The sequence below is a fragment of the Macaca fascicularis genome, chromosome 15, assembly GCF_037993035.2.
Source record: "Macaca fascicularis isolate 582-1 chromosome 15, T2T-MFA8v1.1".
NCBI lineage: Eukaryota > Metazoa > Chordata > Mammalia > Primates > Cercopithecidae > Macaca > Macaca fascicularis.
In genome coordinates this window covers 120,121,844-120,193,932 of record NC_088389.1, presented here as the reverse complement: position 1 = coordinate 120,193,932, position 72,089 = coordinate 120,121,844, and the positions used below count along the sequence as shown (strand labels likewise).

Genomic DNA, 72,089 nt, shown 5'->3' with positions numbered 1-72,089 from the left:
TCTAATTTCCCTGTGATGATCCAGGGAGCTTCCATCGAAAACTAGATGGATGATGATTTGTTCTGAAATACCACATCCTCACAGAAAAATCCAATTTAAAATGGAGAACAGCAAACAGCTGTAGGATCAGGAATTGGGAATTGATTCTGGTGATTATAGCTTTTTCCAATTATTGTTCGACTCTGAAACCTGTGCCTCTGATGTACATGCCTGAACATACCCTACGAATACCCATCCCAGCCAAACAGAAGAGGAGGTGTTCCCAGAGCCAGGATGTCATGACCCGCGTCCCTGGGCTGGTATAATAATGCTTCAGTGTGGATGCCGACAGGTTAGGCGGCCTCCCCGGTAAGGGCTCCTATGAGTGTGCCAGGGATAAACACGTCTCACTCTCAACCAATTTCCCTAAGCAAACCAATTCCAGGAAGCAAGAGAAGAAAAAACATTTCAACAGAAGAGTTCCACATGTGTGGAGCAGGAAGTAGCAGATCCTGGATGCTCTAAGAAAAAGAAAAATGGATCTGAATTTCTTGAACTCTGTTTAAATATTTGAGGATATGAAATAACACTGTGTGACTTTGAGACAGGTACATAGAGATAAGCCTGTTCCTCAATTTTTACCCAGGAATCGATTGATGTTTGCATTAGAAACATTTTAAAAATATGGTTGAATACTTTCCCATCAGAATGGAACCACAGGCAGGCTCTTAAGCTTTAGAATCAGACAGCATGTTAGGATACTCATGGCCTGGTACAAATCTCCCCTGCCAGGCTGTCCACAGTGCAATGTCAACAGGCCAGACTATTACCCAGTATCTGCACAGGGGCCACCACACCTCTCCGAACCCTCAGCCCGGCCTCCCTCCACCCCACTTACCACACTCCAGAGCCCCCAAGCCTCTGTTTCTCCAACATTCTGAGTGAGTTTCCACCTCATGGCCTTCGCCTTGGCTGTTGCCCCGGCCTGGAAGACCCTTTCCCCAGGAGCTTGCCTGGCTGTCTCATTCACTGTGCTTGTAGTCTCCACTCAAATATCCCCCTATTTGAGGGGTTGGCTCATTTGAGGCCAGGCTTCCCTGGTCACACTTCAATCTCTTTCCCCTTTTCTCCTGGTACTTAGCACTGATTGTCCCCATCCCGCCCAGAAAGGAAGAGCCTGCTGGGCATGGACTTCATTCAATAGCTTCTGCTCCCTGCTGTGTCCCAGGGACCTAGAATAGAGCTGCATGCAGCAGGTGTCCAGTAAATGCTGGTTGAGTGAATGAGCAGACACAGCACATGCCCCGTCATATCATGAACTCCCAGAGAGCAGGTTCTGTCTCGTTCATGTCCGCGCTGGCAACCTGTTGGTGGGCATTCAACAAAGGCAGGGGTTTGATGGAATGCAGCTCTTCCATAGCTGTGCAAGCAGCCACTGTGGGGTGCTCCTTTTTTCTCAGCTGGAGGCAAGGCTGAACTCTACCTCACTCCTCTGGGAAGGGACACTTGGAGACAAATATCAAATGTTGGTGAATCCCTAGTGCTTTGGAAGGCACCATCCAGAATGTTTGGAAACTCCGAATCTTTGTTTTCTATCTTTGTCTTTCTATCTTTCTCTCCCACATGTGTGGGAGAGAAGGGTGGGGGTGTGGTGAGAGGGTTTCTATCTTCTATATTGGAATCACACAAGGAATTGGCCCTGTTTTTCTGAAAAGCCCAGTTAAGCGTTCTATCAGGCCTGGCAGACAGTTATAGTGTGGTAACACCCCCAAATCACAGTGACTTAGCACAGCCAGAGTCTGTGTTTCACATGTCCCAAGCTTGTCCTGGGCCCAGGCATTTCTTGGCATGTGGGACTGGCATTCAATGCCACCCATGGTATTTCCATATCAGTACACACTTCCCCAATCAGGGAGGCAGGGGAAGAAAGAGAGAGGCAAGTATTGGTAATAAAATACTTCCAGGCCACTGACCGAAGCAAGTCAGGTAGTCCTAGCCAATTCAAGGGGAGCAAGAAGTCCTGTTCTCTCAGGGGACAACAATAGGGGGGCGTGTTGGTGAACCGTAGTAATATGGGCCACAGGGTCAGTCCGTTGCTTTCTAACTCTAGAGAGACCACCCTGGGTGGGGAGGGGGCGGCTCCTTCTGAACTCCTCTGGAGAGAAAGCCCCACTCTTCTGAACCCCAGAGCAATTACCTAGAGATGTGGGAACCCTATCAGACCCCTGTTGGACCTGCCCCAGGCCCAGACAGACACACACCCCTCAAAGTCACAGAGCTGCATCAGGAGATCTAGGAAGAAGCTGTAGACCGGAAAGAAGAGAAGAGCCCACGCCTTGCAGAGCTGCAGCGTGCAGAGCCTGGGATGGTGAGAAGTCCAGCAAAGGCACTGAGGACTGGCAGCTGGGAGCTGGGGAACGAGGACAGCACTGTCCAGGAAGTGCTCAGAAAGAAGAGTGGTGCAGTGTGCCAGGTGCTCCTCCATGTGACCTTGCCACTCACTCCCTCATCAAGAGGTGGGCTGCACTTCTCCCCCACCCGCCCCCACTCCTTGAAACTAGATGGGCCCGAGGACTGCTGTGACCAACAGAATGAAGCAGAATGAGCCTGCACTGGCTCCCGGCAGAGCCCCTGGGTGTCCTGGCAGCTTCCGCTTCTCATTTCCTGGAACGCTTGCCCTTGGAATACTCCTTCACGGAACCTGACTGTCACGCTCTGAGAGGCCAGCATCATGAGAGGCCACATGCGGGTTCTCTGGTCAAAGATCCCTGGTGCAGTCGCAGCCCATAGGCAGCACCTGTGGCCAGCCACCTGTGTGCCAGCGGAGCCTTCAGGTGACTCCAGCCCAGCTGCCATCCAACTGCCACCACAGGGAAATCCCATCTAGAAGCAGCCCGCTGAGCCCAGTCAACAGAGGAAGTTCTGATTCATAAGAACAGATTGTTGGTTAAGTTTGGGGGTGCCTTGCTAGACAGCAATAGGTACCTGGAGTCAGGACTGAAGACTGACCACTGGATCTAGCCATGACAAGACCACTGATGACCTTGGAAGGGGGGAAAGTCAACCTGACTGCAGTCGATTCAAGGGAGAATTGGAGGAGAAATAAAGACTGGAAATCAGCCCGGGGTGGGGTTTGCTACACAGAGGAGTAGAGAAATGCGGCAGCAGCTGACATGGGTAAAAGAAGCTGTTTCCTTTTCAGCTAGGAGAATGATTACAGCATGTTCATATGAGATAGGAATTATTCAGTAGAGACACAAAAATTGATGGTGGAAGAGAGCAGGGGAAATTGCTACAGCCAAATTCTGGAATGAGCAAAAAGCTCTAGAAAATGGTAGTGGTGCTGGCCTTCTGCAGGCAACAAATGCTCGTCCCCACTGACGAAGCCTGTCCTGATTGGAGGAGGCTGAGAGCCACCCAGGGAGAGGCAGTGTCCACAGCTACCCGGAGGCTGAGGGGCATGGCCGGGAGCTTGTGCTGGTTCCCACTGGCTTTCTCTGTTGAAAACATGCCAAGCCTTTAGAAAAGAGTGAGGAGGAGGAAGGAAGGGTGGAAGGGAGGAGAGAGAAGGGCTGATATGGAAACCTCAGAGTGCAAGACAGGGACGTGGAGGGGATTGAAGGCAGCCTTGTATTGTTCACAAGCACTGTGTTCTCATGGGCTGGGGCCTGTTGCGGGAGAAGGCAGCATGGGGCAGGGACTGTCCCAGAAAACAGAGACTGGTTACAGTGCAATGCGGCCACCATAGCATGGTATAGGAGGTGAGGCAAGAACCTTCTGCCCAGAGGGTACAAGAGGGCTTCATGGAGGAGTTGACATTTAAAGGGGATCGTAAAAGACAAGGGGCAAGTTGCTAAATGGAGGGTGAGTGTCAGATGTGAGCAAACAGCATGTGGGAAATCAGGAAAGGAAGGAGAAATGAATGTGCCATAAGGCAGAGACTCGCATGATCAGTGTGTGCAAGGCCTGGAGCGCATAGGCAGGAACCTATGAGAACCAGTCTCGATGAAATAGATAGGATTCACACCAATCCAGAGGACAGAACTTGGTGTTAAGTGCATTGCGCTAAATCTACTCTTCTAGACATACGACAAATTTTAATGAACGGGGGTATTTATGCATTCATCCAACAAATAATTATTGTTTGTGGTATTAGTTAAAATTGGTTTGGGCTTTATATATAAATGAAATATAACATCAGTTTAAACAAAATAGAATTTTTTTTCCCTTTCATTTAAAAGACATCACTACAACTAACAGACGTCTAGAGGTTAACTTCAACATGCATCAGGAACAGAGGCTTTGTTCTAAATCCCACTCCTTCATTTTTAGCATTTTGCCCTCTCCCGTGAGCTTCAAAATGGCTGCCAGTGCTCCAACCATCACATCTACATTCCAGGCACAACTCCTCTTTTAAGAAGACATACCTATGCCAGCTTTTGCTCTACTCCAGATTTGCTAGGGCTTAGCAGCATGCTCAAGAACTGCCTCAGTTGTGTCTGAGGTGAGGGCAGCCTTCATCTTAGCCTCTATTGCTCCCACCACAAGCAGATAGTAGCAATGCTGGTGTCCACACAGGCTCTGACACTTCACTTCTGGTCTCAGAGGAAGCCCTATGCCACAGGGTGCCAAAACTGTTCTCCCTCAAGGCTACCCCACGGGCTGAAATACAACGAGGAAACAGGGTATGGACTTCATATATCAGAGGTCAAGCTTGGACCAATAAGAGGCTTGAGACAGGACACTGGCAGATAAACTGCCCCCTCCTCTTCAAGAGGACTGTTCCTGTCTGAGAGCAGCTGTGTGTGACCTAGCAACCTGCCCTGCTTCCCTACAATGCTGAGGCAGCTCTGTGAGGCACCACCTCGTGCTTGCCCTCCATCCCTCCTGCTTCCTAGTCCCTTTTCCTCACTTTTGCTGCCCCATGATTACACTTCCCGAGAAAGTCTTAGTACTTAAGCCTTGCCTGGGGCCTCTTTTCTAGGGATCCTGGACTGAGCCAGGGACTTCCCCACGGTCCACAGAATGTCCTGCTTCATATCACATGGAGGAAAACGTGCTCATGTGGCCAAATCTAGCTGCAAAGAAAGGTGGGAAAGGTGGTCTTTCCATTCTTGTAGTACTGAGCCCAGCCAAAACTTGGTGCTCTAATGAAGGGATTTTTAGGAAGAAAGAAGGGAATGGATGTTGGGGTAGGCAGCCGGCAGGCTCCAGCACAGGGACCTACAAAGGGCAAGGCGCATGTCTAACTAGTTAGATTGCATCATCCAGCAGTTTAAGAAACTAAAAGGAGTTTCTGATGCATATTCACACATGAGACAATGAGCTCATGCCAGTATGCATGTAACTGGGCTCTAAATTCAGACCATCCTTTACACAGCAATGCTAAGCAAATCTTCCTGGTAGCCCTGGTGATTTCTGAGGAACCAGCGAAGGAGAAATAGCTATAAACAGACGCAGCTCCACACCCATCCTGGGAGTGACACGTTTCCAAGGAAAGCATGAGGCATGAATTCCTCCTATCTGCAAGCAGTTAACCCACTCTGGTATTGATCCCCTTGGTGCAGAAAGTGCAGGGGGAGTGTTCCACAGCTGCTGAGAGGCAGCCTAGCCTTACAGGAACACTGGAGACAGCCGAGGCTCTTAGGGAGAAATAAACGTCCTGGGAAAAAGCCAACTGACGTGCACGTAGAAGAAGGAAAGAGGAATAGATTGAGACATTAACAGGCATTTTCATTCCTTCTCTGTTTACTTGATGGTGTGTACATTTGTATACAAACTGCCAGCCTTCTAGAATAACGTGCTGCTGTGCTGCATTTGTGATTTAACTGTTTCTGAATTTGAAGCTAAAACCCCTTGACAGTTTTCATTAAATCTTTGGTTTGGGAACTGGAAATTTTCTGGTGAAATGAAATCAATACATGGAAGTCTCCCTTAGTGTAAAATTTGAAGCCTATGAATGGAAATGAAATAAAATTTATGTAAGTATTCCAGGACCTAAACTGCAGTAGAAAAGATGTAAGATGGGCCAAGTTTTTTTGTTCTATAGGAAATGATATTTCAGTGACCCTGGGCAACTGCAGTAAAATGAATCCACCTGGTGTCAATCAGACAGCGTGGAAGAGGGGGAGGAGGCACAGATAAGCAGAGCTCATCAAGTGATCCAGCAGACACTGGCTGGCTATTTGCGGCCATCACTTCAGTAAACCCAGTAGGGAGCATTGTCACGGACAGATTTCTATCCCCAACCTACAGATGAGGAAGCCCAAGCTTGGGAAACAGAAGGGACTTTCCCAGCCCAACACTTAATACGAATTTACCATTTTGTCACTGTGTATGGGCCCAAATCAGCTGCTCTTTCCACCATAGTCTAAAAACCAGCTCACCTCAAAATAAATTCACTTGCATCCATCCCTTCTGGAAGGGATCCCTGCCAGAGAGATTGGACTTTTTAAATTTTTTTAATTTTTTTTTTCTGCTCACCTCTCATTTTCCACACCAGTAAAAGGGCCCATCAAATAATAAGTAGTCAGTAGGGTATCCGGTATTCCTTGCTATCCAGACTTCAGCATCTGAAGCGGGAGCCAAGTGGCTTTGGCTCCTGGAGGAGACATTTATCTATGTTGGATAAAATGCATATGTGTGCACGCTAAGGAAGGAAGACAAAGAATTTCTATCCAGAGAGATGTCTAGTCACTCACCTTCATTGATTGGGAGATGATCCGTGTCAGCACGCGATGGGCAACACTGAACAGAAACTGACAACTCCGGACTGGTCATTGTCTTATTTTGCATCAAGCCCTCTGTTTGTCCCTGAGCAAGCTTTCAGTGAGAACCTACCAGGAGCCACACAGGATGCCAGGCAGTGGGGACACGGAGGTGAATCAGAAAACGCCCCTGCACCTAGGAGCTTGCAGTCCAGGGGAGGGCACTACGCAGGCACACACACGGAACTTCAGTGGCCGGGGAGCTATTGGTGAGGGAGTGCGCCTTCTCCAGGCCATGTGGGGACGTCGCCCTGCTGGGCGCTCTGTATGGAGGGCCTGAAACTGTATGTGCTGCCCGATCGCCACGTCCCCCATCTTGTGGCACCATCTAATCTATGAAGTAGGCGTCTGGCTCTCCTGATGCAGCCTGCTGAGAGACAAGGTTACCGAGTATTAAATCACCTCACCAGTGTGGCACTATATCACCTGCATTTTCTGTCTCCAGGCCTAGCATTTATTCCGCGTCACCAATGCCCTTTCCTGAATTATAGGTTTTGTGAGCAGTCACTAAGCAACAGACTAGGTCAGAAAATGGTTTGCTTTTTCTTGCAAATGTACCATTGACATAGACTGTGACCAGTGCGCTTCCAGCTGGCTCCTTAGAAATCATACACATGTGTGGCCACAGGCCACATCAGCGTCCTCTAGAGGTTACGTATATTTTGTTGTTACATTATGCCTACTTAGAAGAAATTCCTTTTATTAGTAAAATTAAGAGAGAAACATGATACTCCAGAGACCCATGGAAACAAGCCTTGCTCCCAAAAAGGAAGCAAGGACCTGATCTAAGATTTTGAGTGAGTCCTCAATTGTCTCTGACTTAGGTTTTGGCAGGGTTGGGAGGAGAGGAGGGACAAAATAGAGAGCCTTGACATGTACATGCAGCAACTTTTAATAAAGAGCCATGGGCGACAGCAATCCCCAGTCAGCAACAAGACGCATCGGAAGAAGCAACACACATTAGAAGGAGGAGACACAGGCCTCTGTGTTCTTCCTCTTGGGAAGAGTTCCCAGGCAAGTGTCATTGCCTCACACACCCGGGCTTGCCCGTCAGCCAGAGGTTCTTATCCCAGATCACCCCAGGTGCCGTTTGGCACTGGCGTTTCCGAAGCCCGCATCTGTCTGTGTTTCCTTCTCAGGAAAATAATTCGTGATAAAAAAAAGGATGAGGTATTTAACAGTAAGGTTCCTACAGTGTCTTTTTAAAAAGTGATCTGGTAAACAATGGGAAGACTACAGGGGAGGCCCAGTGAGTGACAAGGAGGTGGTACAGCGTAGCACAAGCCCACAGACACGAGGAGGGGACTGCAGCACCCACCCATCCTGCCAGAGGCAGGATCGGGTCCGCTCGCCTGATCTGGTAAAATGTCACAAGCATCGTTCCCTGCACGCATGGAGAGAATCAGACAGTGAGGAAGCAGCTGAGGAGAAAGACATGATCCACACTCCCCACTATCATGGGCAGACAGCATCCCGTTAGAGGTTAAAAAAAAAGCTTACAGAACATTTACAGATGATTGTCAATTGGATTAAAAGGTAGAAGAGCAGACAGCTTAAAAAATATCGACTTTGAAAACCTCTAGCAGCTCAGCACGGTGGCTCATGCCTGTAATCCCGGCACTTTGGGAGACTGAGATGGGCGGATCATCTGAGGTCAGGAGTTCAAGACCAGCCTGGCCAACATGGTGAAACTCCGTCTCTACTAAAAATACAAAAACTAGCCGGGCATGGTGGTGTGTGCCTGTAATCCCAGCTACTCGGGAGGCTGAGGCAGGAGAATCGCTTGAACCCAAGAGGCGGAGGTTGCAGTGAGCCGAGATTGTGCCACTGCACTTCAGCCTGACAGAGCAAGACTTCGTCTCAAAAAAAACCCAAAACAAAAAACAAAAACAAAATGAGGAAACAAACCAAAAAAACCACCTCTAGTCAAGCTCAAAAGAGAGAAAGGAAGGGCTTACGTGCCAGAAATGAAGCAGAGACTCAGAGAGCAGAAGCCTACTCTTCTGTGCCAGGACACCTAGACATGGGTGAACAGCGCTGGCCACTTGGGGTCAGAAATGGGACTGTGGTCCCACCCAGAGAAGCAAGACTCGGCCTTGAGCTGGGAGAATGGAAGGCCCATCCTGCCTTGCAAAAAAAAAAGAGAGTAGAGAAATTCCAGCTACCAGGCCAGGAAGGTGTCAAGAAATAATGTCATCTGCCTGGGGCTCTTCATGGGAAGGAAACGGATTCCCATGAGAAATCAGAACCTCAAGCTGTACCACCTGCATGTAAGGGCTCCAATCTGCACTTTTCATGTGGTTCAGGGAATCTTGAGCCAATAAATGAATGCAAAAACTTGTCCTGAACGGGTGAAAGGGCCCCCAGCAAAAGGCAAACAAAGCCATTTTGTGGGAACATTTTCGCAACCCGGGGCCTCCAGGACGGCTCAGGCTTGGTCTCCCACATGCCACATCCATTTCCTGCTGAAACTCAGCTGCACACACAGATCCCAATCTCTACATTTCCCACTGAAGGCAACCAGAGCTCCTTAAGGAGGGGCTGACTCCAGGCTGAGGGCAGCAAGACTATCAGATGCACTTGGGATACTTTTTTTTCTTTTCTGAAACAAGGAAGCTACTAAAACTATTAGGGTCATGTTAAAGGAATTAGGGCCATAGATAGCACAATAAGAGCAACAGCAAAGATAACAGGGCAAGGGATTAAAAACAACAAGATGTTTCAATCTTGAGTATATAATGGTGCCTAATTTTAAGAAAAATTCATTACAGAAATTAACTCATTATTTTGAAAACTGGTAAAAAATCAAAAATTTATCTTGCTATTTTAATTTAAGTTCTTTTTTTTTTTTTTTTTTTTTTTTTTTTTTGAGATGGAGTCTGTCTCTGTCCCCCAGGCTGGAGTGCAGTGGCCGGATCTCGGCTCACTGCAAGCTCCGCCTCCCGGGTTTACGCCATTCTCCTGCCTCAGCCTCGCAAGCAGCTGGGACTACAGGCACCCGCCACCTCGCCCGGTTAGTTTTTTGTATTTTTTAGTAGAGACGGGGTTTCACCGTGTTAGCCAGGATGGTCTCGATCTCCTGACCTCGTGGTCCGCCCGTCTCGGCCTCCCAAAGTGGTGAGACTACAGGCTTGAGCCACCGCGTCCAGCCTTAATTTAAGTTCTTTAAGATGGAGAGCACGCTTTCAAAGATCAGTAGAGACATAGATAGAAATAAAGATGTAAAAAGTTACAGATCCTGGGGAGCACGTGGCACCCCTGGGCACCACTCACACAGGGAGGTCAAGAAGCAGAAAGGGAGAGAGAATGAGAAGGGGACCCATGGCCAACACCTTTACTATGCCCAGGGCATTATTCCAACAGGATTCCCACAGGGAGTTTCAGTTGGTGGGTTTAAAGCAAGCAGACACGAGTTTCAGGAGGTCATGCAGTGGCGGAGAGGTAGTCACTGCTGCCCATCTGCACAGTCCATGCAGGGTGTGGAGGTCAGTCGCCAGTCAGGCAGGGGGAAGTGATCACCAGGAAACAGTTGTATATGAATATATCTGGATGGATCCACCATACTGAGTAACTAGGGGGAATGGGTATAGAACTGGAAGCTGCGTCAAGCGTGACTGGGCCCCAGTTTTGGTATGAGAAAGTCCAACTTATATTTAAAATGGATACTGAGGCAAAATAAAATTATAACCATTCATACACTGCCTTTCCTATGTACACTCTTCCACTGTGTATCAAGTAGCTAATGAGGCAAAGTTTCTTCTTTGTAGAAATCTTCCATCCTACAAATGATGAAGGAATACTAGAAGTAGAACATCCTAATTTTGCCCCTTTAAATAAGTTTGTGTGTGAGGGCAGTGAGCATCAATGGTTTCTTACACCTCAAAGACAGGGATTACGGTCGGCGTCACATGCTACCTGATGCAAGTTCACAACATCATCTGTGCACCCAACAGATCAATCAATTAGCAAAATGTAAGTGTGAGTAAACCTCTGAGTCCAATTACCAATTTAGAGGAAATACGGAGAATAGAAGAGCAAGTTAAATAAGAATATGGGAAGGAAATTAGCAAAATCCAGACTATTGTGAATTCTGTAAGGCAGATGATTTGAGAGAACAAGAAAGAGAGGTAAGGAGGGAAGTTACAGATTAAAAGAAAGTTATAATATGTGGCAAAATCTCCCAATGTAAGGATCTTACATGAATAGACACTTAAAAACAGATTTAAAAAGTATACACCACAACCAAGTGAGGTTTGCAACACAAGCGAGACCAGTTTGATATTTGAAAAACAAAAGAAAAAAATATATGATTATATTAATTGATTCAGAAAAAGTGCTAACAAACACAACATCTATACATGATTCTTAAAAAGCCTTTCTATCATGTATAGGAATGGAGAGAAACTTCCTGAACTTGATAAAGAACATTTTAAAGATCTGTAGAGCTAACATCATAGTTAATGGTGGGGAACTGATTCTTTCCCTCCAAGTTTAGGGAGAAGACAAAGATACCTTCTCTTGTCACGTTTACTCAACATTGTATTGGAAACCCTAGCTAGCACAATAGGACAAGAAGAGGAAATAAAAAATACGCAGATTGGGAAGGAAGAATTAAAACTATCTTTGTTCACAGATGACATGATTGTCTATATAGAGAATCCCAAAGAATAAACAACAAACCAAATCTCCTAGAATTAATCATCAAGCATAGTAAATTTGCAGGATACATGGTTAGTATACAAAAGTCAATCACTTTCTTGTACATAGCAATGAACAATGAGAATTTGAAATTAAAAACATAATAGCATTTATAATGGTATCAAACTCTGAAATATTTAAGTATAAACCTAATTTTTAAATGTACAGGATTTATATGTACAAAACTACAAACTATTAGGAAGGAAATCAAAGCTCATGGCTGAAAGAATCAATTATCAACTCTTTCCATTTTGATCTATAGATTCAATGAAGTCCCAATAAAATCTGAGCAAACTGTATTTTCTGATTCTAACATATATATGGAAAGGCAAAAGACCAAGAATAGCCAATACAATGCTGAAGAAAAGAGAAAAAGAAGGAAAAGTAGGAGAAGTAGAAGTGGAGACAGAGGAAGATAAAGAGGAGGAGGAAGCAGGAGAACAGCAACAACAAAGTCCTAAGACCTCACAGTACTGATTTTGAGACTTACTATTCTAAAGCTACAGCAATCACGGCAGCATGGTACTGACAAAAGAGTAGACATGAGGTCAGCAGAACAGCAGAGACAGCCAGAAATAGACCAACATAAATACATGGAGTCAACCGATCTTTGATAAAGAAGCAATGGTGATTCGATGGAGAAACAATAATCTTTTTAACAAATGATGCTGGAAGAATTGAATGTTCATAAATGAAAGATAACACAAAAAGATGAGCCTCACACAGACCTCATACCTTTCACAAAAATAACACAAAATTGATTATAGACCTAAATGTAAGATTATAAAATTTCTAGAAGAAAACGTAGGAGAAATTCTATATTTTGAGTTTGGCCATTAGATTTTTTTTTTAACTTTTATTTTAAATTCGGGGTACAAGTGGGTTTTTTCTTTACATGGATGAATTATATAGTAGTGAATTCTGAGATTTTAGTGCACCCATCACCCAAATAGTGTACATTGTACCTAATATGTAGATTTTTTTCATCCCTACCCCTTCTCCCCCCCTTCCCCTTCTGAGTTTCTGAAGTTCATTATATTACTCTGTATATCTTTGTGTGTTCATAGCTTAGCTCCCACTTATAAGTGAGAACATGTGGTTTTTGGTTTTCAACTCCTGTGTTACTTCACTTAGAACAAAGGCCTCCAGCTCTACCCAAGTTGCTGCAAAAGAAATTATTCTGTTCCTTTTTAGGCTGAGTAGTGTTCCATGGTGTATATATGCCACGTTTTCTCTATCCACTCATTAGTCAATGGCCACTTAGGTTGGTTCCACAACTTTTGTGATTGTGAATTGTGCTGCAAGTGTCTTTTTCATATGACTTCTTTTCCTCTCAGTAGATACCCAGTAGTGGGATTGCTGGATTGAATGGCAGATCTACTTTTAGCTCTTTAAGGAGTCTCCATACTGTTTTCCATAGAAGTTGTACTAATTTACATTCCCATCAGCAGTGTATAAGCTATCCCTTTTCCCCACATCCTCGCCAACATCTGTTATTTTTTGATGTTTTAATAATGACCATTCTTGCAGGAGTAAGGTGGTATCTACCTCATTGGGGTTTTCAATTATTGAGCATTTTTTCACCAGTTTGTTGGCCATCTGTGTATCTTCTTTTAAGAAATGTTCATTCATGTCCTTTGCCCACTTTTTGACGGAGTTGTTTATTTTTTTCTTGCTGATTTGTTTGAGTTCCTTGTAGATTCTGGATACTAGTTCTTTGTCATATGTGTAGTTTCCAAATATTTTCTCCCATTCTGTGGTCTGTTTACTCTGAGTATTATTTCTTTTGCTGTGCAGAAGCTTTCTAGTTTAATTAGGTCCCCCATGAGCTTTTAAAAGTACCAGAAGCATAATCAGTGAAAGAAAAAATAGATATATTAAATTATATTAGAATTTAAAACTTCTCTGTAAGACACCGCTAACAACAAAAAATAAGCCATGAATTAAACAAAAACTTTAGTAAAATACGTCTTGTGAAAGCCTCATATCCAAAAATAGTTTAAAAGCTCTTAAAATTCAGCAATAAAAAAAACAAACTACTCATTTAAAAATCAGTAAAATATCTGAAGAGACATCTCACCAAAGAAGATATACAAATGGCAAATAAGCCTATGGAAAAATGAAAAACGTAACTTGTCATCAGGGGAATTGCAAAATAAAACAACAATGAGATACTACCACATACCTATTAGAATAGCTAAAATCCAGAAAACTAACAATACTGCACACTGGTGACAGTGTGGAGCCACAGGAACTCTCATCCATTGCTGCTGGGAATACAAAATGGTATAGCCACTTTGGAAGACAGTTTGACAACCTCTACAAAGCTGAGCATAGTTTTATTAGTCTACTCAGGCTACTATAACAACATACCACTGACTTAAACAACAGAAATTTATTTTTTCATAGTTTCAGAGATTGCAAGTCTCAAAGATCAATGTTCTGGTATGACCCCTCTTTCTAGCTTACAGACAACCATGCACTCACATGGCCTTTCCTCTGTGTGTGATTGAAGAGAGATCTCTGGTGTCCCTTCCTCTACTTATAAGGACACTAGTCTTATCAGATTAGGACACACATTTAACCCTAATTATGCTCCTACAGGCCCTATCCCTAAATATAGTCACATTGGAGGTTAGGGCTTCAACATATACATTTGTGGGGAAAGCAATTCAGTCTATAACAATAGTCTGACGATGTAATCCAATAATCACACATCTAAGTATTTACTTATATAAATACAAAAACCTGCACATGAATGTTTATAGCAGCTTTATTCATAATCACCAAAACTGAAAGCCACCAAGATGTCCTTCAATAGCTGGGTCAATAAACAAAGTGTGGTACATCTATACAATGAAATACTATTTAATGATAAAAAGACATAACCCATCAAGCCAAGAGAAAACGTGGACAAACTTTAAATACATATTGCTAAATGAAAGAAGCCAATCTGAAAAAGTTACATAACGTATCACTGCAGTTACATGACGTTTTGGAACATGTAAAAACTATAGCAACAATTACAAGATCAGTGGTTGCCAGGGGCTAAGGAGGAGGGGAGGAGGGTTGACTAGGTGAACACAAGGGATCTTTTAGCATGCTAAAGCTATTTTGTATGGTACTGAAGTAATTGTAGAGAAATGACACTAAGTATTTGTGGAAATCCATAGAACTTCATGGCAAAAAGAAAAAAAAGTGAATCTTAATGTAGGAAAATACTTTTGTAGTCATATAGCAAGTTGGGGTTTCCAGGATGAAACGCAGAATGTGACAAAATAATCAAACTGTATCAAAAATGTATAAAATAACCTCACTTAACTGGACAGAGGGGAAAGGTGCTGACCTAAGTAACTTTGGAAATGAGTGGAGTGTATACAACTAGAGGAAAGAAGCTGTACATAAGCACTGTATGCTAGCTGATAGTTTTCACCATGGGAGGGAGTGAACAGTTCTAATCCTGCTATCCATCTGTACTGGAACTGAACCACTAAGTAAGTGAATGGAGGATGGTGAAAGCCACGTTTCTTAGTGTCGGAGTGGGCATTTACACAAAGCAAGGGGAGGAGGCTAGAATAGCCCATGTGGTGGCAGATCAGAGACAGAAGCATCAGTATGACAATTTCAGTAATCGGGTTCTAGTTGCAAGTGCCAGAAACCAGCTATAGCTGATTTAAACCAACGATCTCTACTTTCCACCCCATCACCCCTACAACCAAACCTAGCAACTTATAGACATTGGATAGTGATATAGTTTGGCTGTGTCCCCACCCAAATCTTATCTTGAATTGTTGCTCCCATAATCCCCAAGTGTTGTGGGAGGGACCCAGTGGGAGGTAATTGAATCAGGGGGGTGGTTTTTCCCATGCTGTTCTCGTGATAGTGAATAAGTCTCATGCAATCTGGTGGTTTTATAAATGGCAGTTCTCCTGCACATGCTCTCTTGCCTGTCTCCATGTAAGTAAGATATGCCTTTGCTCCTCCTTTGCCTTCCGCCATGATTGTGAGGCCTCCCCAGTCATGTGGAACTGTGAGTCCATTAAACTTCTTTTTCCTTATATGTTACTCAGACTCAGGTATTTCTTCATAGAAGTATGAAGATGGACTAATAGAGATAGCGAGTAGTACTTCTGAAAAATCTGGAGAACTTGGATCAACTGAATTAGCAGAAATGAAGGACGTCAGGGCAGCACTCACCATAGCCAAAAGTAACTCCTGAGGAAAGTTGGCGAGAGAACACAGCTGCTGTCACTGTTAAAGTCTGGATGCTACTCTTGTGATCCTGCCTCTGTTGGCTGAGCTCCTGCTGCCTCTAGACTTGGGCATGGCTCCTACTGCTCCTGGGGTGGATTCACTATTCTCTCTGCTTCTTAACATCGCCAGCTCCCCATTCAAACCCTAGGAGTATCTTATCTTTAGCCAATACTTTAGCAGCAAGACAAGCTGGAAATCTGATTATACTTTTCAGTGACTACCCTGGGTGGGAGAGTCTGCCTCTCACTATGGATTATACAGTGAAAAATGCCTCAAACATACAGAAGTGATGCTATGTGGGAGCCGAGAGCCTGAGGAATGTCCACTACCTTAGCAAATACTCACCAAATCAAAGCTAGTAGAGTAATTCCACACTCAGACACAATAGACATGGAAGCAAAGGACTGATAAGAAATGACTACTTAATGATTAAAAATAATTTCCAGGAATGTTTAATACTCCTCCTTTTGTGAATAGCTAACAGCATACTGTCCCTCTCCAAATTAACATAATTTCAAAAAGAGGGTAAAAAATAGGCAATCGTATTAAGAGATTGTATTAGATGCAGGATCAAGTAGACCAAAAAAAAAAAGTTGGGATTCAGTTTTGAATAGTGTAAAATATGTTGGTCTAGCAGACATATGCAGAACTCTGAACCTAACAAGTTGGAAATGCATGTTCTTGCCAAAGGAACATGGAATGTTTTCTAAAACAGACCATCCACTAGGCCACAAAAGAAGTCTCAACCTGTACTCCATAGTCAATATCATGATGATCGTATTCTCTGCCTGTAAGACAATGAAATTAGAAATCAATAACAATAAAATAACCAAAAATATGCCTTATGTCTGGAAATTTTTCAAAGAAATATGTGTATTACCAGGCCACCTTGCCTTTTACTGAGGCAGTCCATTGCAGGCCTGCTGATTTCCAACTTAAGCAGCTCCCTTCTCTATTCCCAAGTAGAAGCATGGAGAAACTTCCACAGCTCACACCTGAAGCTGGGACCAAGGGTACGGTGGAGTGGGGGATGCAGCTCACGCTGTCTCTCTAGGTGTAAACAAGTCGCACTGTCATTTCCCCCTTACTCAAGCTTCCCCATCTGTATGCAAGTCCTTCCTTAGGCGGTCACCTCCCAGAGACCTAAAGGTCCACACTCCGGAGCCTGCACTTTTATTTACCCTCATTACCCTTATTTTTTTTTTTTTTTTTTTTTTTTTTTTTTGAGTGCAGTGGCACAATCTCGGCTCACTGCAACCTCCGCCTCCCGTGTTCAAGTGATTCTCCTGCCTCAGCCTCCCGAGTAGCTGGGATTATAGGCACCCACCACAACACCAGGCTAATTTTTGTATTTTTAGTAGACACAGGGTTTCACCATGTCGGTCAGGCTGGTCTCGAACTCCTGACCTTGTGACCTGCCCGCCTTGACCTCCCAAAGTGCTGGGATTACAGGTGTGAGCCACCACACTCAGCCACCTACAGTATTTTTATCCAGTGAGAACAGAGCCAGAAAACACACATCTGACCAGTGGCTCTTCTTCCTTCTCCTCATCAGGCTGTCCTTCTGGAACCAGGCCTGTCTGATGCTAGCTTAGCGTATGATGGGATTAATGACAGCATGTTGAGGGGTTCACAGAAGCAGAGGCAGGACTGGAGAAACGGATGCTGGGATGAGGTTTGGGGAACAGTTCCCAAAGCCATATCTCTGAATCGGGCCAGCAAGGGTGCTCCTACCCACCCTGCAGCCAGAAAACCTCTGGCCCCAGCAGCACACTGCCACCACCAAGATGGAGACACTGCCACCACCAAGATGGAGACACTGCCACCAAGAAACTGCCTCCAGCAGAAAGCCACAAGGATCAGAACACTGTCTGACAGTACAGACTCTGTGCTCCACGGTCCCGTCCCCTCACTGAGACCAGGTGAAGGGGTGCTCTGCATGCTGCTTGTGAGTATTTGGGGCACTGTAGACTGGATGCTGCTCTGATCATCCCTTCACAGGCAAGCAACACCTCCACCACTTTGCTTGTCAAAGCATCAGCAGATGCAGCAGGAATGCAGCCTTCCCAGCACTCTGCCTTCCAAATCTCAGGCTGGTCCAAACTTAGATGAAATCAAGAAGCCTCACTAGAAAGGAGTCTCAGAGGCGTGTGTTTTGTCTTTCCCATCTCTGATAAAGAGGAGGGCAGCGTGGATGCAGAGCACTGAGTTATTACATCCATTCCCAGCTACCCTGCAGCTTCTCCCAACCCTCATATCCCATTCCCCCAACAATCGCACTTCCAAACAACAGCAACAGCCATCTGTTCCTCCTACCTGAATGTGATTCTCTTCATATGAAAGGAAACACACTCCCTGATGCAGTTTGGGTCTGTGTCCCCACCCAAATCTCATGTTGAATTGTAATCCCCAGTGTTGGAGGTGGGGCCTGGTGAGAAGTGACTGGATCACGGGAGCGGTTTGTCATTGTTTCACACCATTCCCCTTAGTGTCATCATGGCAATAGTGAGTGAGTGATTTATCCCAATATCTCATTGTTTAAAAGGGTGTAGTACCTCCCCTGACTCTCTCTTCCTCTGGCTCCGGCCACATAAAATGAACCTGCCTCCCCTTCAGCTTGCAGCATGATTGTAAGTTTCCTGAGCCCCACCCCGCTCACCAGCCATACAGCCTGTAGAACTGTGAGCCAAGTCAACCTTTTTCTTTATAAATTATCTAGTCTCAGGTATTTCTTTATAGAAGTATGAAAACAGACTAACACACCCACCCGCTCCCCAGAAGAGAAGACCCAAGTTCCATCATCTAGGACATCTACCTCAGAGTGATGCTTCTATCTCACGTAGCTCCATAAAAATTCAAGACTGAAGTTCTGTAATAATCTAAAGGCTAAATTATAACGACAGCCACCAATAGCATATCCTAAATTTTTAAAAAATATAGGAGGAAATTTGGTTAACAGATATGAATATAAACCATATAACAAGGGAATGTGTATATGAAACAGCCCTAATTTCCACAATTTGTCATGAGGCCAATGTCGTGATATATATACGTGTGTGTGTGTGTGTGTGTGTGCATGCGCATGTGTGTAGAGAGAATAACCTGATATATTTATTAGTTTATATATATCATGTGAAGCCTCTAATATTGCTCCACAGAGAGCTCAGTCACACATGCACATGACCCTCGTGGCCATATGCACAGTCACTCTGCAGTGACAGTGTTTTGCTGTTGTTGTTGTTGTTGTTGTTGTTGCTGTTGTTGTTGTTGATGGAGTCTCATTATGTTGCCCAGGCTGGAGTGCAGCGGTGTGATCTCAGCTCACTGCAACCTCTGCCTCCTGGGTTCAAGCGATTCTCCTACCGCAGCCTCCCAAGTAGCTGGGATTACAGGCATGTGCCACCACACCTGGCCAATTTTTGTATTTTCAGTAGAGACGGGGTTTCACCATGTTGGCCAGTCTGGTCTCGAACTCCAGACCTTAAGTGATCTGTCCACCTCAGCCTCTCAAAGTACTGGGATTACAGGCATGAGCCACTGCGCCTAGCCGACAGTGGTTTTTAAAAACTTTCTTGGAATATCTTTTTCCCTGAGCTCTGTGTTAAACTGTATGTCCTTGTTGACATCACATGCAGGTCTTAAGAGTCCATTAATCACCCATTGACAGCTGTATTGTTTTTGACAACACTTTGGTGGCATGAATTGTCTCACAATCTGGTCTAATTAAATTTAGGGTCCTTAGTAGGCCAGTCTCTGGGGTACGTTCTGGCTGAAAGAGGGTTCCTCTTAGCTGTCTATTTTTCTTGTTAACTAGATGGCCTATAATTCAGTTTCTTGTTCCTCTAGACCTACTAGCCTCCTCTTAATTGCTTGCCACCAAAATCTCCACTGTTTGCAAGAGCACTCTTAAGTTTGAAACTTTTCACACTGCTCTGAAGTCAGTTCCTTCCAGAAGAGCTTTAGCGCTCTCTCTTCTGAATGATTGCCTCTCTCTCTGGGCAAAATCTCTGAGTAGCCACTGCCCCAGGTGAGAGGTAGGGACAGTGGTCCACTTCTCTCATAGCCACACCTTGTTACACAAGCCTGGTGCTAGGTAGCAGTGATAGCTTCCGGTCTGCTGGGCTTGCTTTTCTTGGGGTGGAACTTCCACTCCGCCAGCAAGGCAGGGTGAGGGGATGCCATGCTAGTATTCGCAGCCTGCCATGCCTGGGGTGGAGACTTTTCCCTATAAGTAGGGTTTGGGTGTAAGAAGAGACCTCCCTGCCCCACTTCTCAGCTGCACTCACTTGGAAGTTAGCCTCCACAACACGGATTTGAGGGGGAATGAGAAATGGTAGTAGGCTCTTTCTCGGGGGATATATCTTAGTTCTTGACTTCACACTAGGGAGAGAGGGAGCCCCATCTTCCATCTCACAGCTACCAGGAGTGAACAGTCCATCACCCTGAGCCAAAGGCAGGAGGGAGAGGAGGAAGTCATGATACTAGTGCCCCAGACTCTCAACGTTCTGACCAAGACTAGATTTTTTATATTCCATTAGACAATTTACAGAGACTTAAATTAGGAGCTGCTTTTTAAAAATCATGCTTAACAGTATTGGTTGTTTATCTGGAAAAAGGAGCATAGAGTTTCACATTGCCATTTGATAGTAGCAAGTTTCATGCAGTTCCCATTGTTGGTGTACTTTTTCCCATTGTTGGTGTAAAAGGAAATACTTTCCTTTTACCATTACATAGTCTGTGGTCCCTTTATACCTACCCAGCTCCTCAGCTGGTCAGTATTCTTCTCCTGTGGTAGAAAAGTTTTATTTCTAATGGCTTTGAGCCCTTGAAAGTCCTACCTATTTTGATTTTCTGCAGTCTCCCATTGACCTTGATCGCTAGAGTTGGCAGTAAAAGGAGAAGCTCCCCTGATGCCGTCTGCCTGCCAGGTCATTGTGTAGTAGCAATCCAATTTACGTTCATTCAGAAGATCCATCACTCTAGCCAAAAGAGTAACCACCTGCCTTTTACTTTTGATTCAATTGAATGAGAAACCCAAAATGGTAGGTTCAACTTCCAGTTCAGTGGGGCCATTGTTCTGTTCCCTGGTGGAATAATTTCTCTTTTTCATACCTGGGTTACTTAAAAGAGCAGGCCTCACAAGTAAAAAAAAAAAAAAAAATTGGGAGTGGGTTCTTAGGTGTAATGGTGAACGATGCCACTCTCACTTCCTCCCTTTGGCTACAGGAGAAGTTATTCTGATTACAAGAGAGCCAGGCCTATATGCTGGTTGCTGGTACTAAGCACATTCCCTTCCTGCTGGACAGTATCTCAGTAAAGCATGGTGTTGCCATCCAGACGACGTTGCCATGAATCCTCAGTGGACCACTTGGCTACTCTATAGAGCCAGATGTTTCTGGTTTATGGGTATATTGTAAGACCAGAGAATCCAAATTGCCTCACCTCTTTTACTTTGAAATAACGTGACCGTGAAAAAAGTATTCTGTTAGTCCATGCATGGTTCTTGTGGCAGAAACAAAGCAGACACTGTAGGAAATTCCATAAAAGAAATAAATGTCTCTCCCACTAAAGAAGCATCACCTAGTTGCCCATGATGGACAGAGTCTAACATAATTGACCTACCATCATGTAGTCAGTAGGTCTTCCAGGGAATGAAGCCATATTTGGGGTTCAGCATAGTTGCTGCTCGTAAAAGAGTCATTGCCCAAGAGTGGAAGAAATTAGAAAAGCCCTGCCACTGGGAGGTTCACATTGCTGAGCTTATGCCATGGAAGTATTTATGTTCATAAACCTGCTATGACTGGGGAAAGGAACCAACTCCCACGTTCAGAATAGGCTAGGCTTTGCACTTATCCCCAAAGTCATTCTAGGATCCAATTGGCTGAATATTAGCATCACGTGGGAAGATTTTAGGCGTTGCCAATGCCCAGAACACAGCTCAGATTGGCTATATAAGAATTTCTGGGCTGGGTGCAGTGGCTCACATCTGTAATCTCAGCACTTGGGGAGGCCGAGGTGGGTGGATCACCTGAGGTCAGGAGTTTGAGACCAGCCTGGCCAACATGGTGAAACCCTGTTTCTACTCAAAACACAAAAACTAGCTGGGCTTCATGGTGGGTGGCTGTAATCCCAGCTACTCTGGAGGCTGAGGCAGGAGAATCGCTTGAACCCAGGAGGCGGAAGTTGCAGTGAGACAAGATCACACCATTGCACTCCAGCCTGGGCGACAAGAGCAAAATTCAGTTTCAAAAAAAAAAAAAAAAGGATTTCTGGGGATGGGGCCCAGGCAGCAGTCATGTTTAAAACCTTTTAGGCGATCCCAATATGTAGCCAGAGTTGCAGAAACACAGGGTTAGCTGTGGACATGGAGAGCATGAGAAGTTGTCAGGGTCAGGTAGAAACTACCCCAAGAAAGTGATTACGGGGTACAAGAGGTGCAGATCCGTGAGAGCTGAGGCCGCCAAAGTCAGCAGGGCTCCATCATGCTTAAGGGTGCCAACAATGGTAGCACATCAAAGTCCACTCCATTCTCAGCGTGCTGTTTTTTTCCAAAGGAGTAGAATAGACAGCACAGAAACAAAATAAAAAGTAGAGGAAGACGGCATGTTTGGGGAGCCATGGGAAAACAGACTCCGAACCTTCTCACAACACCTGTTCAACCGCATAGAAGAAAATAACTTGTCTCCTCATGTGCTTTCATTTACCAAAATAAACTCCAATTAAAACAAAGATTCATAAGTAAAAGTTAGCAATAAATGTAGTAGGTTAAAATACCATTGTTGTTTTCTTTTTATTTTGTAATCATTGAGTGGAGAATATATTTAGAACCATAAACTGAAACTCAGAATCCACAAAGGGAAATAGTTGTGAATTTAATAACTTAGATATTAAAGACCTTTGTATGCCCAAAATATCACCATGAATAAAGATTAAAAGTAAAACAAAATGTTTAAAAATATTTGTACTCATTTAACAAAGTATTAATTTCCTTGACAAAGAAATTGTCATGAATCAGGAGAATTAAAATACTGACAATTTTTATTAAGGAAATTAACAAAGAATTTTGATGAACAGATCATGGGAAAAGGGCAGATGGTCAATACACAGATGAGGATGTATTCAGCATCAACTGTTGGCTAGGCGAACACTGTCCATCTCACGTTCCATGCAGAGCAGTGGTTGCAGCCACGGGTCTTCCGGAGAACATGCCTGGGTATGAACCGTGGCTCCACAGTTGTGATGGCAAACAGTCCTGCCATGAAAAGAAGCAGCACTCTCGGCGGTGAGATGGAGACCACCCACTCCAGAGGCATTGTGCTCATGAGGGGCCTGGGCAGGAAGGACAAGTCCTCACATTTCCTGACAAGAAATGATCCATCTCTCAGGAAGGCTTGAGTTTCCCCTCCCAGGACAGCCACTCCAGTTACAAGGATTGAACAGTATGTAAGACCAATAAGAAAAGGAATGCAAGGCCATTCCACTTTTAGGAAAAAAGGGCTCCAAGGCCAGAAGATCGCCTAAGCAGGCCTGGAGGTCCTTTCCCAGGGGGACCTTTTTCTTTCTTAAAGGAAGCCCACCCCACCTAGGCAAGATCTGCCCACAACCCAGGCTCCCAGACATGCTCTACTCCTCCCCCAAACCATGAGCTCGTGCGTGGAGATGCTCTCGGAGAAGGACCACCACATTAATTAGAGTTGTTCAGCCTGGGGAGAATGCCAGCACAAACTCTTCCTGGAAATATATTTTATTTAGGGAAAATAAACTCAGAAATGACATCAAGATGGTAAAATGAGCATATTGACCTCCTTTCCTTCCATATCCCTTAAAATGACAGAACATATCCCACACCTGCACACACATTAATGCATCACATACTTCTACACACACCCACATACACTCACACCTACACACATCACACACTGCTTCACATATACTCACACCCACACACACTCTCTCACATTCACACATACACACTCACACACTCCTAATGTATGCTCATACACACCTACGCACATTCACACATGCCTGCCTGCACACACGCACACTCACATGCACATACGCTCACGTCCATACGGTCATAGCTAAATATCTTGGGTGGCTTCTCCCACAGAGCCTGTTAACTTTTCCTGCAAGTTTTCTTTACCTAAACACTTCTTTAATATTCTTACTTGATTTTATGAAGTTTATACATATACATGGTGTTTTTAAGAAACAGGAAAGCTCTAAAATATTGCTGAGAGGAATTAAAAACCTGAATAAATGGAACAATATACTCAGATTATTGGAACAGAAGATTTAATATTGTTAACATGACAATTCTCCCAAAATCAAAATGTGTGGATTCAACACAATTCCAATGAAAATCCTAACAGGCTGTATTGTAGATATTGGCAAGCTGATTCTAAAATTTATATGGAAATGCAAATTGTCTAAATTAGCCAATCAGGTATGAAGAAAAAGAACAAACTTGGAGGACTAATACTATCTGATTTTAAGACTTATTATAAAGCTACAGTAATCCAGACAATGTGATACTGGCATCAAAGCAAACAGACCAATGGAACAGAACAGAGTCCAGAAGGAAATTCACAACACACACAGACAACTAAGCTTCAACAAAGGCAACTGCAAAGCAGGTCATTGGAGAAAGGATAGTTTTCAACAAATGGTGCTGAAACAATTGAATATCCATATGTGTGCACACACACACAAATGAGCTTCTATCTGCTCCATGCCTGGAACCACATGAAAAATCAGCTCAAAATGAGTGGCAGACCTAAGTCTGAAACTTAAAGCGATAATACGTCTAGGAGAAAACATTTGTGACCTCGGATATTGGGTTAACAAATTGGATTTCATCAGAATTAAAACTCCCTTTTTCAAAAGGCACGGTTGAAAGAATGACAGTGAAATGATGAACGCAGAACTCAATAACTAGAAAAACAAACAGCTCCACAAAAACTATGGTCAAAATTCCATAGAGCATAGTATGCGAAGGGAAGGGGGCCGAGAGCTTCACAGTGGAGTAAGCTGACAAACACTCTGTCACCAGGAGATGAAGGTCAACATCAGCAGAGATGAGTCGTGTTGATAGTATGTGGCCTTGATGTTATGTGACGAGAATGGCACTTTACCTCTGTGGTCTCCTCCCCAGAACCCGTAACCTCTAGTCTATTTGATACAACTCTCCATCAGAGTTGGGCAGGCATCTGGAAGCTTCAAAGGGAAAAGCAAGTGAAACCTACAGATGGCTGTAGGTCTTTTAAAACTCCACCAAAGACAAGAAGAAAATATACTTGAAAAATACATCAGTTAGGCATGGTGGCTCATGCCTGTAATCCCAGCACTTTGGGAGGCTGAGGTGGGTGGATCACCTGAGGTCAGGAGTACAAGACCAGCTTGGCCAACATGGTGAAACCCCGTCTCTACTAAAAATACAAAAATTAGCCAGGCTTGGTGGCAGGTGCCTGTAATCTCAGCTACTTGGGAGGCTGAGACAGGAGAATTGCTGGAACCCAGGAGGCAGAGGTTGCAGTGAGCCAAGATCTCACCACTCCACTCCAGCCTGGGTGACAACAGTGAAACCAAAAAAGAAAGAAGAAAGAAGGAAAGCAAGAAAGCAAGAAAGAAAGGTCAAGAAGGGGTTTGCTGAAACATAAAATATTTTTCACTATCACTGCAGCTTACAAGATTCTCATCACATAACATCAAGGGCACATACTATCCACATGACTTATCTCTGTTGATGTTGACCTACATCTTCTGGGTGAGGAAGTTGGTTAACCTATGAAATTTACTAAAGCATAGTCTCCCAATGTGGTCAAACCTATCTAAGAGCAGAAGAGAAGAGCAGCAGTCTTCTTAGAGTCCCACCTATGTCTAAATCCCATGGCAGTCTAAACGCATGAAACTCAGGAAAGGCCTTCTAGGAGGCGTGGCCAGGTATTCCTGGAGATTGAAAAGGACTGTGGATTTGCAGATCCACATTCATCTGAGAATCTGTATTTTGGAGAAATTATAAAAAAGAAGTTTTGGAGATATAGTGAAAAAAATTAGAACTTCAACTACCAGCTGTATGCAAGACATTTCAGAGTTTTCCATTATTAGTCTTGATTTCCTCTTGTGATTCAAAACCAAATTTCTGATGTCTGCAGACAGCCGACACTGGGACGGCCCACCCTCGTCTCGAGCACGTGTTCCACCCTGGCCTCAACATTGGCTCCAGCCCCAGTGGCCAGCCACCCCTGTCCTGTGTCGTCCCTCTAGGTTCTTGCCCAGGAAAATCCTCAGTTATCTCTAAAGCCAGCTCCTCCTCCTTCCTTCTGTTTCCACACAAAACTCTGGCCTTGATTTCTTTGGGAGGTGTCTCTAGATCACCCTCCCTCTGCATTCCCAAGTGTCATCAAGGCCACCCCTGCCAGACTGCATGCTTTTAAAGCCTTGCTCTGAAGAGCCCCCGCTGCTCCTGGCTGACCCCACCTCCTGTGTGCCTGCCATGTTGCTTCCAGGGACCTCCGCTGTGTGCCGCCATCAAGTCGAGCATTATGTACAGACCGAGTGTCCACTCTGAATGGCATCTCCCCAAACTCCCCTCTCAGGCACCCTGTCCAGAAAGCCTGGCATCCTGATTGCTGCCACCTCTGCCTACAGCACGTTTTGGCCCACGTGACTGCTTGCTGATGATCCTCCTGTCTGCGCTGCTTCTCCTCCTCCCTGCTCCCCTTATTTAAGCTTCCTCAGCCTGCGGGGCGCAGCTTGGATTTCAGCCTAGGCATCTTCCCATTCCTGGAAGCCTAACGCAGTTTCACCCGAGCTCAGAATTTGGTAGTACGGGCCTTTAAATGCTGTTCTTTTGACATAAGGTTGTGCTTACATTTCCTGGTGGACAAGGAAGGGAGATATTTTTATTACCCTGTTTTACAGAAGAGCAAACTGAGGCTCAGAGTGGTTCAGTGACTTGCTCAAGGGGCACCTCAGAAGCCGTGGATTAAGGATTCCAACTCCGACCTCTGAGCTTGTACATTCAGAACTTTTCATCAACCTAGTGTTTGTGCCTACAGTTCCCTGGAGGTCGTAGTAGAAGAAACAAGCCGATGGGAGGCAGGCCACCCTTTGGGCCACGCTCCCAACCTTGTCTGTCTGTTTAATGCTGACCTTTCATGATGTTGTTTGAACAGAGACAAGCTTAAAAACTATGGCCGTGGGCCCTGCTACTGAATGATGTGGGAGTCGGGACAACATCTCTCTCCTAATCTCAGAGGCACGGCACTGCCCAGAGCACAAAGTGGGTACCAGGTACCTGCTCATAGGGTTGTCATTTAAGCTGAAAATTGGGCAGAGAAAGGATGGCATCCTCAGGAACTCACACCTAAAAACCTAGCCAGTGATATGTAGTGGTTTTAAACATGCCCCAAATTCCCTGGCTCTCACTCGTGAGGGGTGCGGTCTATCTCCTCACTGCTCCTTGCATCTGGGCTCCATGACTTTGTTGACAAATAGAACATGGTGAGGGCGGGGCACTGTGCCAATTTCTGAGTAGGTCCAGACCTACTTTCCTTTAGGAAAGGACAGCTTCCATGTCCTGCCTCCTAGATGTGCTCTTGCAGCCCAGCTTCATGCCAAGGGGAAGCCACAGCCCCCAGCAATCCCACCACAGAGAGAGCAGCAATATGCTCACACCATCCTGGAAGCCGAACTGCCCATCCCGTCTAGTAGACACGCAGGCAAAGGGCTAGCAGGGAGAGCTGTTCAGGCCGAGTCCTGCCCAAGTTGCAGATTCCTGGGCAAAATAACTGATTAATATTGTTTTAAGCCACTAAATTTTGGGGTGGTTTGTCACATGGCCGTAGATCATCAGAGCAGATGTCATTGGCAACAGGACAGAGAAGTGAGAGGAAAGAAAGCCCAGAGAAACTACAACTGTATCAGTCGGCTCGGCCACCAGGCTCATCACCAGGTACTGGGTCGCATTGACGGCAGGCAATCACTTCTTACAGTGCAGGAGGCCGGGGGGCCAGGGTGGGTGCCAGTAGATCCAGTGTGTCGTGGGGACTGGCTTCCCAGCTTGGAGATGGCCATCTCCTCCCTGTGCCCCTCTGCACCTATCTGTGACCAAATCTCCCCTTCTTACAGGGAGTCCAGCCAGATTGGCTTAGAGCCCACCCTCACAGCCTCGTTTTAACTCAAGTACCTCTGCTAAGACCCTATTTCCAAATAGGGTCATCTTCTGAGGTGCTGGAGGTTAGGACTTCAGCAGATCCTTTCTGAGAGGGCGCTGTTCGGCCTATACCACTGGGATGATGAGGGGTGAGAGCAGCTTTTAGCACTCTCATATGAACGCATAAATAAAGTGCCTCCTAATAAGGCAGGTGCCCCTCTAGGGAGGGGATTTACGAGCTCAGCTTGGCTCGTTTTCAAGAGCCACCTCTCTGAGGGCAGAACCTGCAGCTCGCACAGGCCTGGGATCTCCATGGACATGAAGGTGCCCAAGACTGCAACCTCCCTGAGAAGGAACAGGCCCTGCCACTTACCCTGTTGGCATTCTGACATCACAAGACAGCTGACCGTTTTACTGAGCACTTAGTACATGGTACATGCCGCAGCAGCTCTACGTAGATGCCCTGTGTAATCCTTGCAGTAACACTGGACAGAGGGATGAGATTTGATGCCCGTTCTGCCAGTGGGGAGACAAGCACAGTAGGGTCTTCTGGCTAAGGAGGGACAGGGCCAGGCTGCAAGCCCAGGCAGCACAGCTTAGAGACCCTGCCCTTAGCAGCCACACGGCGCTGCTGGTGGGGAGTGTCTCAGTGCCCGGCACCGAAAGCAGAAAGGAAGAAGAAAAGGGGAACAGTTCTCTGAAGCAGTTTTCATCTCCACATTCTGAATGAGAACATTCAGACCTGAGAAACAAAGAAAGTGACCTTACGGATTCATATTTAAAAACATGCATTAAACCCTTAAATTGCGCCTGGCAGGTTTTGAGGTGCAAATTACCATTGGTGATGTGGAGACACTGGCCTACGCCCTTCCAGCAGATGATTTTAAGGGTGAGAAACAATAAAGAAATTAACATAGAAAATGTAGATAAATTGCAATAAATCCTAGCGAAGAAATAAAGAGTGTGGCAAAGGACTACAACACAGAAGAGATCATTAGATAGAGTCGTTGGGCAGGGGATTGTGTATAAAGGCGAGAGAGGTGTGCACTGGGCCAAGGTCTCACCCCTAAGTCCGCTGGTCCATTAATTACATCAGTGGTCCTCAAGCAGCCTCATGCATCAGAATCGCCTGGGTGGGGCGGCTTGTGAAACAGACTGCGGGGGCCTCACCCAGAGTTTCTGACTCAGCAAGCGGGTGGGGCCCGAGAATGTGCATTTCTAACAATGCTGATGTTCCTGATCCAGGGACCCCAGTTAGAACCAGTTGTAACCCCCCATTAAAGTCTCCTTTCTCCATTCTCTCATGTTCAGGATGTCCTTCTTAAATGTCACAACAAGGAAAGCAGGGAGAGCGGACTTCAGGTAAGTCAGCCTCTTCCCAACGCGGTGCTCCCAGGCCACGTGTCCCGGCGGCCGGATGGGTGGCTTCCGTAGACACAGGAGCACTCACAGTGAATAACGGCCCCGGCAGAGCAGCGGCTTCCGGAGACTGATGATCTCATCAGCCCAGACATGAAGGGCTGCCCCAGCTTTCCAGGAACTGCTCTTTTCTGCTCACATAAAAATAGCCATTTCTCATAAACTATTTAGTGGGGCTCGGATCACATCAGGAACCATTAGCCACATGAAATGGGAGCTTTGTTGTTGGTTAGAGGAAGTAGATGGAAGGGAGGAATCAAAGCCAAAGTCACATTTCCCTCATTATATTTCAGGGAAAGGAGGCATTTTAGTTCTTGATCAGCCGGTGTGAACTAAGTGCCCAGCTGGGAGCAGTGAGGATGAGCTGAGTGCAGGGCTGGCCTCTACCCCTAGCCGGCTGGCACGGGGCAGCAGGAGGGGCCTGGAGTACACAGTACTCCATTCCCCATCACCCCCTCAGGCTGAGACGAGCCTGTTCTCTGCCTTCCCTTTGAAATTCTACATTGCAAGCAGGTGATTCTCTGCTCAATTTAACCTGGCTGTGGTATCGCCAGAACCCCAGTGAGTTTCCCACTTCTACATCCTGTCCTACACAGTGTTCTAAAAGCACTCTGAAAAAGAAAAGAAAAGAAAAAAAGCCTGTTCCTCAGATTGGATTTGCAAGGGGAGATCCCTAGAAGCTCTAGGACTTGCAGCATCGTGTGCTTGCAAATTTGGAAGGTTTTTTAGAAATTTAATGTGGACACATAAATTGCATAAACAGGCTATGTGTGTGTGTGCAGGCACGCGCCCCTTACGTGACTTCTTTTGAAAGCGTTTTCAAGCATTCCTTCCAAATGTTAATGCTGCTGTGTCCACTACTCCCAGGCCCCAGCATACATGTTTAAAAAAATGGATTTCCACTGCTTTATTTGTTTGTTTAGACAGGTCTTTTTGTTTCACACTCACACTACGCATGAGCGTCTCTTAAATATAAAAATTTAGTCCACCTCAATCTTTCCTTTTTTTTTTTTTGGCCGGGTCCTCAGGAAACAACGTTGCTCAGATCATCTAGGACTCAAATCAGGTGAGGGGTAAGAGGACTGTCAGCTCTCCATCTAAAATACATCTAAACTTCTTTATTAGGTGATGATATTTGAGGCTTCTTCCAAGAACTTTGAACTAATCTTAGGTGTCATCAGAAAATGTGGACATCTTTGCTGAGACGTGAAATGTATGCAAGCCCTGTGGGTTTACCACAGTGGTTCCTGCCACGTGGTGCCTCCCTGTTCACTAAGTCTGCAGCAGCCTCCCCTGTAAAGCTGGTGCCTGCTATCAGGTGCTGTGGCAGTTCAAGGAGAGGACCATCCCTTGTACACCATCACATCCTGATGCATTAACTCGGGTGACAGTTCTACCTTTAGATCTCAAGTCCAAGCAAGGAGGAGGCGTGAGGGCCATGCCTCTCGATGGCGGAGAATACTGACTGTATTCTTTAGGATCCACCAGAAAAACAGAACCAGCGGGTGTGTAAACGTAGGGAAAGAAGAGCTGGCTCACATGAGGAGAGACACGGACGGGTCCCCAGATCTGCTGTTTTCAAGGTGGAAACCCCTTCAAATTTCCAGTTTGAAGTCTGGTAAGCTTAAGACTCAAGAAACTGATGTTCAGTTTGAGTCTGAAGACAGGAGAAGACCCTTGCCTCAGCTCGCACAGTCAGGTGGACATTCCCTCTTACCCAGCCATTTTGCTCTCTTTAGGACCTCTGTGAGCTGGATGAGGTCTCCTCCTTGGGGAAGCCCCTGCTTTACTAAGTCCACCAATTCAAATGCCAGTGTCTTCCCGAAACACCCTACACACATGCCCAGAATAATGTTTGGCCGAATATCTGGGCATCCTGTGGCCCAGCCAAGTTGAAACATGAAATTAACCGTCATACTAGGTATGCGAGAGGTCACGGGATGCCCCCTGATGCAATGCCCTAGACAGGGTTGTGGGGTTCACTGGACATCTGAGAGGCAGCAGGATCTACAGGTGCTGTAGACTCTGCTTAGGGAGCAGCTTCACCTGCCAAAGCTCCTGGCCCAGCCCCAGACAGTTCTCAGGAGCTGCGGCCACACCACCATGGTCACCTCGCCCCGGCCCAGCCACATGCATTCAAACTTTCCAGACCATTCTCTCGAGACTTCCCTGTAGCTTGTGTGACCAGGTACTGCTCTGAGCTGTGTTTCCACCTGATGTAGCTGTGGTTCAAGGCAGTATTGGCTGGTGGGGCTCAGTCACACCTTGGAGGTCAGAGGTCAGCTCCACCAGCCACCTGGCCACCTGCCATCCACATGCCAGGGTAGTTGTATTCCCATAACCCACATGCTCAGCAGCCACTTCTCCAAATGTGCTGGTCTTTATGGAACACAAAACACTGATGGCCTGGGTTGGGCTTCGGAGACATCTCTGCAACTCTGCATGAATGTATTCCAGCCTCTTAACAGGATATGGAAGGCTTGAGGTTCAAAACTTTTCTAGTTCTTTCTCAGCACTAACTTTTCAGGGCCCTTCCCTACATTTCCCCAGGACCCTGAGGAAGTCAGCACCCCAGGCCACAAGAGGCTTCAACCTCCTGTCCAGCTGTGGAGCAGAATGTACCCCGCAAAGGGGACATCCATAAGCTGGAAAGTCCCGTGGCTTCCCCAGGCTTGAGAAGCTTCATCTCCAGTGGAGATGGTTGAGAGAGGTAGTGAGGGGCCTCCTTCAAGCCTCTCATCCACCAAGATGAGGGTTCAGACGGCAGCAAGCCTGTTGTAAGAAAGCATCCGTCTGGTTCCTGCAGCACACATAGCAGTCTGCATAGTGAGCCTGGGTGCAGGTGGGCATGGGGGCTGCAGTGCTGAGCCCAGCCTCCATTCCCCTCCTACAGCTGGGCTCCTGGAGGTGGGGGCACCGTCCTCCCCCACAGCAGAGTCACAGGATGTGTGTCTGATTTCCACCCTTTGTTATCTGAAGGGTTTTATGTCTACTTTCTCTGTGGGGGTTTCTCCTCAGCATTAGAGACAAAAAGCAGAAGTAGCCACACCTCGTGGCTGGAAAGAGACAGAGACTGTCAAGCCTGGCCCAGGGCTCCCCACCTGGGACTCCACAGGTTCCCCATTCCCGGCCCTCCTCCCCACCCCACCAACTCTTCCTCATTCTACCTTCCTCACCCCATATCCCCTCCTCCTCCCCACCCCAGCTCACCTCCCCTACCTCCCAGTCTCTTTGCTCCCAGCCCTCCTCCCTGGTCCCATCTCCCCTATCCCTCCCTGCACCTGGAGAGGAAGGTGGCTCTGTGCCCACACCTCATACCTGGGGTGGAGATCCCTGGCTGTTGCCAGGCCAGCCTTTCCTGCACTCTGGAAAGGGGCACTCCAGCATGTTCTCTGCAGCTGCCTGGACATGTCTGCTATCTGTGGTCCATTACTCTGGTGAGAGGGGTACCCAGCTTCTGCAGTGCCGGCCCCTGACTGCCCTCCCACATGAAGCCCTCTTCCCCTGCCAGGGCTGCGGCTCCCTCAAAGCCTAGAACTGTCCCTCCCCATGTCTGTACTTCAGCCCCTAGACCTGAAACCAACCTTGAAGTTCCTCCCCAGGTCAGCTCCTCCTCACTGCTGGTCACCAACCCTGGACACCGGCCACTTTCCTGAGGCCAAGCCCCTGTGCTGCCATCCCCAACTTCACCTTGCCACTGAGAGATGCCTCCCCAAAAAAAGGAATGGTAGGGGTCCAGGGCAAATTCCAGTTCCCAACCCTGGAAGATGGACAAACAAGGGCTCCTTGAAATGTTTTAGGTGGCTGTCCATCCAGATGAAAAACAAACTCAAGCTCCAAACTTCACTGAGCCCCTCTGATGAGGCCCAGTGCCAGAAGGGAGCAAAAGTGCGTTCAAGACCACACCTATGAAGGGCAGGGTGGCACCAGGCTCCGAATTCCTGCATCCAGACATCTCTGTTACTTTCTAACAAAGCCATAGGTGCCCATAGGATTCAAACTCGGGTCTGCAGCTCCAGCAAGCAGGGAGCCCCTCACTTGGCAGGAGATGCTCAGTGTGACTGAACAGATGAACTTCCTTCTCTGGATCGCCCAGGGACGGCCGCACGCATTTGTGGATTTAGCTTCCAGACTCCTGCTGTCCTGCCCTCGTGCATGGCTGATCATCTGAGCTACTGATTAATATTTTTTAAAGTCAAATTTATCAGCACATGTCAGGGTTGGAAATTCTATCTGTCCTCCATATGCCGGGCATCATTCCACAGCAGCTGGATGGGGGGCAAAGCTTAATCTCTTGGAACCTGCATAATATCTTTATAGAGGTACAGCTGGGTGAATGTCATAAAAATGTTCAGTTGTGGGTGCTGGGATGTCAGATGCCTTGCGTGCCTCTTTACTGCCAGGACACACTCCAGGAAAACCCCTGGTGTGCTTGAGACCACATGACACACAGAGAATGCAGGCAGCACCGCCTTGCCTCGGAAAGCTGAAGCATTTTCAATCTTAATCCTGCAAAAAAAATTAAAAACGACTGCCTTGAGAATGTGGTGGATACTGCCCCTACACCTGGGTGCTGAGCCGAGATTTATTTAGAACTTAGGAAAAGTCTCTTGAATGGGGAGGGCTTTTGTTCATCCCTTCGTTTCTCTGGATGACTATGGAACTCATTTTTCTGTGTTTTCCCACAAGGGTTGTCTACCCCTGCCATTTGTTTTTTCTTTGTTATTTCTACAGAGGCAGAGCTGACTGCTGCCTTAGACACTTTCGACAAATATCCCTGGAGCTAAAACCAGCCACACTCAGGAACCAAGCTCCTGCTGTCTGCTTGGGTAACCATCAAGTTCACTTTGCTCCCTGCATACCTGCCATGCACTGGGTTCATGCATTGTTCTTTTCAAACCTATGAGATGGGGTTATGCTTGGGCACAGGGGCAATCAGCACCCACTAGATGTGACAGGTGAATCTATTACCTGCTCCACATAACATATTCCCCAACATTCATAGCTTAAAACAACAGTAATCTTTTATCACCTCTCACAGTTCCTATGGGTCAGAAATTTGGACAAGGAGTGGCAGGATGGCCTGTCTTTGCTCTATCGTGTCTTCAGAGACAGGGACCATCTGAAGGATGTTTCCTTGTAGATCTGGTGGCCCATGCTGGTTGTCAGTTTTTGGCTGGAACGCCCACACATGGCCTCTCTTTGTGCCCTGGGCTTCCTCAGAAGATAGCGGCTGGGTTTTAAGAGCAAGTGTCTTAAGAGTGAAAGAGACAAGAGACCAAAGCAGAAACTGTAATAACTTTGATGATCTGGTTACAAAAGGCACACACCACCACCTCTGTCATATTGTATTGATTCAAACAATTATAAAGGCCTGCCTATGTCCAAAAAGAGGGAACACAGCACCCCCCACCCAGTGGAGGATGGGCTATAGATCGGTGTGATCAACTTTGGAAAATACAGTCTACCACAATGGCAGACAAGCAGAGCCAACTGTCGAATCCATCTCCTGCAACCAACACTATGCAGCTGCAGTGCAGTGTCTGTCAGCCTTGCTTAATGTCTTTCCAAAGCTCAGTTCTACGTCAAGACAGTCTCTGTGATTCTATTCAGTAAAGACTGCTTCACCTGAGTCCTCTCTTGGGATTGCTTTTGTGCTTCTCTAAGATTAATATCCGGAATTTTAAAAAAAAGGAAGAAAAATAGCCAATGCCTTCAAGATCTCCCTTCTCTGAATCATTACCGATTGGGCTAATGACCACTGATAGTAATTGGAATTCCTCTGAGCCGATGGCCAGCACTGTACTGAGTAATTGCTGGCATATTGTTTCACTATGCTCAAGGTCTGCGCGGTGGAAATAGCTCATCACAAAGACGCATCACCCACCAGAGAGGCCACACTGCACAACAGCCTGCCTGGGGCAACTACCTCTGCAGCCACTGGGAGCTCCACCTGGAGCTGAGCTGCTCCCAATGACCATCCTCCTGTTTCTCCAGACACTCTGATGGTCGCTATCTCAGTGGGGCATGTGCTGGGTATGGGGTAAGTGGGCCCCCATGATCTAAGCCCCAAATCATGCCTCTGCAATGTTCCTTGCATGATTGGCATGGCCCAACCAATCCAAAAAAACCAGGCCCTGGGTGATGAGGCTTTTCTGTCTACCCACTAATTACAGTTTTTAGTGAGCTGTGTCTGGCCACAATTTCAAAATTCCATTCTGACAGCCTACACCATGGTCTCCAGCACGGGAGTCCTTTACCGCGCCTCAGCGTGCGGGATCAGGTAACACAGACAGATAGATCAAGGCTGTTGACAGTCTTTAATGAAGTGGTGGGGGCCAGAGCCGGACGGCTAGTCTCCAGGTCTTTATCTTGCATGGTGCAGGCCGCACGGGAGACGCAGTTGGTGGATCACAGAGGCATAACCCTGGGCACACAAACACTCAAATGACCTGACTCTCCTGGTTCTACAGAAGCAAACCGGCGAGACTCACGGCTGACAGCACAGGGCACGGAGGATTTATGACTTCTTTCCGGCAGATTCTTATTCGCCTTGAAGAATCCAACAGAGGGCCGCTGCCTGGAGGAACCCACACGCTGTCAGGCATTAATCAACTCTGCAGAAAACCCACCAAGGACACTCTGTTGCAAGGGGACAGCTTTGAACTCCAGCTGCCACAGCTGGGGGAACATTTGATAGTGGAAAACAATAAACAGCAGGGGAGGGAAGGTCATCTGGCTGAGAGTATTTAAGAACCTTCCCCTAGAGGCAGTAGCAGACAACGCATTTACATCTGATTGTCTCTCTTCCTGAATGGTCAGTTTCTGCCTGATACTGACGAGGGACAGAAACAGAATCCAGAACCCCAGGGCTGGACAAAAACACTCTGTTTTTTAGAAGACTTTGAACAACAATGAGAGACAAAGAATTCCCCGTGGCTATTCTGCCAGGAAGTGACCCACCAGTGAAGGTTGCAGAAAAAAAGACATCCAGGGCTCAAGACCACGGAGGGAGATATTGTCAGGGCCCCAGCCTCTCTTGCCTCAGGTCTACTGATGCTCTTGGGGCTGGGGGAATGCTGACGTCGTCCAGGGGTAACTGGATCGAACCGCCACTCTGTGCACGCATTAAGGCAGTGAACCGCACAGTGCCATTTCTACCAGGTGGTACTGGCTTTTTTTTTTCCTCTGGCCATACTGCTTTCTTGGTGGAGTCTTTACCAAACCACCCCTTCTTAAATCCAATTCACTAAATGTTGCAAGGAGTGTAAACATAAAGACCTGCCCTCCACCATCCAGAAAAGCAGTCCATAAGAGAAGAAGGATGTGCATTTACTTGTGACTAGTGCTGTAACACAGATATAAACACAGTGCAGAAGAAACTTGCAGAGAAGGAAATAAATTCCACGGGGGGCAGACAAGGCCACACACTAAACTCTGTGCCAAATGCCACATGGTCCCTGATCCTAGAATGCTGGGCTCATCAAGATCTTATAGATAGATGTCTATCAGTGACAGTGTTTTCTCTTAATGTTAGTATTTAGTGTCACTGTCAAATATTTTAACCTTGGAAGACCTGTAAGTGACCTGACAAAAGGGATTTGAAGGTGTACTTTATGACCAGGGATGCTTGACTCAGAGGAAGCCGCTGCATGAGGGTGCATCCCCTCACCTGGGCTTCCCATGGGTTCTGATTCAATGAAGAGCAGCAGGTCAGGACTGAGACATGGTCACATTGATGCCAAAGGGATGCCATGCCACCTTGACACTGCCATGCAGACTTTAGGTCCAATTTTCGGCTTAAGGCTCACTTCTTCACAGGTGCTTCTCACTTCAGACACCAGCTACAAGCTCGGGGTCCACAGATCGCCCACACTTCTGCCCAGCTGGTAACAAATTCCCATCAGGGTTCATCGTATACTGGATTCCCATCGAGTTTAATCATACACTGGAATGACTCACAGAAGTCAGGAGAGCTCTGTACTCACAATTCTAAGGGATACATCCCAGGACCATGCAGATGTGAGACACAGAGGGTGAGATTTGGGAGGGCTCCAAATATGAATGAAGCTTTCGTGTCCTCAGGATGTGTCACTGTCCTGGCACATGGATGTACGACCAACCAGGGAAGCTCACCTGAGCTTCAGGTGTCCAGAGTGCCTATTGGAGTCTCAGTACGTAGGCTTCGTTGATTAAATGGCTATGTGATTGAACTCAATCTCCAGCCACATCCCCTCCCCGAGGCCAGACTGATAGGGGCACAGAGCCCTAACTCTCTAGTCGCACGTTGATCTTTCTGGTGTGACCAGTCCCCCGTCCCGAGTCTTCCTGTTCGCATGAATTCTGGTGTGGTCACGGGGGCCTGCCATGAGTAATAAAGACATCCTATCGCTCAGGAAATACCAAGGATTTAGAGGGTCCTTCCCAGGAACCGGAGACAAAGGCCAGCCAAATGCTCTATTATACAATGAAGTCCCAGCCTCAACCTCAGGGTCTCTCACATGAAAGTCTTCTGTCACTCCCTCCGGCTTTTCAGTCTCATGAGACAAAGAAGAAGGAAGAGCACAGTCTGGGTTTCCCAGGCTCCCCCGGAACCCACCCGTCTTCGGACTCCCCAGCAATCCAGACACCTTCGTCTGCAGTGTCACCCCGGTCTCTGGGTTCCTTAGTCTTTGCACGGTCATGAACTGAGCTCCCACGTCATTCCTCAGAGCCAGACTTGCCGCTTCCTAAACAACATGTGCTGGAATCATGCACCTCAGTTTCCAAAACTGGGTTTTGTTTCCAAAGCTTTTTGACAGGCCATTCCCCTTCCACTCCTTCTCTGGTGCTGACTCCCAGAGCCCCTGCTTTAGTCACCTTGCAGTCCCGTGGTCAGCCATGACCCCACTCGCTTATGCCTTTGTCACTTTCCCTCCCTCAGTCTTTCTTCCTGAAAAGGCTTTCTCTGGGCATCTGAGTCCCACCCAGTTTCCCAAGGCTTTCTCAGCTGCTTTTTACCTCTTGGTGAATTTCACAGCCTCCCTCACCCTGCCACTGAAGCAGATGTCCTCGCTCACTTGGCAGTCGGCTTTTGAGATCTGGACTTGACATCACGCTGTTGAGCTGCACACATTAACTTCTGCCAGCATGGGGCCAGTCTTGGAAGAGCTGGGTGGTATTTTCATGTGTGCTGGCAGTCTCAGCTCTTAGGGAAGCAGCTCCCACACTGATGGTGCCCAGGAGTGATTCTCAGTGGATCTGCAGCTGGTTTTACATGGTAGACAATCTCCTTTTTATTCTGATAAAACTCTTGGCTTTTCTTGAACCCTGTTAATATTTCTGCCTAAAAGTAAATGCAAAGTAACCAAATTTACAATCATCTCCAAAAAATAAACTACAACAAAAACTTGACTTTTCCTCTAAGATTTAACATAAAGTTTGAGGTATGTGTCTTCTTCAAGTGTTCATTGAGGGAGGTATTGTTTAATCTATTCTCCATTGCCTGTGATTCTGACATATGCCACAGTTAAACATCTCCAAATGACAAGGAAACAGAACTTCAGCATGCTAATGAAATAACCAGGTGATCTGACTAAACAGAACTGAAGACATGATTGTAAGCTCCGTCAGCATTTTCTTCTAATGGCACCAGGGAGCCCACAGTGCTAACTGTGCAAGCCTCATTATCTAGGCCAGGATAAAAGGACATTCACAATCTCTGGAGTGTCAAATTTCTCTTAATATTCACTTTGGTGGATGTTTCAGCTCCTTTTATTTTTTGATGCTTACTTGTTTTCTAGAAACATCTTTTTAACTTATTTCATCCCAAGAATCTTTGACACGAAATAGGAAAAAAAAGTGCCAACATCTCGAGTGAGTCACCATCAACCAGAAATGAGATATTGCTTTATAAATTCTGTACCAGATCTTTGCATCAGAGCCAGCTTGGGCTACCAGGGCACCCACCGTAGTGCATCCATCTGGTGAGCCGGGTATCCGTGACACAGAGCAAGCCTGGGGAATGTTCACCTGCCCTGGCAGGCCAAACACAGGGGTACTGTATTCTAGGCTCACAGGAAACTACAGCATCATCACAGCCACACTACGTTTTGGAAAAGGGGATACTCAAAATTATGTGCACTTCCTTCCTATGCTTCCTTCCAGAAAGCCCATTCCCCGAGAACAGTTGCAAACCACTAATGGCTCTGATCAATGCATTGTCTTTTTAATTGAAAATTATGCAGAAACCCTTTGCATTTGAATGTTTTTTGTTGAAAGTAACTCAAAATTATGCCATTGAAAGAATATCCTGAGGGTAAACACATCGGGAACCAGCAAAGACTTCCCAGGGGCTCCTGGAATCCTCATTGAAATAACAAGTCCCCATTTTGTGATCCTAACACCACCAGATGGGATCAGGGTGGGTATGCAAGACCTTGGATGTCCCTGGAAGTTCTTCTTCATGCTTAAAAAATCCTTCGAACCACTTTTCTCTTTGCCATTCACTTAGTTCCAAATATTCAGGGAACACAACAGGTGTTCTCTATTCACAGGGGGTTCGAGGTGGCTGGTTTGTGCAGTGGGATCAGAGGTGTGACTTGAGCTGTCCCTGAATAGTCAAAGTACCACATGCGCAGGAAGGAGGCTTGAGCTTTGCTTTTGGTCACCGGGTATTTGCATAAGGACTACTCAGAATTTAGGAGTTAAATCTCTTTTCTTAGTCCCAGCCTGTGATGTGTGAAATGTGACCTGGATTATAATCCAGATTCTTCCAGTAACGCTTGGTGAGAAAGACCTCCAATGAACTGTATATCTCTCTGTGCCTCAGTTTGCTTATCCATTAAATGGGTTTAAGAAGAATGCCTACTGCACAGGGCAGTTGTGTGATTAAGAGGAATAGTTATAAAACTGTTTGCCCCAGTGTAAAGATAAAGAAACAATAACTGTTGATAAAGACAATATCTATCCTTTAATGCTTGTTTCCCAGTGAAAACAACAGGCTTCTCTTCCAATCATTTTGGCAGCCGACCCCAAATTCACCAAGGCGGGCACTGAAATGGATAGAATAGAGAAATGAAAGCAATGGGTTCAGGGGTCAAAAGTGCTGCTGCACACGGGATGAAGACAGACAGCTCTCCAGCCACAGGGAGCCTTTGGAGCTGCCATGGTCCCCAGGGAGCCAGGAGTGCGACTGGACTCTCTTTCCTTGGTGCTGTATCACCTGGGCAGCACCTGATGTAGACTGGGGCTAGGGCCCCGTGGCCCCTTCTGAAAAGAAGATGTAGCCATCTTAGTTAGGCCTGTTTATAGTTTAAGAAAGCCCCTATAGCCACATGGCATTGCTCAACTATGGCCACAGTATGGGCAGAGCCCGCATCCATCCACCGCATCGAGGAAGTGCTTCTGCATGGCCTTTCCTGTCCCCAGGCTCCTGTGCTCTCACTCCTGATTGCCTCATCCACTCGGCAACCCAGAGAACCTAATGCTGGTCAGTTGGGGGCTCCCCTTCCTGAACCATCACGTCAAATACGCAGCAGTCTTGTGACTGCCTTAGAGGGTACAACCTCCTGGACAGGTTGGTGACATTCTACAAGTTCACTGACTATCTTCATTTGGGCACAACCTTTTCTCTAATGCAAACTGGGCATGAACTTAAAAGAATATTGACTCAAAAGCCACCGGTATGCACTTTTCCCCAGGGACCTAACCCCCTTGGAGTGTCCCATGCTTACCTCGTGCCCCAAAACATGATGCAACCCATGGGAAATCGAGTCACTTGCCAGTCACATGAAGGTCCCCTTGTTATTCAGTCAGCACAAACGTCTTTGTGCTGGTCAATACAGCTGCAGGATTCTAGCTTTCCAAGAAGAAGCAAGTTGATGGGAGCAAACCCTGGAAGTGGAAACAGGCAGAAGCTTGTAGTGAGTATTTTCACACGGGGAAGATGGGGCTGGAGTGTTTAGGATGCCAAGGTAAGCAGACACACAAGCAGCCTGCTCATGCATGCACTCCTCACTTCTTCAGCGCCCCAGGGAGAGGGAAAGGGGAGCTGGGCCCTGGGCCAGGGAACCAGAGTCAAGTTTCCGTCGCTCACATGGAGCCAGCTCAACTCAGAGCTCCAGCTGCAGACAGCTTCCCAGGACAGCCCAACCTCAGGGCAGCAGAGACGCTGGGTGGTGAGAAGCAGGCAGAAGGGAAGAGCAGAGTAACATTCATCAGCTTAAAGAGGAATCCATGACTCCCATCTTCCTGGATCATCTTTTCCAAAACTTAGAAACAGTGCAACACAAACCCTGGGGTTGCTAATATTTCAGGAGTCTGTATTTGATTTCCTCCACTTTTGTAAAGCAACATCAAAGTACTGAAATTGACCTTCCTATTCCTCCCAGAACAGGGTGTACTCCCCACCATTCAGAGGCAGAGCCAAACCAAGAATGAAAAACAGCATCCCATCGTCTGGTCCTGCCCAGCAACTTTATCCCAAGCTCAGTGAGATGCTGTCCCGAGAGCTGCAGTCAGGGAGACTCCTCCAGTTTCACAAGCACACCCTCTTGTAATTTCCACCTCTTTGGAGTCGCAACTTGGACAAATTGAAAATGGCACATGAAACATCTCTGTGTCTTTCAAAGGGAGGGAGCATCTCTAATGAGCTTTTGAAAGGAAGCACGGCATCGCCCAGTGGAAAGAAATGTGTAGTGACCACCCAGGCTTGCAGACGAGGCTCTGCCATCAAGCGTGGATACCAACTACTGATTCCACCCGGTCTGACGTTAATTATTAGGAGTCAGGAGATCTACAAATGCACTCAGGGCATCCAGAGAGAGGCAGAATGGTGCTGGATTGGGAGCAAAGGACCTGGTCTCTAATTCTAGTCCCACTTCCTTCCTTCTTCCCCCAGGTCCATGACTCTGGCTTTGAGACAGCTGCTTTCCCAACTCTCGTTCATGGGAAACCCACCCTAGCTGAGCTTCCCACCTCAGCAAACTGGAGGGAACCCATGCCAAGTGCTTCCACGGCCGCGGGGATGAGAGGCCTACGCAAATATGAAATGTGGCATGCAGTCTCGCAGAAGAACATGTTCTCACCAAGAATTGTTACAGAGAGCTGCCTTGTTCAAACGTCCAAACCAGCTTTGGCAAAGGGGATCTCTCTTTCCATATTTGGCCAGAAATATGAGTTGAAAGCAAATGCTATGATTTTGAAATACATGGTGTATTATTTTTGCGAGATAGTCTATCTTTGGTGGTATATTCCACAGCTGATATCCAATACTGTTAAATGTTGAAGTCAGAAGATTTTAAACCAAAATAGGAGATAGCAATTAAGTAATGCTGTGCCCAATCTGTTGCCACTGGAGGCTGGTGCATTATCACTGGTTACAGAGCAAGTGGGGGGTTTGTAACAAATATTAATTATGAGGTGTCCTACCAGGCTCACGTGGGAGAAAGAAAAAGGAAGAGGCTCTGGGATCAGGATGTCTCTCTTCGTTCTCTGCAGATGTTATAAGTGGATCTGGCCCTAAGAAACAATTTCTTGTTTCAAGATGTTCTAGGTTGGCCTTGGCGGGTGAGTGGAGATTTAAAGTCAGGAAACACAGAATTTTGTGCATTCTTTGACACATTTTTTGACCATGTCTGAATTCAAAATGGCCCCAGTTAGACTGGTGCTTTGGAAGTCCTTTTTTTTTTTTAAGACGAGGATATTGAAATAAATTCACAGGCACAATTTTCTCAAGTCAAAAATATAACCTGATGAGTAGCAACTAGATGGGAGGAAAATGGGGTGAACACAGAGTGGCCTTCATAGTGTTGAGATCTGACCTCCCCCTGACGCCACACTCTGTGAGGCAGCTCTGGACTGCAGTCCTGCTTGCTTGCCACTGAGGCATGGCCAGCATCTATAGAAGGCAAAAAGTGTCTGCAAAATGAAAGAGCCAGTGTGACAATGTGGCTCTGTCATTTTACAGACGCTTTTCGACACAGAAAAAGCTCTGGCTGCAGATTTAACGTGAACAACCAGAGGCCAGCAGGGTCAGCACCACCTCCACTCCAGTCTGGTCTGAGTGGTCATGGGGGCTGAGGCTATGACAGCTGACTCTTCATGAAAGCATCTGTCGAGGGGACTGTGTGGATCTTGCTAGATCGACATCTGGTCAAGGGTCTCCATGCTGTAAGATGAATTATACTTTCTTTTTTTCTAGACAAACAGATATCACACAGAGTTTTGGAACAATCCTAACACACCTTCAGACTTTTGGATGAATAAAGTTCTCTACCTGCAAGTCAGCATAGCACAATGAATGCAGTAAGGAAGTCTTGAGTTTCCGTGGTTGGATTCGGACTTCATGGTGAAATGCAAGTAGGTCATTTGCCTAAGTATAAATATGTGATCTCAGTATTGGCCAAAAATGGGTAAAACCTCCTTTGGAAGCAAGGGTGAGAGGAATGGGGTCTGAGAGCTAATTCAGAAGCCCAGAATTCAGCCCTGGATTGCAGGGGCCCCCGGGCCTTTGAAAATGACTGGACATCTCAAGGCTCCCAGGTCCTGGTCAGGTTGAAATCCCTGAGGACTGTGGCTGCAGAAGAGTACAGTGATGGGATGGCATAGGGTAGGTCACTGGCAGAAACCAATTGATGTTTGTTTCTTTATAAGGTAGAATATCAAGATTTGGAGCAGAGATTCTCAAACTTGGCTCACACCAGAATTCCCTGGGCAGCTCTAAAAGGTCCCCATCCCAGGTGTCCTGTCAGATCCATAGAGCCGGAATATGGAGGGGTCCAGTCAGTAGACCTTACCTTTCTCACCCACCATGAGATTTCACAGGGATAGAAACAACCTGTGCATGTATAAGCAGGTTAACTCTCATCAGGTTAAATCAAACCTAGAGGAAGCAAATGACAGACATTTCCGGACCTCCAACCCCCAGGCAATTTTCTTCAGATGATAATGAGTCATTGCCGAGCAAGTGGCACTTCATTCCCCACTCACCTTCCCACAGGGATACAGATGCCGTCAGCCGTGTCCTCCTGTGCCATGTGGGTGTGGGGTGGGGAGGTGGAGATCACTTCTCCCCTGGCCTGCTTCTCGTCTGCTCTATGGAGGATCACACACATATGAAAGGCCCTCTTGAGAACAATTCCAGGCCGCACAAAGCAAATTCAGCAGATGAAACAAGGCTCCACCCTCATGCTTGGGAAGCACTTACTCAAACGTCTACACCCCTGCTCCATGCTTTTCAGGGAGCCCACACGTACACTCCACAACAATGGGATTAGGAGGGGTAGGTAGCCATTTAATCACTTCTGTGTCAGAAAGGAGGCACCGTGCTTTCACACGGAAGATCCAGAGGAGGGGAGACACTTGTCCTCTACCACTGACAATCAAAGAAATGCGGAGGAGTGGAGATCGGTGAGTGCTGGGAGTGGGATTTGAAGCTGGACCTGCTGACGCCACCCCAGCATTCCCTCCACCGATTCTCAGAGCCACCCTGCGGCTAGTGCCCTGGGCGCTGACCTCTGAGAAGGTACTTCCAAGGGCCCGCTGATCTCATCTGAGTGAAAACATTTTTCGGGAGTTCACAAACTGCTTATCTGGCTGGGCTGCCTTTCCACAGGGCCAAGCATGAGATAGGTCAACCCTGGTGGTGGGTTTCTTTGTGGGATTAATCCAAATGACAAAATAAGTGTCTTGCAGTCACGAGACCTGGCCTCTAGTCAGGAGTCTGAGATTCGAATCCTGATTCAGGACACGTCAGCCTTCTAAATCTCAGTTGACTGGAGACAGGGCCTGCATGTCCCAAAGACCCTGGGGCTGCTTAGAGGAGTTAGCACTCTAGAGGACAATCCCTGTGAGATCCTCTGGCAGGCCTGATGCCTGAAGCCTGCCTCCCCCACACCACACAGCCGCACTTTTCCTCCCAGCACCTCTCCTGTCCCTGGCATCCACTTTCCCGCCAAGCCCCCAGCACCCTCCTGCCACCTGGCCAGGGCTCCACAGAAACCCCCAGCTCAAGCAGATCCTTGCATGTGGAAACTTCCCTTTCCAACCCTCCTTAACTTCTGAGTGGCAGTCCCAAGCCCCACCCCTAGAAAGTGATGCGATGGGCTGCTTTGCACTGAGGTGTTAATGACTGACACTAGAGATTAGAGTTGCAGAGGACCACAGGTGTCAAATGGGCCCTCTCCAATTACAGCTGAGGAAACCGAATGCTCACACACAAAGAGCCCTGTCCCTAGTCACACATCCAGCCATAGCCAGAGGAACCTCTTCAAGGGGCTCTCAAATCTCAGGCCCGCATTCCTTCTATAGATATGCCTGCCAGCTGGTGCAGCCTCTTTACCCAGCCTCCCACCCAAATACAAAATGGTGAGCCATGGATTCTGCAGCACTTTTTCCACCAAGGCAGAGACAGGCAACATTCCCGTCTGCAGCCTCTGTGTCAGGAGATGAAACCAGACTTGGAACTCAGCATCTGGGTTCCTGCTACCAGCTGGGGAAACACTGTGCAGAATGTACATGAAAACTCCAGAGGCCCAGAGGAGCTGGCCCTGGTTTCATGCCAAACCCCTTACCAGGCATGATGAGTATATGGACCTTTGGGGGCCCATCTGCATGAGCAGCATTTGCTCTGCAAACAGCAGAGAAGCCTTGCCCATTTGTAAGCATGTGGTGCACACGTGTTTGCTGGCAGGGGTGTCTGCACACAGCCTGCTGAACAAACACATCTTAAGACTTTAAAAAAAAAAAAAAGCTGGAAACCGTCATTAATAATCTGATTTTTTTCTTTATAGGGCTTTGGCCCCAAAAGTATCAGGCTTCCCTATTATCACATTTCAGTCAAGCTCACAGCTCGCACTTGACACGATGTTTAATCTTGGCACATCAAAGGGAGGGCTCTGCTACATTTGTTGCTATTGTTACCAGTGCCTGAATCCATCGGCACTCCACCCAGAAATCTACTGCTCCAGACACAGGAATTCCACCCGCTTCCCACCTCAAGGCTCTCAGATACTTCAAAGCCATTTCCTTAAATAAATAAATAAATAAGAGAAAAGGGAAGAGAACAAGAGTAAAGTTTTTGTTGTTTGTTTTCCAAAATGTTTCACTTCATTAAAATTGTAAAAGCCAGATCCGACATGCCTTGGAGTATCCACATATGAAAATGGTCATCCTATTTGACTCTTATAATAAAAACAGAGCATTGTATATTTGTGTGAACTTTCAGAAGCTCAGAATATTCTGGAAACTTCTAAACGACAGAAAAGTGTGGTCATATGCCGTCACTCTATTAGAAACGTGTGGCTCAGAATTGGCGCAGAGGAAGACAAGCCTGTCTCCCAACCCGCTGCACTCAGTGTGAGGTCACCTTGTGTGAGACGCTGTCACCATCCGCAGTGACCCCAGCAGGAACCAACAAGGCCACAGGGGCAGGCCCTGAGCCCGGGCACTTCTCAGTGGTTCTCAGTTCTTGCATGGTGACCCACCAGTCCCTCCTCACCCACCATGGGAGGTCACACGATGTCCACCTCCAAGGCCTGCCAGGATTCCCTTGGCCCCAACTGGGAGAGTCTCCCCCGTCATTGTCCATACTGCTTCAGGCCACTGTCCACCCTGGATCATGTTCCTTTGCATATAGTCCTGTCTCCCTCTGAAAACAATAGGATATCAAGACCTAAGTGTCCAACTCAAGCCTTAAAAGACAACAGCTGTGAAACACCTGGTTCAGAAGAGCACTCAAAGGAAACAGGGTAGAGCTGCTCACAGCCATCACTCTGAGCGCCTAAGGATTTGGTCTGGATTGCTTCAGCTCAGCCCTCATGGCAGAAGGTGACTCTGCCAAAGGCCGAGAGGGACGGGGCCTCCATGAGACCACTCTGGGAACATGACACATGTCCCTTACAGTGAGAGGACCTGGTGGCCAGGGGTCTAATGATGCCCCTCACCTCCCGGCAGGAAAGTGTGTAGAGTGAGAGCCAGAGGAGCTATCTTCCAGTTCCTACACAGAAGGGCCTGCAATAATCCCACAGGCCAAGTGAACCTCAGGGCCCGTAGAGGGGTCCCGATGGACCAGAATCAAGTCGCACCACCCTGAAGAGCTCCAGAAAGGCCGGATGAGGACTGCAGACACCACCAAAGCCCCGTGAGCACGTGGCCTCCTCACAGCAGCGCCAGTTCAAGGATGATTTATGTTTCCCACCCATTTTCCCCCTTCAGCCACTCTGAACTCTCCAGAAAACTTGGGTGTTAGGGAGGATGAAGAGGAGTCCATGAGAAAAAAATAGAAGAGTGGTCCCCGCCCAGATTCCCACTGCAGACTTCCACCCTGAAAATAAAGATGAGCTGTTCTTGTGGCTGAAAGTAACCTAGTACTGTTCATAACCTAAGAGGGAGACGACGGCTCAAGGGGCCCGCTGCTCTTCATTCCTGCGGGTAAACCACCTTCTCCCCTCCTGAAGAAAGTTTAAATGGCTGTGGACAAAATGCAGAGTTGTCTTCATTGCAATTTACTCAACATACCAGTTACATTTATTTCAGGCACAATGACCAGGACATTTTGCTCATGGCTAAATTTCAGTGAATGTTGTTGAAGGAATAGGTTTATTCTCCTAAAAATGAAACATCCAGGTTAGATCGTGGGCAAAATGCCACCTTCAGGGCATGCAGTTCTGAGGATAACATAACCATAACATGTTGCCCACTTGGTCCTCTCCTCTGGGACAAGCTCCTCGTCATCCTTCGGGGTCAGACTCCACGCTCAACCGCCAATGCCCCCAAAGGCAGGACAGGCTTCTCCTCTCCAAAGCATAATAACAACAATAATCACAGCAAGAGCTGCAGCCACCGCCTTCTTGTGCTCAGGGCTCTGAGTTCAGCCTCCAGGTGGAGACTTCCTGGATGCCCAGCCTGGGAGGGAGATGCCATCAGCCCACTTCACAGGTGAGGATATGGGCACACGAGAGAGCAGAACATGTTTACAACTCTGTCCGTTATGATGAAAATGTCCAAAGCCATTATGAAATGAGACAAATGCATTTCATGCATGGACTGAAACTGACACTTACCACACAAAAATATTCCCCCACTACAGTCTGCCTGCCGCCAGCCCAAGTGTCCACAGGACAGAACTGCAGAAACTCCAGCTGTTTCTTTGCCTGATAACCACTGTGTTATCATTGTTTGTTCAAAACAAATGTTAAACACAGGGACATCAGGGACGTGTATGACCCCAGGGCGGTGTGGGGAGGGGAATCACAGGCCACACCTGCAATGAACTGAGAGGGTCCTAGGCTGTTATTAACTCCTACTGGAAACAAACTCGTGTGTCTGACCACTGTATAACTGGGAGTTCTTCAAATTTACTTCCCTGCAGAATACATTTATTAAAGTATATGTAGAATAAGGTGCCAGTTTGAGGCTTACATATATGTTATTACAATTCAACAGTAACCATTGGAGCCATTGTTCGGAACACAATGTTTTTCCAGGGAGAAGTATTTTATCACTGGCATCACTCGGAATCGCTGGTGCATGGTGACGATAAACAGAAGACAGAAGACAAACTGGTTGGCCTTATTTTTGTTTTGGGATTCTCTAAAGACAATGAGCACCCTCATTGCCCACAGGGAGGAGGAGAGGAGGAGACCACGCCCCTACTCCACCCTGCCCTTAGCGTGCCACTGCCCAAGGTCACTGGGCGCAGGAGCAGAGCCAGTATGGGGCCCAGTGGTGCCACTGGGACTGTGGGTACCAGGCCCAGTCCATGTGGCCTTCCCTGGGAGCCTCCTTCCACCAGGGCTTAGAGTCCTTTTCGGGGTCACATCCCAAATAACCTCCCTGCACCCAAGTCACAGCCCTGGGTCTACTTCTGTGGAAACCCCAAACCAGGACAAGTGGGTTTCTCCTGTCGATGTCCACAAATGCTCTGATCTGGAGAGGCCTTCACGAACACCCACAGGCACATGCTGTTCTTCGTGAAGGCCTCTCCAGATCAGAGCATTCATTTTTATTTGCTTTCCTGTGGTAATCTTTTAAAAAATTCCTGAAAGCACACTCTGTAACCACATGATCCAGCAATTCCACTCCTGGGTACATGCCCAAAAGAAGTGAAAGCAGGGACTCAGACACATATTTGTACAGCCATGTGCGTAGGAGCATGAATCACAATACTCAACATATGGAAACAAAGCAGGGTGCAGTGGCTTAATCTGGTCACAACAGCACTTTGGGAGGCTGAGGTGGGCGGATCACCTGAGGTCGGGAGTTTGAGACCTGCCTGGTCAAGGTGGCAAAACCTCGTCTCTACTGAAAATACAAAAATTAGCCAGGCATGGTGGTGCATGCCTGTAGTCCCAGCTACTCAGGAGGCTGAGGCTGGAGAATCACTTGAACCCAGAAGGTGGAGGTTGCAGTGAGCCGGTATCATGCCACTGCACTCCAGCCTGGGTGACAGTGAGAGATTCTGTCTCAAAAAAAAAAAAAAAAATAGATATGGAAACAACCCGTGTCTATTGAGGGACCGGTGGAGAAACTAAGTGTGGTACATCCATACAGTGAAATATTGTTTTGCCTTAAAAAGGAAAGAAAAAAATCCTGTGATAGGCTACGTGAATGAAGCTTGAGGACTTATGCCAAGTGAAATAAGCCAGTCACCAAGAGGACAAATACTGTGTGATTCCATTCCTGCGAGAAACCTAAAGTAGTCACATCCGTGAGCCAGAAAGTAAAATGGTGGTTGCCAGGAGCTAGAGGAGGGGAATGGGGCTCTGTTGCCTAATGGGTAAGGAGCTTTAGTTTTGGAAGATGAGAAAGTTCTGGACATGGGTGGTGGTGATGGTAGCACAAAAGTGTGAATGAACTTAATGCCACTGAGCCGTGCACTTGAAAATAGTTACAATGGCAAATTTTAGGTTATATATATTTTACCACAATTTTTTTAACCAAAAAAAAGACTTTATAAAGAAAAAAATGCAAAAAGCCCATTTTGGATCATGTGATGTAAGTAAGCAAGCAGCCCTGGGCAGTGTCCATGACCTGAGAGCATGACTCGGGGTCACAGTCGATAGGATCACTCCGAGGCAAAGGTCAGTGCTCAAGCCAAAGGACGCTGCTGGTTAGTGGTGGGAATGCATCTTCCCCAGGGTTCAAAGCCGAGGTCCGGCCCTGCCAGCTCAAGACAGCCAAGCACACAGCGGGACCGCGGCCTCGCTGCAGCTGACACCGAGTGCCCACATACGACTCGTGTGTCACAATCATTAATGCTGCTGATTTGACTTTCTTTGGTTTTAAGGTCTGTTTGCTATTAACTTGTAGAAGTGTTTGCTTTTGTAACTGTAAATGCTACAAGCCTATCATAGAATTCATAGAAGTATGCATAAACTTCTGGTTTACACTTATATCTTAGTTTGGGCTCCCCCAAAACCTCTGAAACAGGATTCTAGATGCTGGGAGGGAGAAGCAGTCCTGACCATGAGCCCTGGGTGGAAGGGGTCTATGCTGCTTTAAGGAGCCATTTCTGGGTGAAGCCAGAGGCCCTCCCTGACCCTCACAGAGCTGCTCCTGGGGAAAGGAAGGGGGATCCTGCACTGTGCCTGGGTCCCTCCCCATAGGCCTGCAGATTGACATCCACTGGGGCAAACACTGAGGTTCTGGTGAAAGCTGGCAGTTCTGAAACAGGAGAGGGCATCCAAACTCCCAAGAGGGTCTCTTCCCACACGGATTATGAGCCCTGGCCAGGGGTCTCCAATTGAGTTGGGGGGTAAGGGAGACTGAGGGTCTAAAATTTTGACAAATGTTTGAGTGAAGCTACTGCTCTTCCCAGGACGTTCGCTGGAGAATCCCTGGAGCGGGTCAGCTGAAGCCCCTCTGCCTGGCAACCGCTGCGCTGAACTCAGTCCCTTGGCCAATCCCGAGTCATTTGCTGCCATCCCAGACACGTGTCTTCACCTGCACTCTGCCCCGTGTCCTTGTAAATGGGAAGACCTCACAGAGTGGCTTTGAGAACAGAATTAAATTCAAGAGTGTTTGGAAGGGACTTGCTCCCTGTACTTGCTCAGTGCATAGTGACACCAGCTGGTGCCGACGCCCTCCCCAGGACAGAAAGGGGGCCCCTCCACAGTGGCCAGGAAAGTGATGTCAGCTTGGCCGAAAAGGTGCTGGCCTCCTGATGCCACATGGATATGCATGCCCCATGGCAAACTGACTTATTTTTGTCAGAAAACAAACAGGCCTGCATTATGGACTAGAGTCCTGAAAACGTGCCCACATTTTGAATATGAACAAAACTTCAGGAAAATAAAAGATTTCTGCTTGTGGTTGGCCTCTTGGGAGTAGGCCCCATATCCCAGTCTCTGTTTCGTGACTGGTGAGGTCTGAGGACTGTGGCCAGGAGGCCGGAGGAGAAGGGAATTGTGTTCTGTAACTGGACTCGGACTGAGTCCCTCGGGCCCTGTCAGGAGATGCTGGTCCCGGTAGGGAGGCAGAGTCCAGCGGGGCTGGGAACTAGCAGGCTGGGGGCAGTTGAGCTCCCCACACCCACTCAGCTCCTCGGTCGGCAGAGGAGTGCTCCACCCAAATCCTCCTACCCCTAATGTCAAACCTTGGTGGTGCTCAAACTGTAGCTCCCTCCAGGTCCTGAAGGGCTGTTAAAGGACACCCCCCATCAGCTTCTGCTCAGCCCAGGTCAGGATGAGACCCCTGACTCCAAATTTCCAACCAGTTCCATGGAGGTCGATGCTCCTGGCCCAGGGCCCACACTTTGGGAACCACCAGTCTGACCTAAAGGCATCAGCAACCGCACTCCAGCTGCTTACAGAAGAGCTTCCTGTCCCCCGGGCAACTGTTCCAGGGTGGCAAAGAGTAGAGGGAGTTCTGGGCCTTCCTCCCTTGGCCCCACCTGCTCCCAGCCTGCTCACAGCCTGTGCAGAAGCTCAAGGGACCAGATGGGAAGCCTGACACTGCCCGGAGCCTGGGCTGGGAGCAGCCATTTCAGCTCCTCCCAGGACCAGGTGTCCCATTGCCCAGGGCATCCCAGGCAGCCTTCTCCCTTCCCTGGGCCTGGCGGCCCTGCCTCCCAAGCCACATCAAACAGAAACAGGGTCCCCCAAGCTGCATGCACTGCTTACCCCTTGGCCTCTCGCTCACCTGACTGACTCCCAGTCCACCTGCTGTGGATTTTCCCTCTTAAACATTCTGTGTTTTTTTGAGGGGAGGAAGGTAAGTATGCTTGGGAAGAGATATGACCTGGGATTTGGTCTTGGCCTGGTGGGCAGAACCCCTCCAGACCCCCATACAAAATAAACCTGCACGTGATCCTAGAAAAGTAAGTATTCTAATACGGAAAAAAAGTCCGACCTGGTTCTCCGAGAGGAGTCTTAAGCCCTGCAACCCAAGGAGAGGACAACCTGCATCTTCCCCAGCAGGCAAATGCCCCTTCAGATGAAGCAGTCCCAGGAGAACCAGGCCCTGAATTCAGATCCTGCCAGGACCCTGGAGTGCAGTCAGTGAGGCCTCAGTTACTCACCAGGTTCCAGGTTCTCCTCCCTGAAACCCAGGAGATCTGAACACTTCAAAGCACACACACTCCTACACAAGTGGCTCTGGTCACAGCGGATGCAGGTGAGACCTGACACTAGCACAAAAGCTCTGCAGAGCAGTGGGCTCACCCACCCGACGTTGATCCACTCCACCTCACTCACCAGGGAAGTCACCTGCACCTCCAAAGGAATGGAGCTGGGTAACCTGACCTTTAAGCCCACTTTCCTATCAATTAGGCACCAGTCGACACTTCCTCCTGCACCTGCTCCTTGCTGGTTCTGCGGAAACAATGCACACAGGTCTCAAGTCCAGCCCACTTTGTGAGGGCAAAGACAACTCTTACATGCACACATTCACACACACATTCACACACACATGCACACACACAGAAACACACACATTCACACACACATGCACACACACATGCACACACACATTCACACACACATGCACACACACATGCACACACACATGCACACACACAGAAACACACACAGAAACACACATGCACACACACATTCACACACACATGCACACACACATGCACACACACACGCACACACATGCACACACACAGAAACAAACACAGAAACACACACATGCACACACACAGAAACACACACAGAAACACACACAGAAACACACACAGAAACACACACACACAGGCACACATGCACACACACAGGCACACACACATTCACACACACATTCACACACACATGCACACACACAGAAACACACATACACAGGCACACATGCACACACACATTCACACACACATTCACACACACATGCACACACAGGCACACACATACACAGGCACACATGCACACACAGGCACACACATACACAGGCACACACATACACAGGCACACATGCACACACACAGGCACACACATACACAGGCACACATGCACACACACATTCACACACACATTCACACACACATGCACACACACAGAGGCACGCACACACAGGCGCACACACCCCACACAGACACATACACAGGAACACACGAACACATGCACACACATGCACACAGAGACACACAGAGACACGCATGCACACACAGGCTCACACACGCACACACACACACAGGGGAGGAGTTGCACAGCAATTGCGTAGGCAGGTAAACATGTTCAAACAGGCAAGGCACTGGAGCACAGGTCAGGAAGCGCCACAGTGACTTAGACCAAACTCTGGCTCCCCCAGACTCTGTGAACTTAAACGAGTCACTTGAAGTGTCTGCATCTCAGTTTGCCGGCAAAACACTATTGAAACAGAATGTTCAGAAATCAGATTCCTCCTGCAAGAGCCATTCTCAGGTGACTTTCATCAAAAAGTCAACTCAGACATCTGAGGCCTAAGGAATGAGTAGGGGGCCTACAGCCCTACCCCCACTCCCCAGGGAGCCCTCCTGGCTGCCTTTGATTGGAGGCCTCTGAAAATCTCTAAGAAAACTTTAGTCTTTGGAAGACCATCTGCAAAAGTTATTTTGACCAAACCCTGTGTGTGAAAAAGAGAGGCATAATCTGCTCCAGACTCCACTGCAGGCTGTCGTCATGAAGCATGGAAGACCCCGGCTTTGCAGAGCTTAGCCCTTCAAGGGTTAAAAGGAGCAGTGCACGTGGGGCCATGAGGCTCCAGAAGCAGGATCCCCCAGGGCTGGAGCTGGCTCAGAAGAGGCATCATCCATGAGACGGGAAGACCCCGCACCCTGGGTGTGGGTGAATCAAGCAGACGGGGTCCCCATGCAGTGTGCGTACAGGTGTGGTGTCAGAGGCAGGCGGCCTGGCTTGAGCCCAGTCCAGGCACTGGCCCGTGGTCAGTCTCTTCATCAGCGGAATCTCTTGCCCTTAGTCACAGAGCTCTGATTTTGTTGTGAGCATCGCTCTGTCTCTAAGCCTCACTTGCCAACTCAGTGCGGCCTCCTGACAACATCACAGCCAATGGGATCAAAACCGCAGTGTTAAGGGAACTTCTAGAAAGGCTCCTGAAGAAAGAAGGGATGCTCCTTTTTCCTCTGTTTCTCCTTCCTGCTGCCTGAAATGCAGACAAAAGGGCTGGGGCACCAGAAGTCATCTTGGCCCACGAGGTGACAAAGCAGGAGGGTGTCCGGGTGAGGACAGACCCTGGCTGTGTGTCCCTCGCTGAGGGGAGGCACAGTCAATGTGCTTGAGGTCAGTGGCAGGGACAATAATTTGGATGCTTCTCCTGACCCTCAGCTCTATGGGATTCTCTCTGACCAAGCTCCACACCGGGTCCCAAGCCCAACCTGCAGGAGCGCTCCCTGTGCCCTCTGCCTAGACCGCTGCTTTCTTTGGGTGCACTGGTGAACTCCCACCCAGACTCCTAGTCACTACTGTGCCGCCGTCACTGCTACCCCATATGCTGTTCTTTTATATGCATTTGATGATTTTCTGTTAATATGTTTCATCAATTACCAAGAGGGAAGTGTTAAGTGTCCACCTCTAATTGTGAATTTGTTCATTTCTCCTTTCAATGCTGTCAGTATTGCTTCATGTATTTTGAAGTTCTGTTGTTATGTGCCTACACACCTAGGATTGTCACGGCTTCTTGAGGAATTGATCTTTCTTTTCTTTTTTCTTTTAAATTTAACAGAGTTTAAGTGAGCAAAGAATGATTCCAAAATCGGGCACCAACCTGACCAGAATGGGTTCAGAGAGATTCCAGGGCTGCCACATGGTCCGATAATATATTTGCACAGAAAAAGAAAAGTATTTTTTTATCATTCTATAGTGTCTCTCTTTATCCCTTTTAATTACCATACTCTAACTTTTCATTTGTCTGACAGTAATATTGCCATTCCAGCTTTCTATTGATTAGTGTTTACCTGCTATATCATTTTCCTTTCTTTTCTTTTTAATTTACCTGTACCACTATATGTTAAATGGATTTCTTGTAGCCCACATTTGATTGAATCTTTCTTTAATCAGTGTGTTTAAGCCATGTGCATTTAATGTAATTATTGATATGTTTGGATTTAAGGCTACCACTTTCTTGTTTCCTGCTTGTTCCATTTGGGTTTTATTCTTCTGTTTCTCTTTTCCTGTCTTCTTTTGAATTATTTGAATATTTTTTATAATTCAATCATAATTAACTTATCTATCGGGTTTTTGGCTCTATCTCCTCATGTAGTCTTTGGTGGTTGCTCTAGGGATTACAATATGCATGCCAATTGTTCATAGTCCACTTAGAATTAATATTTTACCACTTCAAGTGGAAATGCAGAAATATCATCACCACATACACCCATGTACCCTCCTCACTTTCCACTGTAGTTGTCACATGTATCTACAGCCACTGAAAACTCTCATCAGACAATGTTAAAGCTTTTACTTTCAGCCATTATACATATTTTAAAGAACTTAAAAGGTGAAAAATAGACTACTGTATTGACTTAGATGTTTATGATTTTATGACCCTTCTTTTAATTTCTAAAGTTCCGTGCTTCCCTCTGTCATCATTTCCCTTCCAACAGAACAAATACCTTCATATTTCTTTCAAGGAAGTGATCTCAATTGGGTGCCATTTTGCCTCCAAAGGGCAATGTCTGCAGACATTTTTTATTGCCACAACTTGGTGAGAAGGATGCTGCTAACCATCCTATACTGTATGGAGCAGACCATCACAATAAGGCATTATCCAATCTCAAATGTCAACAGGTTGTTTTAGAGCAAGTCTGCTGGTAACAAACTCTCTTAGTTTTCCTTCACCTGACAATGTCTTTATTTTGCCTTTATTTCTGAAGAATAATTTTGTCGGATATAATACTCTGAGTTGACAGGCTTTTTTCTTTTCCTTTCAGTAACTTTAAAAATGTTATTCCATTGCCTTCTGGTCTGATAAAAAGTTTGCAATCTTTCTGATAGTTTTTCCCTCATATATAAAGTGTTGTTTTTCTTTGGCGTTTCTCAATTTTTTTATCTTTAGATTTAAAGTTTGATTATGATGTATCTGGGAGTGGATTTCCTTATTTTGTCCTGTTTAAGGTTCGCTCCATTTCTTGAATTTGTATGTTTATGTCTTTCACCAAAATTGGATGTTTTTACCTATGATTTCATCAAAAGAAAAAAAAAAGTCTACGGGGCATTTTTCTTCTGTCCATTTGGGACTCTGGCATAAATAGTGAACCTTTTAACCTTACTCCACAGTTCTCTGAGGCTCTTGTTTTATTCTCTGTTGTTTATAAAGCATAATTTCTATTGTTCTATCTTCAAATCAACTCCTGTATCATCTCTTTTGCTATTGAGTCAATGGATTTTTAAAATTTCTGTTATTGTATTTTTCAGTTCTAAAATTTCCAATTTGTTCTCTTTTTTACAACTTCTGTTTTTCTGTTGAGGCTCTTTATACTTTACATTTTTGCTTCTTCCAAGAATGTTTGCTCTACTTCTTGAAGCATGTTACAATGGCTACTTTAAATCTCTCTGATCATTCAAACATCTGGATATCTTGGGTTTGATGTATGTTCATTGTTCCTCCCAATGATAATTTATCAGGCTTCTCTGGTTTTCCTTATGTTGATTAATTTTGGGCTGTATGCTGAACATTTTCAATATTGTTATAACGTTATGAGCCTTCACACAACTTATGAAGAATGTTGGGGTTTTGCTTTTTGCTTTTGCAGGCGACTAATGAATGTGATTTCAAGATGTATGTTCTAACATGCTTTGTATAAGCTATGGTTTTAATGTCAGTTTAGTTTTCAAAGACTTTCCAGTGTTCTTTAGATCAGCTTTATGTGTGCACTACTCATTACAAACACTGAATCCCAGGAAGTGGTCTACTCCATAGTTCTCAAAACCTTTAGTATGCTGTTTGGGGTCAGATCCATGCAGACTCAGCTTGATGCAAGCCCAAGAGTTCATATACAATTGGTATGTCACTTTCTTGAGCTTCCCCTTTCTGTAGTTCCTGCTCAGCCTCTTGCTTCCAGGTATCTGCTTTCTTGGCCCTCTGTTTAGAAATCTGAGCAGTTTAGTTTCCTGGTTCTGCTGTACACTTACTGCAAGTGTGTATATGTGCAGAGTCAAGCAGCAGGAGGCTAGAGAGACAAAAAAAAATGCAACAGAGATTCCACCACACTCTTCAGACATATTCCTCCTATGAAAAGGATTCTCCTTCCTCAGAGTTTTAGGTGCCTACCCAAATCCACTGTCACCACTGCGACAGCTGCCGCTGCAGGCATGGGTTTCCAAGGGGGACAAAGGATGTCTTCCACTCTCTCTGTTCCTTTCTACTCTTCGGGCCAGAAAGTAAATCTTTCTTTGAAGTTCTTCCTGTTCTTGCCCAGTGCATTATTCCAGGACCCATGCTGCCCCGGGGTGCATGCTGGTAGAAACAACAACAACAAAAGCAAAACAAAACAAAAAAACAAGAAACTCACCACTAGATTTAGCATACTTCAAACCATCTGATTTTCTTCCCCACTATGCCTGCTACCCTTTGCTTTTCAGACTCTTTAGAGAGCCGCATCATTGACTTTTCAGAATCCTCAAATAGTTGTCCCATGGGTTCTCTCCAAAATTTTAGTTGTATTTTGTGGGCGAGAAAGAGTAGAGTGTGTTTTCTCCATCTTAACTGGAACCAGAACTGCTCTATTGCTATCTTTTGACTATGAAAGTTTTTAAAGTACTAATTTGAGAGATAATCTTAGAGAAAATATACTACACTCTTTATGCAAATTGTCAAAAGAAAAAAATAGTTTCTAATATCATTTCAACATCAGAGATCCACATATGGAATGTTAGACCTGAGAGGCACCTCGCATTCATCCATTCTGTCCCTCATGGGTTCTTTTTCTTTTGCCTTCTCAAATAGGAGGTATTTGAGGTATGTGTGTGTGGTGGGGGTGTTGTGTATTTACTAGAATAACAAAATTTGCAGATGTACAAACTATACTTGGTAACTTTTTTTTTTTTTTTTTTTTTTTTGAGATGGAGTCTTACTCTGTTACTTAGGCTGGAGTACAGTGGCGCGATCTTGGCTCACTGCAACCTCTGACTGCCAGGTTTAAGTGATTCTCCCACCTCAGCCTCCTGAGTAACTGGGACTACAGGCACACACCACCATCCCCAGCTAATTTTTGTATGGTTAGTAGAGATGGGGTTTCACCATGTTGGCCAGGTTGGTCTCAAACTCCTGACCTCAAGTGATCTGCCCACCTTGGACTCCCAAAGTGCTGGGATTACAGGCGTGAGCCACCACACCCAGCCAATACTTGGTAACTTTTACCTAATGTGTGCCACATTTTGCATTCTCAATCCTGGTTATCTGTATAATTATCCAGAAAGTTGCACAAATTCCAAAATCTCCACCACTATAAACTCTCGCCTCAGCATCAGCCCATGCCTAGCCAGCCACAAGAATATTTTATCCAGTTGCAGAAATGCCAACTCTCCTGCTCACTCCACCACCGAACCAGCTTCATAGCCTCCCATATTCCAACTTCCCTCCCAATGAGTTTTCCACTCTGTCATCGAAGTCCCATCTCTAACAAAAATATGACCATGCATTAAAACACCTCTAATTTTTAAAAAAAGTCAGTGTTTTTCCCTTGCTTGCTTGCAAATATCATAAATGTGCATACTCCTTTTAAGAGAAAAAATAATATTCTTAAATCTTTAGCGTTGCCTCAAATTATATCATATCATTAGTGTTATTTGTATTTAAGTACATTCAAATGAAAACTATATATAAGTACATTATTCTCATACTCTTACTTAGCTATAAAAACAAATATAATTTCAAACAAATACAAACAAAACTACAAAACCAATATCATATTAAAGTCATTTATTTAATGTGAACAATGATGTTGTTTTATTCTAAATGACTGATAATAAGGATAAAAATGTGGCTTCAGGTCCAATTCTATATTTAATGTTTAGCTTTATTTGTTAATAATAATACCATTAAGAATGCTTGGTAAATGAAAGAATAATAAGCTCTTGAAGGTTTTGTTCATTAGTTTTCAACAATCACATCTCGTAGTTAGCCAAACATGCCAGTCACCCATCCTCAAAAATCACTTTTATTGAAATGTTAGTTGATAAATTAGTCAAGTTGATTTGTTCACTTGAAAATACAATAGCCATTTTGCTGTTACTTAAATCTACATTAGATTTCTAAGATAATTATTTCTGCAAGTAAAATAAAAAATTCTTCAATAGTGTCTCCAACACTTTCTGCTAATAAACCATTATGAGGTAACAAGACAAGACAGGCTGTGCCAAGAACATCCATTCACAACGTGACTACAACATGACAAATGAGACAAGTTCTATGGATGCCGACAGCCTGATTACCTTGTTCAAGGTGATGACTTTATTTTCACCCTCCTCTTCTCCTTTCAAACTACTGTGAAGCCTCTTCATGACATCACTGTGCCTTCCTTGGCATGGAAGCAATTCTCAATAGAAAATGCCTATGGCGCTGGAATCAGGTGAGTGTGGTCTCCTGTCCCCTTGGTCTGAGCTGGCTCTCCAGATGATGCAGAATAGACTTGTAATACTTCATTTTAAAATATCACGGGTATTAAAAACTGGAAAGAGCACACAGATTTCTAAGAGTAGATCCATGGGTGGTCTGCAGTATTCCACACAGCTCAGTTTGAGAAATGCTGATTTATGGGATAAATTCCAAGGCCTTAAATGCACTGGACATGGCTCATCTCAGATCAGGGCGAATTATCTATTCTTTTTCTCATCTCCTCCATCTTCCTGAGCATTCCTCTGCTCCTAACACATTGCCTTTCTCACTGGCCATCAAATGCCAGTTCCTTTGTAAATGCTGTAGGTTTAAACCTCCTTCCACTTCCGTTTGCCCAAACACATTTACTCATCCACTGAGATGCTTCAGACCCACTCAGTGATGCTCCCTGTTTCCCCCACAGCCCAAAGCAGCACAAGCGATTCCATCCAAGTGTCCACGTCGCCATTCCAGCATCTGGCAGGTGATATCATGCCAATCAAGTCTCCAGTCTTTCATCTCACTAGAATGCCAGCTATTACAAAGATGAAACTGCGTCTTAATCAGTTTTCATTTCACTGTGCCTAATACAGTTCCTGGAAATGGTAGGAAATATAAATGTGTAATGAATGGAAAATAATGAAGACATAAAAGCACTGGAACTGGAGTATGCAAATGAAGGACTGGGATCTGGCTTACGTTTCTCAGTTGTTAGAACAGTAAGCAAGTTCTTTAACATGCATGAGTCTCAGCTGCAAAGCAGGAATGGCAGTGCCAAGCTTTCCCATGTCACAATGAAGCTGCGAGACGCACAGTCAACTAGACATGGTGCGCGTGAAGCATTCCTAGAGCTAACTGTAGAGTGCTAAAAATGAAAAAAAAGAAGAAAGAAAAAAGAAAAGAAAAAGATTATTGCAACCATAGCACTATAGGGCTTCTCAAGCACGTTTGCATCTGAGCATGAGGTTTAAATTTGGACTGAGATGAACAGTGGCACTTGAAAACAATCTTCAACTTTTTTTTCCAGATAATTTAAAGATCAGATAGTTTCCAGCTAGAAATCCTAATCCATCTATAGCTTTGTATCAGAATATACCTCTATACCGGTGTATGTTCTATACGTGGTACAAATAATTTTTCATTTCAGTTGGTATAATTCTGGATAGAACCCAAGAACACTCACAGCCACGTGATTCTATGAACAAAACACACCCAGCACACAGATAATAGAGTGAAGCCCATGGTGTCAACTGAGAGATCAAGTGGCAAAAGAGGTCAGTGGACCCAGACATGAGTTTCAGGTCTGGCTTTGCCACGTTTTCACTGTGTCACTTCAGGCGCATTAATTAATGTCTCTGAGCCTCAGCTTTCTCATCTGTGTCAGCCTTGCTGGGCTATCATGACAATTACAAGAGGCAGTGCATATTGTCTATCTCAAAAAAATGTCTATTTCAGTGAGACGATGTATCAAATACAGGAGGATAATCTCATTCAATTAGCGGGGACCTGTCTTCCTGGACAAGTTCCTTGGAAAGCCAGTGGAAGAGGAAAGACCTCCATGGGGCAGGGCTTCCGTGAGTGTCCTGTGTCTTGCTAAGTGGAGTACCAAGCTGAAGGCAGGGGTCGGACATTAGCTGGATAATAGGGAAAATCTTGAGAAATTTATCCAGTGAAGGAAAGGGAACAATTTGGCTAACAAGACGGCAGAATTCTTTATTAAGAAATATAAGCATTTGGCTGGGCGCAGTGGCTCACGCATGTAATCCCAGCACTTTGGGAGGCTGAGGCGGGTGGATCACCTGAGGTCGGGAGTTTGAGACCAGCCTGGCCAACATGGTGAAACCCTGTCTCTACTAAAAATACAAAAATTAGCCAGGTGTGGTGGCGGGCCCCTGTAATCCCAGCTACTCGGGAGGCTGAGGCAGGAGAATCACTTGAATTCGGGAGGCAGAGGTTGCAGTAAGCTGAGATTGTGCCACCACACTCCAGCCTGAATAACAGAGAGAGACTCCATCTCAAAAATAAATAAAGAAAATAAATAAATAGAAATATTTAACCACAATCTTTACGAGGTGTTATTGCTGATAAGTAATATAAACTCTTTCCTTGGCTTTCCCAAAAATTGTTAGGAGAAGTTTGTACCCCCTTCTTCTGAAATAGCATTTGGAAAGGCTGAAGGTAGGGCTCACTACCAGAAATTAGATTTCAAGCCCATCCCACCTGTGCACAGGATGAACGCGTGAGACCTACCTGGCTTTATTCTTTCCCATCAAATCATCAGTATGAAATTTTTCTCCAGTGGGCACTTGGGTGTCCCTTCTGCCGCCAGCCTCCTCTCTTCTCTACTTCCAGGAGACCGCCTCATCCTGCTCCTATCGACCCCATTCCCACCCTGAGGTTTCCACCACTGAGGTCAACTTTAGGCGGGTACTTTCCATGTAGGGCCATCTGCTAAACACACAGGTCTTCAGTTAGAAAGGCTGGCTGTTTCCCGTGGCTTAACTTTGATGTATTAATATGTTACCTGTCTCAAGACCCTTTCAAGAGGAGGAGAGAAAGGGGAGGAGGAAGAATAAAAATCCCCTACTAGCGATGTATCTCTTTTTTTTTTTTTTTTTTTGAGACAGAGCTTCACTCTTGTTGCCCAGGCCGGAGTGCGGTGGTGTGATCTCGGCTCACCACAACCTCCGCCTCCCGGGTTCAAGCGAGTCTCCTGCCTCAACCTCCTGAGTAGCTGGGATTAAAGGCATGAGCCACCACGCCTGGCTAATTTTATATTTTTAGTAGAGACAGGATTTCTCCATATTGGTCAGGCTGGTCTCGAACCCCTGACCTCAGGTGATCCGCCCACCTCGGCCTCCCAAAGTGCTGGGATTACAGGAGTAAGCCACCGCGCCCAGCTTGTGATGCATCTCTTACTAATGCTGTGCAAGCTTGTGGTCATCTGGGAGACTGCTTGGTGGGCCTGGAGCTGTAGCAAGGGCTGCATTGCGATGCCCTCACAGGCTAGAGGCCACTGTTGTTATTGTTTTATCAGTGCTATAACCCTGCTGATGTTGGTACAATGAACCTGCAGCTTGGAAGCGGCCCTTTTTCCTTAGAGTCCCAGCCTTGAAGTTTTCCCGGGAAGGTATCAGGGCCCCAGCATCTGCCCATCAACCTCCCAGCTGGCGGGCCTAAGAGCTGCTTTGAGGATCAAAGAAATTCTGGAATGATATAAGACTCACAGATCAAGGAGACTCACCTGTTCTTTCAAAGGGTCTGAAAGAATGCCCTGTTCAGTGAGGCCCTGAGGCTATCGATGTAAGCCCAAGGGCGGGGGCTCCATTTCAAGATAAATGATGCAAACTGACACGTCACACACATGGCCAAGGATCCAGAGACGACCGTGGTGCTCGGGAGGCACCTCAGAGGGGCCCAGAGGCAAGGGCTCTGGGGCCAAGGCAGTTGTAAGGTGTTACTACAACACAGTGAGACAGGGGAAAAATGAGAGGGTGAAAAGCAGGAGAGAAGGAAGAGGGCAGAGACAGAAAATACAGCAGCGTCCTTTGGGGATAGAAAACAATGCCCTATAAATCACATGTCTTAATGGATGCCATTCTGTCCTCTGCGGGAAAGGCAGGCCTAGCTCAGAGAAACCCCTGACTACATACAGGGAAATAACTACATCTCTTTGCACTGACTTTACACACCCTTTAAAATGGAAATGCGAAATGGGGTTGGGGGATCTCGTGCCCTTTATTCCCAAGGAGCACAGGGCTCATTGGGGCCAACAGCTTTCAAAACTCAAGAATTGTCTGTGCCGCCCAACTCCCCCAGGCTGTGACTTCCTCTTTTCAGCAACCGCTGTGCGCAGACGGAGGGAAGCAGTGAGTTCACACAGTCCATCGCCTCCCTCTGGCCAAGCAAGGGGGTATTGATTTCATTTTGACCCAGGATCCTCCCAACAGCAGCCAAGCTTGGTTTTTAGACAGTCTCAGGGCGAAGGTGCATTTCCCTCCCAAGGGGAGCTGCTGTGGCAACACCCAGAGGACCAAGGTCCCAGACTTTCACCCTCTACTCGGCTCTCCGGAAGCCCAGACCTCTCTCCTCGCCTCATGTTCCCAGGGCGCTGCTGCGGTGCCTGACCGCCGAGCTGTTTTCCCATCGGAGGACGGAAGGAGGGAAAGAAGGAAAAGGTAATGTGCCCTCCCTTAAAGCCATCTTTCTCATCGGGCCTGGCTGGTGGCAAGGAGGCTGAGAAACACCACCCCTTCATGGGCACGTGGCCACATGGAATGATACCAGGCTCTGCTCCCAGAGGAGAAGAGAAGCGTGAATATGGGGCAGTGGTTCTTCTCCCTCTTCCTTTCCCTGCCCTTCCTCTAGGGAACTGAAGTCATGTATCAGTGAACTAGAAAGTTTGGCTACGGGACACATATATTGAATGCATGCATTGGCTGAAACATCCAAGTAAGCCATGGAGCCTACTGACATGAAAAGAAATACCGTATCTTTTCTAAGCAAATCGGATCATCCCCAAGCCCCCATGCACTAAGTGGGAAGACCAGCGTCAGTCACATCTCATGGCTCCTTCCCCATCCCTTGAGTTGTTTGATGCTTACACTGTCCAGGGAAATGAGCAAGCCACACTCTGTTTCCTTTCAAAGCAGCAGCACCCCAGTTCTCCCTGCAAGCTAGCCAGCAAGTCAGAGTTGGCTGGTCTCCTGGGGCTCTTCCAAATTCTGTGTAGGGTCTTTCCCTAGATTCCTGGCAACCTTTCTTTCTGTTCAGCCCTAAACACAACAAGCCATTAGTTAGTTTTTGGGCAAAGGAGCCCAGAGCACAGACACAGACTCCCCTGCCCCTCCTCAGTGGGAAAGAGATGTTACCTTTCACTCTCTTAGCAGGGAGACCCCGCAGTAGCAGGAACATAAACCTCAATTCGTTTCTCAGAAAATTCATTCTACTATAGACATTTCTACTTGATTCTGTGGTACTATTTTTTTTCTTTGAAACGGAGTCTCACTCTGTGGCCCCGGCTGGAGTGCAATGGCGTGATCTCGGCTCACTGCAACTTCCTCCTCCCGGGTTCAAGCAATTCTCCTGCCTAGGTCTCCTGAGTAGCTGGGATTACAGGCAAGTGCCACCACGCCTGGCTAATTTTTATATTTTTATTAGAGACAGGGTTTCACCATGTTGGCCAGGCTGGTTTCGAGCTCCTGACCTCAGGTGATCCACCTGCCTCAGCCTCCCAAAGTGCTGGGATTACAGGCATGAGCCACTGTGCGCGGCCTGTGGTATTTCTAAATGTACATTTTGACAATCTACACATAGCTTTTAGGGTAAATAAGGTTACTCTTGAATTTTCTAAAAGCAGTGATATTTAAGTCATTCACTCTCAAAAAGATGAATTTCTTGTTTCCCTCTCCCAATTCAGGAAATGTATCTGTTGAACCTCTCAGGTTTGCTTTGCACTGCCCTAGATGAAAGATGTGGACCAGGAAAATCCCACAGGAGTGGCAGGGCTGGCTTCTAGGACTCTTTCATGCTTAGGGAAAGTGGCTCTAGCAGACTGAAGTATGAATGTTTGAAAATAAAAAGGACACACGGACCTACTCCAGGACAAATGCCCTGCTCGGTCTTTCCAATTCCTTATGGCTGAGCTGTAGAAAGAAGGCCCAGAATATTCCAGAAAAGTTCTGCACAGAAAATAAAGAAAAGAATGGTCATTTCTGTTTCTTGGCACTGAGGCAAAGAGATTGGCTATTTCTGTCTGCAGATTTCCTCATCCCCAGCCAGGGTTTGGTTTGAAGAAGACGCATTGTCTAACTTTTATATGGAGATGGGAGCATTCCTGTGCTGCTTAAATCCTACCAGAATCTCCCTGTGGGATGTTTTTTCATGAAGCCTTATATCAAGCATGACTAATCTCTAGCAATTTGGTTAGTTAAGTTACTCCTGGTTACCTCTCCTTTCAGACACCTGGGACTGAGAGGAGCTTCCTGGCTGAACCAAGCCCTACAATTCCAATCCAATGGTGGGCAGGCAAGTGGCCTTGGTGGGATAGTGGAGAGTGTGGCTGCCTTCTGCAAAGAGTGCCAGGCAGATACTGTCCTGTGCTGGCTGTGATGTTTTTTGATATTCTCTGGCTGTGTCTTTGTATGAAGCATTTACACATTTAATATATTACAAGAAGCAGTACTTTGAGTCATCCCCATCTGATGATCTGATGATAATCCTTCATGTACATGATACTCGTTATTTGGCAACTGGATTTCATCCACATCTTTGTAATGACTAATGCATATATTTTCCAAATAAATCATTTAGCAGATGTAAGGCAGTTCTGGCAAGTTTCTGTTAAGATCCACACTGCAGAAATCAGCCTATTTGCACTGGAAGCCTGGCTGACTAGCAAAGGCAGACACTCCTAAGTGAAGAAAATAGCCTCATTCAAAATCTAAGAACAATGAAGTTCATTTCTAAAATACTTCGAATTTTAAGTTCAAAAGTGAGTGAGTGAATGAAGCAATTACATGGCTTACATGCACACACACACACACAATTGAAGTTTAAGTAACTGTTTTTAACTTGGTGTATCTTCTGACTAAACACAATTTGAAGTACCCCTAATTCGTTTTCTCCCAACAGAGGACAAAATCACATACCCTTTTTAAATCCTGAATCTAGAGGAAGTAGGCTGGATCTCTTTGGCCAACTGGTAAATGGGGCCTTTCTTCCTGGTGGGCCTTTATAGCTACGCTGTCCCTTCCCCTGGGAGATGCCCTGGCCGTCACTGCCATTGGTTAAACACACTGGCTACTACTGACCTCTGCTCCCTCTTCATCAGAAGCAGCCCTTGATCTTGGACAACTTAAAGAGAGTCTTAGGTTTACGGCAGCATGGAGAGAAGCACCTCCCAGGTCAGAGCTGCTCTTTCTTTCCTGCACTACCCCAGGGCCTGCACTGCTCTGCTCTGTGCACAAGGCAGCAAGCGAGACTGTTCAGAGCCTGCTTCTGCTGTGCTCAAATCAGCAGTGCCCCTTGGCTGTCCCACCCACCCAACAAACAGCTAAGAAGGCATCAGCATGTACTCATAAACATTCAGGATGTTTAAAAAAAAAGAAAGTTTAAAACTCATTCACAGGGGAGCTTTTGCTGCATTACACGGGCTGATGTTCCATATTATCTTCATGCTTTCTGAGGTTGTGTTTGGGGTGACTAAGTCTCCTGATCTGGTTTCAATCCAAAGTCCAAGGTAAATGTTTTCCCCTTATCTGTGATCATGAGTGAAGCCAGTGGAGGGTGATGGGCATACGCACACACATGCACGCTCCCATCAGAGAATGAAAGGAACGTGATTCTCCACCCTGATAACACCCAGGGGCTCTGCCAGCTTTGAGATGCTCTCATTTGGCACTTAGGAAGGTTTTCAGACCACCAAGGCATTCTTTTAAAGTAAACAGACAGTAAACAGACAGTAAAGGCGGTCTGGTGAGTGAGTTGGCCAGCAGCCCCCTCCCACCCATGTTGGCTCAGAGGCTCGTCAACCACTCACAGGCTCATTCAAAGACTCCAAGCACAGAAAGCTTTCCGAGGTGCCGGAGACATAATGGTCAATAAACAGAGTCTGGAACCTCAAAACCAGCCAGGCTAATGGACAGACCAGCAAACTAACTTTAATGCAGTATGACAATTGCTAAAAGAGGGATAAGATAAGCAAGCTGCCTGATGAATGACACAAGGAACCCTTTCTGAGTAGCTGGAGATGGAACCTCAGAGCCCTTAATGTCCCCAACACCCCCAGGCCCAGAGCTGGCAATCCCAGCAACTCCCAGAAAAAGACATCCACGGTAGGACCATTCAGTGTGAAAGCTCAGGCTCTTTCTGCTCTCCGGCAAAGCTGCTCTATCCCTTGTGCTGCGATGCAGAAGGGCAGCCCGAGCTGGGTGGCCCTGCAGAGACCATGCCCAGCTTATCTAGCTGCACCTGGCCCAGAAGCCCGGGGGTGGGGCCCATGCATCTGTCCTGAAGTCCCCCCACCATGCATGGCACTCCAGGATGGCACAGCACAACTAAGAGGTCTGCCTGCCCCGCCAGGATCAAAGACATCCCCACTTCAGAAGCAGTGATGCCTATGCTGACGGGCAAGCTAGAAGGAGCTCATTAGGTCAGGGGATATGCCAGGTGCGAACACCCCAGGCAGAAGGGGGCCAGGCTGGTGTGTGGGGCACAAGGCTCATTGAATACAGTGAACATATCCTAGGGGAGGTAAATGGAGAAAGACGCAGCTGCAGACACAAGCACAGGACAGACACAAGGAAGCCACAGGGAAGAGCATGGAATATACCAACTAGGAACAAAGCACTGTCCCAGCTCTGGAGAAGCCTCTCAAGAAAGGAGGTGATGTCTCTGCATTCTGGAGCAGCCAGGCCCGTGGCAAACTGTCAACTAATAAACAGCTCACATGGAACTTACGTAGGCTGCCATGGAGGATGAGCAGACATTAAAACAGAGCCCCTGATGGAGAGTGAGCTGAGAGCTGAAGGAGGGAAGGAGACAACCAGGCTGGATGAGGAGAGAAAATGAGCTTGTGGCTCTTATTCTTAAGTATTAGTGGCTTTGTTATTTTTGTTCTTTTTAAAGTAAACACTATATTTAAATTTCTTTATCTGGGTTTTTCTTCCAGCATCCCTTTACTCCCACTCCAGGAATTGAGGAGACAGCCCCAAAGGGCTCCCCTGGCTCTCTGCTCCCTGCCCTGCTCCTGTCTCTCATCATGTGGTCAAGGTTGTGAGTGTTCTGTTCCTCTCCGTCCCCAGGGTAAGCCCTCCATGCCTTGTCCAGGGCTTGATTACAATGTGGAAAACAGAACAGGGGCCCGCCGTGATGATGACCACCTGTGATGGGCGCTGCAGGCCAAGGGGCTCACCAGGGTGGATTCTTTTTCTGCAAGTCCCGTGTGTCAAACCCATCTCCTGGGCATCGGTTGCCCAAAATCGCATCCCGCACTTGGACCATTTGTAATTTTTCATAGTTTCTGGATGCTTGGTTCCTTTTCAAAGTACCTGGAGAGCAAGAACTCTGGGGCTCTGGGACTCAACTTTGGCTCATTCCATTGCACAGAAATCCCCTCTCCATGCGAGTGCTAGTGCCACATAAGTTCTGGAAACGGCGTGTGTGGGTGCAGGGTCCCGCTCCCCCATCTGCCCCATTACCCCACAGAATCACCAGCTGGTTGGCCACACATCCTCGCTTCTCCACTTGGTATTGGCTTATTCCCCGAGGAGTCAACCTCACGCCTATGGCTTCCTAAGAGGCAAGCCGGGGCTCAGCAACAGCCTGTGTCCTGGGGAAGCTGAAGCCTACCCTCAGCCCAGGTTGAGCTGCGGGGTCTCATCACCAGCCCTTTCCTGCACATTGTACCGGCTGAGTGATGGCTGCTGTCTGTGGGCAGGGGTCAGCAGCTTTCTAGTAGGGAGTGAGGCTGACCTTACAACTACCCACACACACACACACACACACACATACATGCAGAGACACAGTCCTGGGGACTGAGTCCTATGCACAGAGGGAGAATCAGGTCTCTGGACTCCAAGTAGAGGCAGATCACACGACCACGAAGAGCTACAAGAGACCTGCAACTCCTCTGTTCCTTTCAAATGCAGCCTTATGAGGGGATCGGCTTCAGAAACCCCAGGGTCTGAAGGACATCATCTCCAAGTGAGTACCTGACTACCAGAGCTGCCCTGCTGCCTGGCATGGTGGTACAGGTCCCATGCAGGCTGTGGTTGTGGGCTGTTTCCAGCAACTTGGGGACAGCTCTGGGAGCTGGGATATCCTTGAGCACATAGCTCCTGGGGAGCAGGGAGGCAGACCAGTCTCATGCATTGCTAAGGAGCAACTCATGAGCAGCTTGAGTCCCCTGAGACCACGAGTCCAGACAATGATGGTGACAGGAAGGAGTCACAGTCATGTTGGTGCAAGGGACTGGCTTCTCAGTCAGCTCTGATACCGGGTGGGTGGGGAGGGAAGAAAGGACAGTTGGTAGTCTCAGCCTGAAAGATGCCTCCTTGTGAGCCAGACCGTAAGCACCATGATATTCCTCCAGGAGGGCACCCCTGGGAAACATGCTGTAGCTTTTAGCACCCTTGAGGAGGCACTGCTACTATTCTTGTGCCCATGACCAGGCAGAAGGTGAAAGGTTAAGAGAAGTCAGGGCCAGCTGTGATGGTTTACACCTATAATCTCAGCACAGGAGGATTACTTGAGGCTAGGAGTTTGAGACCACCCTGGGCAACATAGTGAGATTCCATTTCTACAAAAAAAAGTTGCATTCAAAATTAGCTGGGCATGGCAGTACATGCCTGTAGTGCCAACTACCCAGGAGGCTGAAATGAGAGGGTGACTTGAGCCCAGGAGCTTGAGGCTGCAGTGAGCTGTGAACCCAGGGCTCATGTTCCTCGCCTCTTCCCCAGACCATTTCATGACAGCATTCCTACAACTGGCTTCATTGGCCCCAATAAGCATGTCAGACTGGGTTGCTGGTGTTGGTTGAAATTCAGATACTGGGTGGGGGGAGCCCCTCTGGGACCTGGCTGCACCCTCTTTGTGGGAGCTGGCAGTTTGGGGGGCCTGCGGCAGCTTCCCTGTGGGAGCAGAGGGCCAGGTGGAAGACTGCCTCTTAAGGAAGGACACTGGTCCAGGCCCTGGGTGTGCTAGGAATGAGGAGTGACTCTGATCTGCAAGAGCTGGAGGGGCCTCCAGAGCAGGATTCCCTGGACTGGACTCCAGGGTCACCAGAAGAGAATAGGGTGGGAGTCCTGACTCCACACTTTCCCAGCAGATCCAGTGGGGTTCTGCCTTGATTCTTTGGTTCCAATGGAATAATCTTGCCAACACCATGCGCCACATTGTAAGTGAGAGTTTTCTTCCGGTCACACACCTCAGACTCTGCCCACCCCTGGGAAGCCCTTTCCCAAAGGCACTTGTGTTTCTGGCAAACAGTAAGCCACCACCAGATTTCACAGGGAATCTCACAGGGACTCCCAGAACTAAGATCCAAATATGTTTTCTATAACACTTATCAAGTTAGAATCACTCCCATAGGCTAGGGAGTGATACTATACATAGTAGCCCATGGAATGAATCTCTGCCCTACAAAGCTGAGATTACAGCATCATTAGTCTTGTCCCCTTCAGCATGGAAACCCTTTAAGCACATTAAGAGAAGGAACTTACTCATAATAAAGCAGAATTCCTTAGGCCATCAGGATTAAGCCAAGAAGAAATCTACTCTTTGATGCTTGAATAAGTTTTGATAAAAATTTAACGTCATAGAATAAACAGTTATTTTAAATAAGACTATTTGTATTAACTGAGAGGGCCTTTGATGTATGAGCAGTAATACGTATGCCGGATGTCTGGAGCTAGAAATTTGAGTAAGTTCCTCTTCCAACTCTTCCCAGCTGTGTAAGCTTGAGCACAACTTAGTTGACCTAAGCCTCAGTTTTCTTATCTGTAAACTGGGAATAGCAGTAATTAAAGTGGGTTGTTGAGGGTCATTATATACTATGCCCCACACAGTCCCCTGAATGGTTTTGCCTCTAACTTCGACTAAACAAAATATACTGAGCAGTGACCTCATCACAACATATTTTTGAGATGTTCCACTTTTCAGAACTTGTCTTTGATTGCTTTGAAGAGCAGAGGTCGACAGAGTACGAATTTTGTTTCGCTGATGTCAGCACTAAGGGAAGTGATGATGCCCCCTTTTGTCAGGGCCCTGTAGCTGTGGCCAGCCTCTTATACAATGGGCGGCTTGCA

General features: G+C 46.7%; 1 long non-coding RNA gene across 10 annotated transcripts; it reads right to left on the bottom strand.

Moving 5' to 3' along the window:
* Nucleotides 1-22,718: 22,718 nt before the first annotated feature.
* Nucleotides 22,719-44,653, bottom strand: LOC135967485 (uncharacterized). 10 transcript variants are annotated; one of them, XR_010581638.1, is made up of 5 exons: nucleotides 44,245-44,653; nucleotides 40,989-41,148; nucleotides 36,947-38,599; nucleotides 34,307-35,854; nucleotides 22,719-23,057 (listed from the first exon to the last, which is right to left on the bottom strand). It is a non-coding gene; the product is annotated as an uncharacterized lncRNA (long non-coding RNA). The 10 variants fall into 10 exon arrangements; XR_010581637.1 differs by lacking the exon at nucleotides 22,719-23,057 and adding an exon at nucleotides 32,749-33,783; XR_010581641.1 differs by lacking the exon at nucleotides 22,719-23,057 and having other exon boundaries at nucleotides 35,576-35,854; nucleotides 36,947-37,636; nucleotides 38,275-38,599; nucleotides 44,245-44,641.
* Nucleotides 44,654-72,089: the final 27,436 nt, after the last annotated feature.